This window comes from Patiria miniata, unplaced genomic scaffold (assembly GCF_015706575.1).
Source record: "Patiria miniata isolate m_02_andy unplaced genomic scaffold, ASM1570657v1 HiC_scaffold_11, whole genome shotgun sequence".
Classification (NCBI taxonomy): Eukaryota; Metazoa; Echinodermata; class Asteroidea; order Valvatida; family Asterinidae; genus Patiria; species Patiria miniata.
The window spans coordinates 2064230-2136318 of NW_024037049.1; the positions used below are offsets into that span (position 1 = coordinate 2064230).

A 72089-nucleotide genomic window follows, 5' to 3' on the forward strand; every position below is an offset into this window, starting at 1 on the left:
AGACCTAATTTTGTATTGTGTTTGAATGGGGTGTTTCTTTATGTTTTTCCTGGTTTTTTATTGTTTATGTTGTTTCTTCCTCAACCATCAATCTGTTGGCGTGCCAGACATCTTGGCAAATATGTTTGGGTATGGTTGTACCACTGCATGCACTTCACTTGGGTGATGACATCAACGCTCTGGATGGCTGCTTGTTGAAGGAGATCGCACCTCCACTGCTGCATGTTCATTCCTGCTTGCTGGGCAGCCTGTCTGTCTCCGACACGTTGTTGCCACTCAGGTAACCCAAGGATGCGTTTAACTGCAGCCTTGAATGCAGAGTGTGCCATCTCCGTGCTGTTCAGGAATGGGGAGTAAGGAGGGAGGCGCTTCAGCTGGATCATTGGGTTGGCACCTTCAGGGAGTTGGGCTCGCACGTGAGGCCTCTCATTGTCGTATATGAGGTAAATGGGTTCGTCGTCTGGGAAAACTGCATCACACTCTTGAATTGTGTCCGCAAGAAACTCCTCGAATCTCTCTCGCGTCACAGTTTCGAATGCGATTCGGTGGTGCACCAAGCCTACTTCACTAGAAACAGCGAAGGTGACATTGCAATTTCTCCCTCGTCTGTCGACGACTCGTCTTGCAGCGATCCCTCATGGAGCTCTACCCTGGGAGCGTCGAGTCCAGACGTTATAACCTGTCTCGTCAATGAAGACTAGATGCGCCAGAACACCATGCTGCAGGAACTAATCACCATACTGGACGCGTTGATCAAGAACTTCAGGGGAATTTCTTGCATCAGGGACGTCCTCCACTAGTTTCAGTGTAATCATCATCCCATCCAAGGCCCTGGCTATGGTGGCAGTAGAAACCTGGGGCTTCTCTGGCAGATGCTCACTCAAACTAGCCTTCATTTGTTGAAGTGTCAAGACGGGATTAGCGTCAAGGATGCCTTGCAGATGGTTTCGCATGTCATCATCCATCTTGCTGTGGGTTGCTCCTCCTCTTGCCAGCATCTCTCGCCTTCCAGTCCTCAAATATGTTGCAACAATTGATCTGGCTGTGGACTTGTTGATGTTCAAATTGACCGCAAGCTGAAGGTAGTCTTGCTCGTTTCCCTCGAAGGCCTCAATCAACCTTTCTCGATCTACCTGGGCCACTCTAGCGTAGGGACCACGAGCTGCCATTTCTAGAAATATGCGTGTAAAACTGTAGCGAAAGCTCGTCTTCGAAGTACATCGGCAAAGTGACTAAAGTGCCAAAAAGTGAACCGTATTTATGCCTTCAACATTCTTAAGGAAACAAAAATTTAACAAAGCGTTTTTTAGATTGCACAAATTCCAGAAATGACTGCCCAAAAATGAATTTGAATGACTAAACACACGCCTCAAAAAGCTCCTGCGAATTTGAATGCTGCTTTGTTGAATTGTTAAATTGCATGATTATTTTGTTAAATCGAATGACGCAACAGTACATTTGACTGGTCATAAAACGAAATCGAATGACCCTTTTCAGTAGCATTTAATTTCGCGCGAAATAGAATAGCGTAGTGGTTAAATTGGCTGCTCATTTGCCGAAATTGACCGATAAAACCTATAGAATAAAGAATGCATTAATTTTAAAAGTTATTGCCCAGTAAAAATTGCATATTTACAGAAAAATGACTTTTTTTACATAAATGAACAACTGGGAATTTGAAGTGCTATCTTAAAAAAACCCAGGAATTTTCTGTCGGTGTTTTTCCCTCTCAAAATTACATGCTCGTCCTTCATAGATTGTACAAAGATACTTTAAAACCTACAAATTGCTATAATTTTGAATATATAGTGTCACAAAAGTCGTAATTTATTACTTTTTTCAGAATCCACTATTTTGTCCAAAAATAGTCAATATTTGGCACTTTTATTTTAATCGTAACTCAAAAACGGCAAATTGAAATCCTATAAAGTTAAACATTTTTGAAAAGCACTCAATGAGATCTATCCAACTGTAGCTGTTTCAAGACCCTTTTACCATTGCTGAAAATTGGTTGTTGGGTCTACTCTTAGCTTGAGTAACTCCAGCTGACATGCTCATCAGGAACTCACATGTAATGCTGGAGACAGAACTATGTTGTAAAAGTGAGATCGTAAGAGAACCAACACAAAAAAAAACAGCCTCCACAATATGGTCCCTTTCCCTCTAAATCCCAACCCAGATTCCATTTACATACCTCATAGCCATGCAGCAGTCATTCACGAAGCTAATGAATGACTTGAAACTGATTAAAAGAAACAAGAATGTGAAAAATGTTGATGATTTCGGTGGCTTGTCCATAAAAAATTCCACTTCCCCGGCCGTCATCCATTTTGTGTGGTTAATTATGCAAAGTGGGGCCGCCTTGATCGGTAAGTTCTTTAACCTTACGGTATTTAATTTTATGAAAATGTTGAAGGAAATTTTCTTTGTCTTGACACAATAATACTCGGGACAACGCTCTTGAGTATATAATACCCTTCTGAGGTCAGTAGCCTTCATGCTCGCATCACATATGTAGAATATCAACTCTGTAGCTTGTGGATTACACTTTAAGACATTATATTCCTTGAGTTCAGTATTAAACCTCCATTCTTGTAATTGTTTGACGCAACATATTCTTGAATAGTATAGGTTTTCCCGTCCAATTTCGCACTTAGTGCATGCAAAAATAAAGATAGGTCATTCAATTTCGCACATAGTGCATGAGAAAGTATAAATAGGTCATTCAATTTCGCGGATAGGGCAGCCAAAATCACCAATCGGCATTCAAATTCGCTATAGTGCAGCCAAAATGGCCAATTGGCATTCATAATCGCTGTAGGGCAACCAAATTCGCCAATCGGCATACGAATTCGTACATAGTGCAACCAAGTTTGCCCTTGAAACCCACTCGAGCTAAGTTAGAGCATTCAATTTCGCCATGGGGCATCCAATTATACAATTTGTGCATCCAATTTAGCACATGTAATTTTTTTTCTATTTTTTTTTTTACAGCTTTCTCATGTTTATATCTTCTTCCACTTTATGAGTTACTTTGTCTATATTAAGTCGCCGAATAAAAATCATATTTATCGGATGGCCCAAAGGCATATGAATTAACATAGGGAAAATGTCCTTACATTTCCCTCTGTTAATTCATATGCCTTTTTTATCTTTGTAAATTTTCTTTAATAATGTATATTTTCTTGTGGTCATTTGCACCATCTCTTCAATTATATGCATTGACTAGAGACATAAAACATAGCATGTATACCTTTCTAAAATGTAACCCAATATACACAGTACATTTGGAGGAAAAGGAATGTGTAACAGTTGATGTTAATTGCGTAATGTCTGCCAATGTAAATTCTAAAGCTGCTGATAATTATATGTGGAAACCAAAAGGTGAAATGCAAACAATGCATTACCAAAGGAGATGAAAGAAATATATATATACAATTTGCGCCAAGGCGCTGGTGAGGAACAAAATAACTTGCTCAATAAGCAGGCCAATGCTTCTATAATTTACATTTCACCTCTAGGAGACAAAACAAATACAACTATCGAAGTCCAGGCATCTGTAAAAAAAAAAATGTAAATTGTCCAGTGAAGTTTTATGAATGGTCATTGGTGGCACACATATTGCAGGTTGGGGAAAACGCGCAAAGAAGATTTGAATATGTATTACTGTATACAAGTCATGTAAATACAGTGCTAAATTTAATGCACTAGTTATGAACATGAATACCCTATGGCGAAATTGTATGCTCTATCTTCAGTCACGTGTCCTTCCGTGCTAACTTTGAATGCACTATGGCGAATCTGAATGTTGTTTTTACACTTTTGATTGCTCTATGGCGAATCTGAATGCCAATTATGAATTTTTGGCTGCCGTATGGTGATTCTGAATGACTGTTTTTCTTTTTTGACTGCCCTATGGCGATTTTGAATTACTAGTTTCAATTTTTGGTTGCCCTATAGCAAAATTGAATGAACTATTTATACTTTTGTATGCACTAAGTGCGAAATTGGACGGGAAAACCTATAATAACTAAGAACACACCACATGATCTTTGCATTTTAAAAAGTCGAAATCCTTTAATTGACCATTGCATTCATACTCACATTTATGTAAAATATTGTACAGTACACAATTAATAAGATCTGCTTATTTTGGATCGAGAATCGAGGATTCGAGGAGTTTGATAATTTGGATAATAAAAGTACATGTTTGGCGAATGAGGAGTTGTACATGTTGAAAGTACTTGGCAAGGAACATTTTGTATATTTATTTGTATTAGTTACAATTATTTATGTTAATACAGTGCTTGAACTTTGGATCATGGAACACTGTTTACCTGGTCGCAGATTACTAGGACAACTCTGAATTTAGATATATTCCTCTTTAGGAAATACATGAATTAATAATGTGCCTTAGACTTAAAGGTCAAATGGGAATAAGTCAAAGTCAAGTGTGTATGCATGTAGTCAGCTTAAATATTCTTGTCTTGAATACAGCATGTATAAACTGCATGTATCTGCAGTATTAACATGAACATTAACGAGTCATGATTTTTCTTAATTGAATCAAATACTGGAACTTACTTAATTTTTGCAACTGTGCGACGATGCGTCCAAAACCATGAACTACTACTGGATGACTGATAACATACATTATCATACTAATGAGTCATGTCATCCTCAGGTAAATCGATAATTTATATGACGATTGAATTGTGTATACAAATGTAACAGAGGATCTAACAAACTTTTCTATTTTATTTTAGGGGGGTCAAAGAAGGAGCATACACGTTGATCGCGATCCCTGTGAGAGCTTTCAATGAATTTTGATAGCCAGCAGATGGCATAGACTACAGCTGAACATCTCTACACTGTACACATCTGCAGCCAAACAGTGAAACTGGTTAGGTGTGACTCGCGTCTAGGGAAACCCACACCATCTGGTGGGGTGGAGTAATAGGCGGAAGAGGGTTAACTTTCCAAAGGTTGAGTCGGCCTGGAGGATGGCACCCCCAGGCTAGTACAGCATTGCAAAGCAAGATCACACGCAACATAATATAAACTAGAGATCATTTGTGCTTAGAGAGCACAACCTTAGTCATCGGTGTTTGACGAAGGTCATGCACTTTTCATAGCACAATAAATGTCTTCACCATCGCCTACAATGCGCAGCGTGGTCATCACTTCTCCCCTTCATACTTATGTTTATATTTACAATCCCCTCTCATAGTACGTGTCGTTAAGCAGGCGCGGATCGGGGGGGGGGGGGGGGGGGGTCAACCTCCCCAGCTGTCAAAAAAAAAAAATTATCATACAAATTCATAAAAAATAAGTCGAAACCCCCCTGCTGCGACACCCCAAAAGGAATTATACTGGAATAATGTCTGCCTGTTCAAAATACGGTACACCATTCTGTAAGCTAGTGTTAATAATCGTCGAATTTGAACAGCGCCCCCTATTGAAATATGGTACCAGGGCCCCCCCCCCCCCCCCCCCCCCAAGTTTGATTTTACGGAGGCCAAGTGTCTGGGGGAAAAAAACCTGTGTACATTTTTAGATTGTTTTGCTGATGACCCCCCCCCCCCCCCTGCGAAAATTCCTGGATCTGCCTCTGTTAAGTTGGACAAAACTAAGTTAACGTCTTCTTACCAGTAAATCGGTCTTTGTGCAAGTACGGGTCTTCGTACGTACATGGTGCAAGAAGACACTCCTATTTTTATTGTGTGATCCATTGCTGAAAGAGGGCGTTATAACACGCCAACCACAGGGTGTCTGTGCTTCAGGTGCAAATGTCAGCCCAATTGTCCGTGTGTCTCCAGCCACTTTAGCATTTACTGTGTCTTTCATGAAAGTGACCACTACTCACCGCTGTCAAGAGCTTAATTGACTATTAAGGATAAACTTCTTCTTTTTTGCATTCTTCTTGAAAATGACCGCTGCTGACCACTGAGTAAAATTATGGGCAAAATCGGCTAAAGAATTCGGCCTGTAACCAAAGTAAAGAGTACAAGTGAAAAATATGGTCTCAACATGAACCTGAAAAAGACGAAAGTTAATAGTACAAGCAGAGACATGCAAATTCCTAAAACTGGAGTGCAAATCAACGGTGGTATCATTGAGCAAGTGGACAAATACCTTTATCTTGGCCAAACAATCACACAGGATAGGCGTTATGAAACAAAGAAAGAGAATTGGCTTAGCGAAAACAAATTTTCTGAATATGCAAGTGGTACTCACAGCTAGAAAGTTAAACCTTAAATTAAGGCTACATGTACATCTGTTCAGATGCTACATCATCTCAACACAGAGGTATGCGGCAGAAACCTGGACTTTACAAGACTCCATAGTGAGGCTGGAAGCACTAGAAATGTGGTTTTACAGGAAAATGTTGAATCTCAAATGAAGAGGTTCTGGACAGAGTAAACAGGAAAAGAACACTAATAAATGACATAAAGAAGAGAAAGCTTCAATATTTTAGCTCCTTAGTCACCAGAGGCAGCTCATAGAGGGAAAGGTGGAAGAAAAACGGAAGAGAGGACGCCCCAGACGCAAGTGGACAACAGATATCTTGGAGTGGAGCGGCAAGACGTATGAGGGATGTGCGAGAGCAGCGCAGAACAGACAAGGCTGGAGATCTCTGCCCACCTGCTGACAAGGGGAAGGCACCATAACTGATTGCTGTAACAATGAACAAAGGGCAACAATAGGGACAATGGTACCCTGCAATAGGGACAATGGTACCCTGCAATAGGGACAATGGTACCCTGCAATAGGGACAATGGTACCCTGCAAGTCTGTCTTTAGAAATTGAAGTACAACATAGCCCTAACCCTATGTGCTTTGAGATTTCTAAAGGGACAAAAGAGATCAAAAGAAGGAGATTAGGGTTGAACAATAGTGGTACCCCATAAGCTAAGTGTGCTTGTGTGGGTGATCTGATACACTGTGCCCTCTGGAGATAGGGAACAAAAGATTGTATACGTCTCCACAGGACAATTTCTATGAATACGTCTTCACAAGATTTTCATGAAATAGATACATGGATTTTACTCGAAAACTAGGAATTTCCAAGGTGGGTTGATCAGTCGCAAATGAAATAGTTTTAGAAAAGGGATATTAAATCCAAATTTCAGCCAAGAAACTTTACTACACGAGAACAAAGAAATGTCTCCACAAGAATACAAATTTCAGTATTTGTGTGGGTGTTATGTTAATTCTTGTCAGCACCATAACTTGAGATATACTTTATCTTAGCAACTTGAAATTTGGTTTGTGGAATGTTCTTGATAGTCTTAACAAGCCTATTGATTTTGAGCCCGACAGGTCAAAGGTCAAGGTCACTATTGCTAAAACAAAAGAAATCTTGTCATCGCGACAACTTGAAAAATACTTTAACTTAGGAACTTGAAATTTGGTTGTGGGTTGTTCTTGCTAGTCTTAAAAAGCATATTGCTTTTGGGGCCGACAGGTCAAAGGTCTAAGCCAATATTGCTAAATCAATAGAAATATTGTCAGCACGAATGCTTGAAAAATACTCTACTGAGGAACTTCAAATTTGGTTTGTGGGTTGCTCTGGATAGTCTTATCAAGCCCATTAATTTGGGGGCTGACAGGTCAAAGGTGAGGTCACTATTGCTAAAACAATAGAAATCTTCCATTTTGGTTAGGGAAACTGACTTTATAAAAAAAATTGCCAGCATGTCAGGGGGATTGCGCAAGTCTCACCTGCAGTATTTTTAATTTTCACAAAATTCTGTATACACCCTATAATGAGGCTCGGGATGCAACTGACCAATTTTGGCTGTCATTGGATGAAGACTGTGAGAGAAGTAGCGTTTGTAATTTTCAATAAAATTATCCCTAGTGACCACTAGGTGACCTTTGACCCGGATATGACCAAACCCTGCCAAATGAAGCTCGGGTCATTTGTCAATATGGCCAAGTTTGAGTTGACATCAGACCAAGAATTTGAGATCATTGTAAAGAAGAAAAACGGCTAAAATACAGTACCTTAGTTTTTCCAACGACTAAGGTAAATCCCACACAACTTCCAGCGGTGGGAGTCCTCAGGAGACCCACTGCTGACCAAGATCCTGGTTCTTCAGGGCATTATGACGACGGGTCCTTAAACCCCCCAGGAAGGGATCAGTCCGACAACAGAGTCAAGGCCACTGCGCCCTTCTTAAAGGCAAAAAAAAAGTTGGCGATACTATCGACTTTCAATGCCTTCACCATATCAGGGAGGAGTTGAGGTGTGAGGAACTGGCAGGACGAAGTTGGAACTGCGGAATTGACATTCTGGGGATCCAGGAATATCACCATGTCCATGAAAATGAAGAGGTCAGGTTCGGAGAGGTGATGAGCTTCATCACATCATGTGCCTGGAGACAGCCAACCACAATATCTGCTCAACTTTCTGTCCGCTACACCTAGCACACTAATGAGTCCAACCGAAATGGTCAAAACCTAGTCAACCTTCTACAAGGACAGGACCTCTAGCAAACACACAGTTCGAGAAGCGATAAGGAAAGCTCTTGACGTTCCAAGACAGGGCTACTAGAATCCAAGCACCAGATCGACTTTATCCTCATCAGGCATAAATGGCGCAGCAGTGTTCTCAATGCTGAGGCGTACAGCAGCTTCAACACTGTCATATCAGACCATCAGGTGGTATCTGTGTGAGTGAGGCTTAGCTTGAGACAACCAAAGTCAACTGGCCCTAAAGAGAAGATTGACTGGAAGTACTTTTCTTCCGACATGAGCTGCAGGACCAGTACATAGTGGAGGTGGTCAACCACTTCCAAGCACTGGGAAAGGAGGAGGGAGGAGTGTGAAGAGGAGGAGGACATGGGAAACAAGGAGAGTGAGCATAAAACCGCATTACCAGCACTTCATGACTAACTCTGAGGCAACGACGAGTCAACCCAAGGAGAAACATGTGAAAAAAAGCTGCCACTCCTACCACCCTGATGTTGTCACAGCACGGAAGGAAGTTGAAGAAAGCCATGAGAAGTACATCCGGGGCAAGTCTGACAAGCTCAAGGACAACTTCAAGGCAGCCGAAGCTCAGCTTTTCGACTGAGGTGTATGACAGGCTGAGGGAGGAGCTTGAGTGCAAGATCAGTGAGGTGGTGGCAGCAAGTGACGGAAAACGATATGGAGAGGCATGGAGGATTGTGATAGAGATCAGTGGTAGGAGGAAATCCAAGGCAAGCCAAGTCAGCTGTCCTTCACCCGAGAAACGTGTAAAGACTTGGTTCACCCACTTCAAGAACCTGCTAGGTGACCTCCCCCCCAACGATCGCTGATAAGGACAAAGACATACAGACTGTCCTCATGAATACATGTATTGATATCGATGATGGACCCTTCAAAATGGAGGAGCTTTAGGAAGGTGAAGACGTCTCTCAAGTAAGGGAAGAGTGCATGTCCGGACAGCATCCCTCCAGAGGTGCTAAAAAAAGAGTGAGCTCAATGACATCGTACCGAAGTTTTTAAACATGGCATTACTGATGAATGACAAACCTACCCAAATGGCTCTAATCCAACATCATCCCCTTCCCAAAATCCGTTAACCTGATGAAGACCGACAATAAAAGTGGGATCTGCATCACGTGTCCTAGCCAAGATCTACAACCACCTGATTCTCAACCGTATCAGAGGACGGCCATACACCCCAAGCTGAGATTCAACAAGAATGGCTTCAGAGAAGAGTACAGTAGTCACACAAATCCTGGCCCTCCAAGCATCATTGAGGTCAAGAAGAACAATCTGCCAGCTGTACTGACTTACATTGACTTCAAGAAAGCCTTTGACTCATCCATCAAAGCAAAATGATCAAGATCTTGAAGGCATGTGGAGTCCTCCCTCGACCTCTCAAAGCCATTGAGGCTATACATGTACCTACACTGTCACCACCGCCAAAGTTGTCATCCCCGATGGAGACCATTCTTCTCTACAGTAGCGAGACGTGGACCCTCACAGCAGGCCAGACCAATTGATGGGTGCTACACCCGGATGCTCAGGATGGCACACAACATCAGCTGGAAGGCCCATATGACGAACACCGAGCTCTACGGCAACTTGCCAAAGGTCTCAGAGAAGGTCAAGTCAAAATATCTGAGTCTCGCTCAGTGGCCTAACTGTCCGTCCCCCCCCCCTTTGGAAATCTTATAATGAACAAAAAAATCTACACTGCACTGTCAAAATAAGCCCTTTGACTGGTGTTCATATCTAAAGGTAAGTAATGTATCAACCTGTATTAGTACGCATACGTCATGTATACATTTTTGTCATGCCAAAACTGTTGGGCAAACTACGTCCGCAATAATTATGAATGGTTGTATATAAAGTCGAGTGCATTCACTTTGAATTTCATGAACACATGAAGCTCGCTGTTAGTGAAAGTTTTTTCGTTCTACAAGTCACTCCTGGACTTTTTTTCAAATCCGATCGACTTCAAACCTTGCACCCACTTAGAACACCTTCTGAAAATTCAGGCTGAATCATGACATCATCATGACGTCATCACGTGTCGCGTGACGTCATCCTAAAGTGCATATTTTATCTTCACAAACGGAAGTCCGATTTGGTTCAAAATCGGTATGGAAGTATTCCGAGACGTTATATAGACAAAAATTGCAGTGACATCACGAAAAAGTCATCGTGTGATTTTATATGAATTATTCAATTTTGGATCTCATCAACGGAATGTGGTAAATTCAAAATACTTTTTGTAAAAGGTTTGTTAGTTCATAGATAGATGCACATAATTTCATTAAATGTGTGACGTCATCATGACTTCATCAAAAACATATTTTTTTATATTCACATATAAGGGTATGTTTGATCGTTAAAAAGTTTGGTGGGTAGGTAGGTATTGATAAAAGCATTCAAAATCTGAAGTGACGTCACGATGACGTCATCATGTGATTTTATATGATTTGTTAAATTTTTGGACCTTTTCGTCATATCCCATCAACGGATGGTTGTAAAATAATTTAAATCTGAGGCCAGCGGTACCTAGTTATGCATGTGCTTTTTTGACACTGCAGCTAATGAATAATTTCAACAGCTGTTCGGATTGACCGTACAAAAATGTGCGTTTGCACCGGATACGTGTATAGGCCTACAGCTTGTGTCGCATCGTTGCGAGAACACAATCATGAATGGCACGTGAAACAAGACTTGGAAAACCACGGGTTTTGCGATACAGTGAGAGGAACATACACAAAATAGCACAGATCATGATAGAACATAGGAAATGTAGTGTAGCCAGGCTGGTCTGGCAAAATAATTGATTGTCCTGGAAAGGATTTAATTTCATTATCCTTTGTTCTTACATAAATATATTCATAACTTAACTGGACAGTGTTTTATAAACTGTCTACCTGACCACTCTGCATTTGTAACAAACACGAATCTCTAGGTTTATATTGATTTTCAAAGATTAAATCTAGAAATCTTAAATCGCCTGTAATTTGACACCCGATGATGTCATCATGACGTCAGAGTAATATGCACTTGATATATGTTGAAAGTTATAAGTTCATACCATAAAATGATTAGGAAAAAACCCGCGGAGAAGTATTGTCGTGAAAAGAAAGAAAGATTTATCAGAATAATTCTAAATAGTGGACAACAACATAGATAATTCTATAAAATAAATAGCAATGTCAAGATCATAAAATACAATCATAGTCATACATTTTAGACACGGGGTTGAAGATTTACTACACCTCTGGGTATTTCTTATCCTGACAATGTAATTTATGTATGTTTTGTATTTTTAACTACATGAAATTGTTGAAATTGTAATCTTTCACTCAGATGTAATAAGTTATCTTATCTGCAAGGCTTCGTCTCGCCCGCTTAGCGGGAAAATGCCCACTTCAGTGGCGTATCCAGAGTGGGGGGGGGGGGGGGGGGGGGCGCAGAGGGGGCACTCGGCCCCCCTCTGGATTCTTTGTACAGCATTTATTTTAGTAAATGGTAAGAGAGTTCTGACATCAATCCAAAAAGAAAACCTGCTAAAAAGCCATCACAATGCGCCGTGAAAATGGTTACATAAGTTTGCAGTATGCATAATGATGGTCAGTTTTGAAGAGCGCCCCCATTTTGAAGGTGGTCGTGAAGGTGGTGGTCGTATGGCTACAATTTTGCTGGAAACAAATAAACATTTTGGAAACATTTTTCAAATTGACGATTACAATCAATAAAATAAAAAAATAGATCTATTTATGTGGACAAACAAAGGGCTGTTTCGGCAATTATTTTGGTATCATCTGGCATGTACAGTTACAAGTAGAAGTTCCATCCAGGTAGGGTGTATAGTTCTGTAGATATTGGGATTGTACAATTGCAAGTTGTGTCAAATAAAAATTAAAGAATTCAATAAACGACACGGTTGTTGTTTTTAGGGAATAACAGTGTGAGGAGCCAGTCTTCAATGCGGGATGACCAGGTTGGGGAATGGCCGCTGTTAATGGACAGAGCCTGTTACTCCTTTTAAAAGAAATAAACAGTTAAAATGCTCCAATTTTGTGACCTTTCTTTCTGCGATAATTCCAGACTTTTTGTGTTTATGCTGAGGGGCCATATTTTAGCTTTAATATGCATGCAATATGCTTCACCCTGTATATTCAATGCTTTATTAGTCATCTTCATTGCATTACAACAGATGTACAGGGTATAAACCTCTGCTGCCATATCAAAACAAATTACAAGAAGTTTTTTTCATAGGAACCTGGAATATTGTTTACATATATTCATTGTGTCCAGTATTACAAAGATGCTCGGTAAAGAAAAAAGTAAATTTTTCCGTGGGCGACGTGTTTACCAAAAAAAGAAGAAAAAAAAGAAGCAAATTCCAGATCCACGCTTTCATTATTAACATCCTCAGTACGAACATGTCGTGTTAAGACTTATTCCACAAGAGCATAGCAACTGTGTTTCACAGGCCCGCGTACCGGTAAGTCCTCACACAATGGTGGTTGAGTGCATGTGTACCATGTGTACTGCTGTATTGTTACAAGCTACCACAGGACTGTTGTTTATTTTGCCAATCATTGGCCTACATGATCCTGGAATGATCGATATCAATGCTGGTTTAGGGGCCATTTATTCAACAATATCTGTCAATTCTTTGCAAGCCTCGCGAATATTAATAAGTTTCCCATTTACTATGGTGTGCAGTAAAAATTTGCAGCATCGCCTCCTTCACGAGTTATTGCTGGCTTCCAATCGTCGATACCGAGACCCGTGCAAGTCACGCCGAGTTACGTTAATGATGTATGCTAATATGCACTTCGTCAGCATTGTTGCACCAAAATCGGCCAACCTGAAAACCATGTACATGTGCGTGAGTTTGGTCAGCCAAAAATCCTTGTCAAAATTTCTCTTGGAGGTAGTTCAAGATGTCACACAAGACTTTGCAACGATAGATTAAGCTGAATTTCAGAATATACTGAAATGATATCAATGTTCAGCTACTCCTGAAGTAACAACTTGAGGGGACTCCTAAAAATTGAGATAAATACATAGATTCGGGAACATTTTCGAATGATTTCTTCTCAACTTTAAGGTCAGTTTTACCAGTAACCAGTATCGACGTTACAGCAATCGATGACAGCAATTTTTTCACTGACATGAAGTTTAGAATTTCTTCTTCTGTTATAATTTTACATTTCAATCATACTGAGCATATTTTCTGAGAAACACAACATTCAAAAAGCCATTTTTTGGGGGTGCATGAATTTCACTGCTCTGTTATAGCGTCCAAGTACATATTGGGATTAACTTGTTTAACAACAGCGATGCTTAGGCCTTCACAACCACATGGCTGTGTAGCTGTATATATAGGCCTTTGAAAAATGGATCTTTAATGTGGTGTCACGTAACATGTGACGATGTCATCACACCCTACAGTGTTCATCTAAACACAACCAAAAAATAAGAAAGTTTACATTCATTGGAGGGACATAATTTTGAATCTGATCATTTAATAATAACGTCCTTTGTATAGACCTTTGGGGAATGTTGTTAAGCTACCAATCATCCAACACTAACAACAGTTTTTGAAAAATTATGCAGTTTGAAAAGTTTTCAAAATGCAGCATTTTTCATAAATTGTTGTCAATCTTGGATGATATACAGTCTTTAGTAGCAAATGGGATATCAAAACGTAGCTAACTAAATTTCCCAAAGGTCTATATGAATGACTTCATCATAAGACAATTAGATTCAAAATTACGAGCCCTCCAATGAGTGTGGATTTTCACTTTGTGGTATACCTGCATGGTCATACCAAGTTACAAGCAATTGGACACATACATGTATGTGATGTCATGTGACACATGATGAGGTTATGATGACATGAGAAGTTCATGTTCGGCCCAAATCTACAATAGTTGGTTGATGTCTCTGCCAAATCAGATTAATTAAAGTACCCAAATTGCCGGGCAGGGAAAAAAGGTGTTTAAATGCTGTTGACAGGAGTCTGGGGGGGGGGGGGGAGATCTTACCTGAAACTAACACTGTTTCGAAACAATTGTCTGGAAACAATGGCTGTTTTAGAAAGTAGGCCTACATGAAATCCGAAACATCCAAATAAATCACACCCCCAAAAAAGAAGCTTTTTTGCATCTTTGTGGGAGAGAAAAGTGGACGGGGACGAGAAACTTGCTGATTTTTTTTTTGACTGGCCTTGATAATTTGTAAGACATAACTCCTCTATATACATGCATTTATTGCAGCACAAAGACTGCATCTGCAAACTAAGGTCAGATACAGACTTTGTCATTCATCTCTGACACATCCTTGATCAAACTCTTAGTACTTGTACATCCATATGTGGATGATTAACAGTCTCCTTGCATCCATCTAAGACTTGTAAGGTTCAATGCTTGCCAAATTGGCTGATCATTTTCTCTTCATTGCTCGTTTGCCCTCTCCTTTTTTGGGCGGGGCCTTCCCTTTAAGACGAGCAACTCTCCTCATCTCAGCACGGAAATCAGCATGTTCATCCCTGTCAAAGACAAACACCAGGAAAAGCAATCAGGAAAAATATGCAAATAGTGTCTTAAGTTTGACGGTCACTGAAAATGGTAGAGCAGCACCTTTGCAAAGAATAACAATATACCTGTATTTAACCAGTTCAGGCTAGGATTATTTTGACATGACTGGACCAAGGCACAGGTAGCTGACACATATTTTCCAGCCTTAGTCATTGCGTGTTTATCCGTCATCTGTTCCGAATTCCACAAAACCTTTGTGTGTACAAAAACAAGTTGATGACATAATTCACATATGAGGCCTGTTACTCCTTTTCAGAACAATCACAAATGGAGTTCTTTGGGACATAGGCGTCGCGAGGGAGGGGGGGGCGCTTGTTTTGTGCACACACCAAAACAGCAATTTTTTTTGGTTTTTTTCCCTTCTTTTTTCCTTTTTCCCCCTTCTTTTCCCACATCGACTTCAAACCTGGCACACACTTAGACCACCCTATGTGGCCCGTTACCACGAAACCCGGACAAAGTAGCAAAAAACAACAATTGAGGTTTTGGTATTTTCAAATTCTCCACTTATTCAGATTTTCAATGATATGAAGTTTTTATTGTTTATTCTTCCCTATAATCCCATGAAAAGTGATTCTGACCCCAGCATTGCCCGTCCGATAAAAATGTTATTACGAGAAAACCAGCTTTGTGTGCACCGGAAGAAATCTCAACACGCACACAGTGAATGCAATGTACCGCATGATGAGTGCACTCTGCAAGGTCATTTCAAACATTCATTGCAACCACCAAGATCCTATTATTGGATTACCCATCGCGGTAGAATCGCGGTAGAATGGCATCAACGCAGCTTGTGAAATATTGTCCAATTACATAATGTACAAATGGACGCTTTTGCTAATTTATAACACTAAATTCACTTTTACACAGCCCAATATTTTAACACAGTCGAAACAGCTACGTGTTTGTCCACAAACACAATTCTAGTTATAGTTTGAAATTATTCAGATTAATCCATGATCAGCAGATCCATGATCAGCAGGAGGGATCATGCTGGCTATCTTCTCGTGGTGATCTCCGTTACGGCTCAAGCTCACAAGCTCACAAGTCTGCAAAGCTACAGCCAACCAAAGCCAGCAACACAACTCAACCTACGCGATATCGCTAAGGAATGTCAACCATCTCAACCGCCAATCAAGGTTAGATCCATCCAATCTCACCTTATTGGCCAACGAATCCGGGGCGTTCCCCTAAAACGAGACAATGTCTACTACCGAGATTCGTATACTCCAACTTAATGTCGAAGGACTCACCAGAGCCAAACGTGATCTCGTCCGACACCTGGCTGAAAAACATCAAGCCAACATCATACTCCTGCAGGAGACCCACATGCAGGATGAACAAAAGCTCAAAATTGAAGGCTTCAACACTATAGAGTTTATCCCCAGCAAACACCATGGGATTGCCTCATATGCACGCGATGGTATCACTGCCAAGTTGGACCAAAAGTCGACTGCAGACAGCCCAACTGAATGGATAACCATCGTTGCCAATAACCACCAAGTTGTAAACCTCTACAAGCCGCCCCCATCGACGGTCACCCAATGCAACCTGCCTCTGGTTACAGTCCCTGCCATCGTTTGTGGTGACTTCAACAGCCGCAATACAAACTGGGGTTTCCGTGACACCAACCTGAATGGTGATGTCATCGCCAACTGGGCTGAAAGGCTTGATCTCCACCTGCTTTACGCCTCAAAAGACCACCTCACCTTCTTCTCTGGTCGGCACAAGAAGTGGTCGAACCCAGACCTGAGCTTCGTCTCCTCCAATATCTCACAAAACTGCGAACGCATCATTCTTGACAAATTCCCAAGATCCGGACATTGCCCTATCGTTATCGGCACAAAGATCGAAATAAAGATCACCTCCCTCAACAAAAAGAGGTGGAACTTTAGAAGGCTGACTGGAACAAGCTCACATCCTTAACAGACGACCTCACCTTCGACCTCCCAAGCCCATCCGGGAACGCCTCCAAAGTATGCACCGCCTTCACCAATATGCTCTCATCTGCTGCAAAGTCATCCATTCCTCGCGGAAGACGTGGCCAGTATATTCCATGCTGGGATGCTGACTGTGACCGATTACTCAAGGAGTACAACGACGCGAGTGACACCGAGAAAGCAGACAAAGCTGATATACTTATGCATACCCTCGGTGAAAAAAGGCGTACCAGATGGGAAGAGATGGTAACCACCATTGATTTCACCCACTCCAGCCGGAAGGTGTGGACCACGATCAACCGACTCACTGGTCGAGGCAGTAAACCAAAGCCCTGTCCAGTTCCTGCAAACTCAATTGCATCTGTCCTTGTGGACAACGGAAGATGGAAAGACCGCTCAACTGATGCCAAAAACCACAACCGAAGAGTCAATGAGGAAATAAAAGAACTTATCTCCACCCAACGCGCCTCAAGCGACCTGTCAGGGCCAATCTCCAAAGAAGAACTCATGGAAGCCATTCTCTGTCTGAGGAATGGGAAAGCGCTGGGCATAGACCTGGTACACTCTGAGTTTCTGAGACATACAGGACCTCAGGCTGTCGAGTGGCTCCGCCTCTTCCTAACCAACTGTATGGATACACTGTCGATCCCAGCGGTCTGGATAAAAGCGAAAGTTATCGCCGTACTCAAGCCCAAAAAAACTGCTGACGAGGCGAAGAGCTACCACCCCATCTCTCTCTTGTGTATGACTTTCAAAGTAATGGAGAGGGTAATTCTCGCACGCATCAGTGACCTCATAGAACTGAGCCTACCACACGCGCAAGCTGGTTTCCGTAAGGGAAGATCTACCACGGACCAGATCTCACGCCTCGTCAATGATATCGAAGCCGCATTCCAGAGAAAAGAGAAGCTTGGGGCAGTCTTCGTAGACCTCACAGCCGCATATGACACCGTTTGGCATCGCGGCCTGTACCTGAAGCTGCTAAGAACTATACCAGATGTAAAGCTTGTGCAATTCATAATGACTCTGTTGCAGAATCGTACGTTCTTTGTTGAGACCTCCAGTGGCGACCAAAGCAGAAAGCGATGCCTACGGAATGGCCTTCCTCAGGGGTCAGTGCTCGCACCCATCTTATATAACATCTACACTGCCGACCTCCCGAACACCACCTTGGAACAGTATGTCTACGCCGATGACAGCGCCCTAGGTATTACTGGAAAAACCTTTGAGGAAATCCAGCAGCCACTCGAAGATGATCTCTCCACCCTGTGCAGCTACTACCATCACTGGCACCTGAAGCTGAGCGAGTCAAAAACCAGAGATGCCACAAATATATCAATAAAAAGCCTGAAACACTACTAAAAAAGCTGAAACTACCCTTACCCCCTTTTCAAAAATGTGTTTTCTGGATGTTTCAGACCAAATCCAGCACTTTTAATTTGTCACACTTTTTGAAAAAAAAACTGAATTCAGGTTTAAACCTGAAAAGTGGCATCTCTGAAAAACAGTATGCTCCATCTTCCACCTAGCAAACAGACTGGCTAAGAAGGAGCTTACCATCAACCTCAATGGCAGCAAACTTAAATTTGACCCCCAGCCGGTCTACCTTGGCATTACGCTCGACCGCAGCCTAAAGAGAAAGTAGCAGAGAAGACATCAAAGTGAGTGAACATCCTCAAAAAGCTTGTTGGCACCCACTGGGGCGCTAATTTTGCAACCCTCCACACATCTGCTCTTGCCCTGGCATACTCAACCGCAGAGTATGCAGCCCCCGTATGGTCGCAGAGCCGCCACACAAAAGCAATAGACACAGTGCTCAATGACATCCTACGACTTATCTCCGGTACCATGGCACCCACACCAGCAAGCTTACTGCCCATGGTCACAGGCATCCCACCCGCGAGCATAAGACGTGACCACCTGACTCTCAAGCTTTCTCAGAAAGCTAGCACGCCTTGTAGCCTAGTGCCCTACATCTCTGACAACTGCCCTCCATCAACCGCCAGCACTTCGTAACCCGTGCTTGTGAACTAAAGAACGGCCCCTCACTCTCCCCGTCCTGGGTAGCAGACCGATGGAGAGAGCAGTGGGAGATCATGACCACCAGCCTGCACGAGTTCATGCCTGTACCATCAACAAAGCCAGCAGGGCACAACCTCGAGCGCAAGCCCTGGGTTAGGCTCAACCGACTACGGACCGGGTGGGGAAAAACCAACTCGTTCCTCCACCTAGTCGGCACCAGAGCCGACGACACCTGCCCCTGTGGGTCCCCACAGACGACCACGCACATCCTACAAGAGTGTCCAATCTTCAGCCCTCCCAACGGACCTGCCAGCCTGATCGACCTTGACGACACCACACTGGAGTGGTTGAGAACTGACATTCCGGTGTGATACTGCACCTCCAGGAACGAGTTACACGAACGACGAGCAGATTTAGAGTACAAAGCTTGAATTATTCAAATCTTGCAAAAAATAAGACAAGTACAATTTTTAGATGATGAAACAATATGTTGACCATTCTCCACAATTTGCTGGGTTTAATGATGAGAGCATACAAAACAAGTTAGGTGTGTTTACAAACACAAATGCCCCGCAACCGTGACTGTTCCCATGACATAACACCACTCTTTTAACATCAACTTACATGTACCTTGGTCACATGGAACGTTCATTGACAGCATTAGTGTCTTCTGTAGGTTTTATATGAATTAATCCCTAATCCCTATGATCTCAGAATAAATACAAGATTTCTATTGTTTTAGCCACTGTGACCTTGACCCTTGACCTTTCGACCCCCAATGCGATAGGCCTATTTGGATTACCAAGAACGATCCACAAACCAAATTCGAAGTTCACATGTAAAGTATTTCTCAAGTAATCGCGCTGACAAAATTTCTTTTGTTTTAGCCACTGTGACCTTGACCCTTGACCTTTTGGCCCCAAATGCAATAGGCTTCTTAGGATTGCCAAGGACAATCCACAAACCAATTTGAAGTTCATATGTAAAGTATATCTCAAGTGATCACGGTGACAAAATAACTTTTGTTTTTGCCACTGTGACCTTGACCCTTGACCTTTTGGCCCGAAATGCAAAAGGCTTCTTAGGATTACCAAGAACAATCCACAAACCAAATTTGAAGTTCATATGTTAAGTATTTCTCAAGTTATCGCGCTGACAAGATTTGTCCGGACACACACACACACACCCAGACTTACGTTACATACCTTGTGTGGACATTGCTTTGTTTTCGTGTAGTTAAGAAAACTCGGTACAAAAAATAACTTTACTTAAACTGTGAAAACTCTTTTAACCCAATTTTTTTTCTATGATTCCCTATAGTGTTTCTCTTCATTCTGCTACTGATAAACCTAACCCAAAAATGCCTCTAAACCTGTTTTCCAGAAAGGGCAAAACCTTATGTGGACACGGCTTAGTCCACATAAGGTTAACACAACCTGCATTATGTGGACCTCTTTTGTTCACAAGTCCACATAGGGTATGTAACACAAACTCACACCCCCCCACACACCCACCCACCCACACACACACCCACGGAAACCCCCCCCCCCCCCCCACCCACCCACGGAAGGACAAGGCGGAAACAGTATGCCCCTTTGGCTTCGCCGCGGGGCATAAAAACGAGTCAGTACTAAGGGCATTAATAAATTAATTATCTAATTAGGATATCTGACCAACGCATGATGAATTAGAAAAAAGACATTTTATTTCTTTGGAGCTTTTAGTGTAATCCTAAAAAAAAATATATGTTAAATTGTTATGTATGGGACATCGCTCATTAAGAATATGCCTAATTTGCATTATTAATGAGGTGAACAAGTTTTCTTGTGTATTAAAAGGGCACATGATTGACTGTTCATGTCCTTTGAGGTGTGATTTCACACGTAAATTGACATTGAAATTTGAGCTGAATAGAAAATTCTGCAATTTGAGGGGACCTTCTCTTGGAATTGCCAAGATCCAGTGTGAAAGGCAATGTTGTAGACAGTATATGTTTTGTACTACATGCACCCACAGATGTACCTGTAAAGTCCCACAAACTGGAGCCTTCTCATCATCTTGTAGACTTCGGTGTGCGGTGGGTAGTACTCTGTAACCTCTGGTTTGTGTTCTCGTGGTTTCTCTCTCATTAGTTGTACAACTTTCATTGACTGAGAGGTGGTTGGTCTGAAAACATCCCCAAAAATACGGGCACTCAGGCGTGCCATGCGTCGTGCATAGAGAGATGACATGCCGAGGTCCTGTAAGGCTGTACATATTGACAATGACATTTACATTATTTTAATAAATATCATTGCATTACCAAAAATTCATATTCATATTTACATAAAAGATCTAACGCTGTCTGATGTCTGTCTGTCTGACATCTGTGTGTTTCGTTTTTGTTATAACCCTAACCCTGCCAGACGCAACACAGTGCACCAGGTGGAAAAGAACTGGTGCACTTTGATGCATTCAGCTGCCAACACCAGTGCATGAATGGCCAGCTCTGAAACGATGAGAGCTAAGTCCCACTGAACAATGCCACAGTTGTATCTTGCTGCGTGCAGTGACCACGGACTCTGAGGCAGTGTGGCCTTGAGACTTTTCCCCTGATGGATCTTGCTACACTGGGCAGGCTTGTCACTTAGTCAAGTGTTGCATGTTGCTGTGCTTGGCAGGGTTCTAGCAAACATACCCTGGAGGGTTAGGGATAAAGACCTAAAGAAGTGTGGGAAGACACAAAATGCGAGGAAATGCAAGGGTTTATCGAGAGGCTTCACGGTTAGGAGATACAGAAAATGATGATTTCTTCTTTGTTTTTCTCTTTTTTTGCCACATTTGTGTCTTTCAGGCTTTCAATAGTGAAATGGTAGAAAATTATCTCTATGAAAACACACTCCACAAAGCATTGGTTTAGCTAAACATACTGTAACGTTGACAATAACACATTTTTCAAAATTGCTTCACCAAGGATTACCATGCCCACTTGGGTTAACATACAAATTGAGGTCAAAAACATCCAGCAATTGAAGGCGCACTGATCATTCCTCTCGGATTCACAGCAAAGAACGTTGTATGGTGCTAAATCCCTCAAGTTTACTCTAACTCCACCCAGCTAGCAGGTGCCGCGCGAAGCACGGCATCCCACTAGCATGGCTAGTGTAAAAATAATAATAGCTTCTGCATATAGTGTATTATTCAACTTTATAATATGTAACCCATTAATAGATTGTAGTCATTTGATTGGTGGAATTTTGTCACATGACATTCAATCATTTGCCCCATTTCTTTGACCAATATTCTGTTGTATGATATACGTCATACATCATGCAATTTGATTCCATTTACCATGCATTTTGGTTCCATTCATTCCGCTCTTTGCATCAATATTGCTCACGGAGCAAACAGTTTGCTATTGTTATTTTTCTTTATTAATTGGTTTATTATTATGTCTTTTTTTTTGCTGCCAGCAGAGGAATTGTAAAGAACATAAACAATGTGTTAACATTAATAACATAAACTTTACTTTACAAGGGCAGCAAGAGACTAAAATCGTATAAAAACAAGTCAGGTGTGTTTACAAACACAAATGCCCCGCAACCGTGACTGTTTCCATGACATAACACCACTCTAACATCAACTTACATGTACCTTGGTCAAATGGAACGTTCATTGACAGCATTAGTGTCTTCTGTAGGTTTTATATGAATTAATCCCTAATCCCTATGATCTCAGAATAAATACAAGATTTCTATTGTTTTAGCCACTGTGACCTTGACCCTTGACCTTTCGACCCCCAATGCGATAGGCTCCTTAGGATTGCCAAGGACAATCCACAAACCAAATTTGAAGTTCATATGTACAGTATATCTCAAGTTATCGCGCTGACAAAATTTCTTTTGTTTTTGCCACTGTGACCTTGACCCTTGACCTTTTGGCCCCAAATGCAAAAGGCTTCTTAGGATTGCCAAGGACAATCCACAAACCAAATTTGAAGTTCATATGTAAAGTATATCTCAAGTTATCGCGTTGACAAAATTTCTATTGTTTCAGCCACTGTGACCTTGACCCTTGACCTTTCGGCCCCAAATGCAATAGGCTTCTTAGGATTACCAAGAACAATACACAAACCAAATTTGAAGTTCATATGTAAAGTATTTCTCAAGTTATCGCGCTGACATTTCTTTTGTTTTAGTCACTGTGATCTTGACCCTTGACCTTTTGGCCCCAAATGCAAAAGGCTTCTTAGAATTGCCAAGGACAATCGACAAACCAAATTTGAAGTTCATATGTTAAGTATTTCTCAAGTTATCGTGCTGACAAAATTTCTATTGTTTCAGCCACTGTGACCTTGACCCTTGACCTTTCGGCCCCATATGCAAAAGGCTTCTTAAGATTACCAAGGACAATCCACAAACCAAATTTGAAGTTCATATGTTAAGAATTTCTCAAGTTATCGCGCTGACAAGATTTGTCCGGACACACACACCCACCCACACATTCGTTTTTTTGCTATGCTTTCGAGGATTGGCTTTGTGTTTTCCTTTGTCCCTGTAATATAACACTCTCCCATAGACTAAGCACACAAACCTGCGTTCGAGGACAATAGGCACCTTCCTTCGAGGATCAATGGCCCCTTTGTGCTCCTTTTGTTGTCTGTCCTCAGGCGTAATGCCATGCAGGAACACCCACACACACACCCACCCACCCACCCACCCAGACTTGTTTCACATACCTAGTGTGGACTTTCCTTTCTTTTCGTGTAGTTAAGGAACACCAGTGGAAAAACTCATTTTTCTCAAACTGTGAAAACTCTTACAACCCAATTTTTTTTCAATGATTCCCTTTAGTGTTTCTCTTCATTCTGCTACAGATAAACCTAACCCAAAAATGCCTCTAAACCTGTTTTCCAGAAATGGGGAAACACTGTGTGGACGTGGGCAAGTCCACACTTCGTCGCTGCTACCTACATTATGTGGACGTCTTTTGTTCGGAAGTCCACACTGCGTATGTAAGACAAGCTCACAAACCCACACACACACCCATACTTGTTTCACATGACTAGTGTGGACTTTCCATTGCTTTCGTGTAGTTAAGAAAAACCAGTGAAAAAAATCATTTTTCTCAAACTGTGAAAACTCTTTCAACCCAATTTTTTTTCTATGATTCCCTTTAGTGTTTCTCTTCATTCTGCTACAGATAAACCTAACCCAAAAATGCCTCTAAACCTGTTTTCCAGAAATGGGGAAACACTGTGTGGACGTGGGGCAAGTCCACACAACGTCGGTGCTACCTACATTATGTGGACGTCTTTTGTTCGGAAGTCCACACTGCGTATGTAAGACAAGCTCACCCACACACCCACCCACGGAAGGACAAGGCGGAAACAGTATGCCCCTTCGGCTTCGCCGCGGGGCATGAAAACAAGTCAGGTGTGTTTACAAACACAAATGCCCCGCAACTGTGACTGTTCCCATGACATAACACCACTCTTTTAACATCAACTTACATGTACCTCAGTCACATGGAACGTTCATTGACAGCATTAGTGTTTTCTGTAAGTTTTATATGAATTAATCCTTATTATCTTAGAATAAATACAAGATTTCTATTGTTTTAGCCATTGTGACCTTGACCCTTGACCTTTCGACCCCCAATGCAATAGGCTTCTTGGGATTGCCAAGGACAATCCACAAACCAAATTTGAAGTTCATATGTAAAGTATTTCTCAAGTTATCGCGCTGACAAAATTTCTTTTGTTTTAGCCACTGTGACCTTGACCCTCGACCTTTCAGCCCCAAATGCAAAAGGCTTCTTAGGATTTCCAAGGACAATCCACAAACCAAATTTGAAGTTCATATGTAAAGTATTTCTCAAGTTATCGCGCTGACAAGAAGATTTATCCGGACACACACACCCACCCATACTTGTTTCACATGACTAGTGTGGACTTTCCATTGCTTTCGTGTAGTTAAGAAAAACCAGTGAAAAAACTAATTTTTCTCAAACTGTGAAAACTCTTTCAACCCAATTTTTTTTCTATGATTCCCTTTAGTGTTTCTCTTCATTCTGCTACAGATAAACCTAACCCAAAAATGCCTCTAAACCTGTTTTCCAGAAATGGGGAAACACTGTGTGGACGTGGGCAAGTCCACACAACGTCGGTGCTACCTACATTATGTGGACGTCTTTTGTTCGGAAGTCCACACTGCGTATGTAAGACAAGCTCACACCCACCCACCCACATACACAAATTCTTGTTCCGTAATTGTGGGGACTTACACTCGTTGCCACGAGGTATTTGTGGGGACCGAAAATGCTATGGGGACAGCAGAAAGTCCCCATAACTCAGTCCTAATTTGCCTAACAATAAAAAACTTCCCCATAACGTGGTGTATACCTACCCACGCACCTGTGTTTTACTATACATCAAGATTTTTTTACATTCATCAAGAGTAAAGACTATTTAACAGGTCCATGTAAAGATAATTTATACTGTTCACAAAAGATATGAATTCATTACAACAGTACGACCAATACAAACCAAAATTTGAAGAGGAAAAAAAAGAGTTCTAGCGCCCAGTTACTGTTTCTAGCATCGGATCAGTTTACCTTCGCCAACTAAAATATCGTGTGAATGTAAATTACCAGGAACAACAAACGTCAATGATAACAGCCAATCACAGAACATTTCCAGCAAAATGACATTTTGCATCTGTTTGCCATCGGCGGCTAATGGCCACTGCCCGAATGATATTGTTCAAAATTACCAAAAAATAATACTTTTTGAATTATTACGCTTTAATACCCGAATTAAGAGACGTCTGAACTTCTGGTTGCTGCAGTCATTTTGGAATGATACAAAACAACCTTCACTCTAACTTGGCAAAAACTTATTAAAAGAGGGGTCATAAGTTCACTATCGTCAATGCCTGGGAATACCGAACTGCAACTACATGTAATAGGCACTGCACACGAACCACCATGCATCGACCTGTGCATCAGTCACAACAATGCACAAAACTGTTTCTATGTTGTCGCACGGTAGGGTTTAGCTGATCAAAAGTGTCACCAAGTTTGGTGGCAATTGAAGTCAGACTTTTCATATTACAGCACTAAACAGTTAACATAACCAAAATCAACAATGACCTCATTTGACCCCTAGACAACCTTTAACCTCTAATGTCTCAAGTCATCTGAAGTTCCCCTACCCAAATATAATTGTCACCAAGTTTGGTTGAGATTGAAGTCTGCTTTTTCATATTACAGTAACAAAACAAAACTAGAGGTTCGCGTTTGTTTTACAAACGCAGAGTGGTCGGGTAGACAACCATTTTATTAGAGATTGTCCAATTAAGTTATGAATATGTTTATGTCAGAAAAAAAGGACCAAGAACTTCAACATTTCCAGTACCAATTATTTTGTACAAAAAGATTGCATCTTTTAAGGTATGATACATTTCAGTAAACAGTTGGGTACACGTACAAGTTATTTCCGGTTTGATGGCGTCATCAGTCAAAAAAGGGAAGGGAGGACACTTGTTTATTATTTAGTAAAATAACGCATGGAAATATGGCAATTTAGTGCATGTAATACTAACAGATAACTTCCAGTTTGATGACGTCACAGTTTTGGAAGCAAAAGGTCAATATTAAGTGTAACAGATGTCATTTTTTTTGGGGGGGGGGGGAAACAAAGTCATGAGACAGGGATCAAATGATGGATTTAAATTCAAAATAAAATGATCATTGTTGAATTCTCCCTACAGTAACTTCCGGTCTGATGATGTCATGATTATGAAACCTTGCAAATTCATTTGTGGTTGCATAAGGGGATATACAGTCGGCTCCCGTTATAACGAGGTCCGATGGACTTTCACAATACTGTCGTTATAGCCGGAACCTCGCTAAAACCGGAGCGCAGTTTTCCCCATTCGTTGTGCACAAGGTACGGTACATGTGCGTGCGTGTTTTAATCGTGTAACGCACGTCCGAAGACATGAAAAGATGGTCATTTGTTGGTATGTACGTATGTTAAAAATGTATATTAAATATTTAACTGATGGTGATGAATAAATGAAATAAATAAAATACCTTTGAGGGAACATTGTTCAATAATTGAGGACCTGAATCCGGAGGAAAAGGCATCATCGCTGAGAAGAATCAGGCAAGTAGGTCACTCGCACAAATCGTGCCGAGTGACATTTTGCTTTCATTTTGCATTTGCTGGAATCGGGCAAGAGAGGGCGCCAATACATGCATTACTTCCGGGTTTTAATGACTCCTGATCCTTATATGCTTTTTGGTTGTTGACTTTTTGGAACAGTTGGGTATTATTGTTTCTGAAGGGATTCTTTGAAATTGTAATTATTTCGGTTAACTATAGCGCACATTCGTGCCAAGTGACATTTTGCTTTCGTTTTGCATTTGCTGGAATCGGGCAAGAGAGGGCGCTAATATTACTTCCGGGTTGAAGTGTCTAAATGTGTAATTTCGCAGCAATTGGTGATTATTATTTGTCGGGAGGGATTCTTTTAAGATAATAATAATAAATAAACAAAAGTAATAATTTTGGATTAAAATTTGTACAATGTATATGTGGTGGGGCGTTTGAAGATCTTGGAAACCTGTTTTCATTGGGATTGTTTTTTCGGCGGGGCCGGAGGGGTTCTTAATTTGTTTAAGATTTTTATTTTTTTATTCTTCGGATTCTTTTTTGGGGGTGGGAAACACGGTATGTTTTAAACTTTATTTTTTGAAGACAGACTGAATTATCTCTGTTTGGAAGTTGTGGTGGCTCTGAAAAGAGCCGTTTGTTTTGTGATGCTGTGTTCTTTACTTCGTATTTTTTTTTTATAGCCACAAGCCATCAATAGGGAGCAATTACGCACCCGATGTTCGGGCGGTAGTACTAAAGGCTATTCCTTACAATTTTAACACTTAACTCCTGAGCGCCCCCATTGTTAGTTTGTAATAATATAGAAACGTGGTACCGCAGTCGTAAGCAAACTTCAAACCTGGTCACGCTAAGGGAAACCGCAGCGGGGGATTAGCGACTAGACCAGCGGTCCACTGCGCCGATTATCACAGTCCCATTGAATTTATTTATAAAGATCGGCGAGATGAAATAACGTTGGGTTGAAGTCTTTACAAAGGTACATTGATGGGTGAAGCTTAAGTGTGTTGCTTGAATTGGAAGACGGGAGCATGATACCCGTTTCGGGACAAAAGGTCTGTCGTTGACAAGCTGCAATGCCTGTAGTTTTGAAAAGATGTCGTTGTAAATGGGTTGAGAACAATGCTTTTCCTCGCATTGGGTCAGCCAAAATCGTCGTAATAGCCGAAGTCTTGTTATGTCCGTGCACGTAATAACCAAATATTTCCCCATAGTAATGTACACAAATTGATCAGGACTGGGAGAATGTGCTCGTTACATCCGGGTTATCGTTATGACCGAGCTCGTTATAATGGGAGTCGACTGTATAGGGGCAGTTATCATAAAAATTTGATTAAGGGCTGTAACATTTTAAAAGATTAAACGGTTTTCGATGTGCCGCTAGAGGGCGCCTTTTAGTGGGATGACGTCAAAAGTATGTTTTTGTGATTGGCATTCCTCACTTAACACTTCCATAATATATTTGTCTGTAGTAAAATGCTTCCGTTTTAGAGTAAGATTTAGTTTTTATTGCACTTCCAGTAACACCAGAAGCAGTTTTGTGCCCGGGAATAAGAAATGTTGCTCTAGGTACCGTCTACAACCTCACGAAAAAACAAACACTTTAAAAGATTAAACGGTTTTCGATGTGCCGCTAGAGGGCGCCTTTTAGTGGGATGACGTCAAAAGTATGTTTTTGTGATTGGCATTCCTCACTTAACACTTCCATAATATATTTGTCTGTAGTAAAATGCTTCCGTTTTAGAGTAAGATTTAGTTTTTATTGCACTTCCGGTAACACCAGAAGCAGTTTTGTGCCCGGGAATAAGAAATGTTGCTCTAGGTACCGTCTACAACCTCACGAAAAAACAAACACGATACTCTATTTAGTTCAAGAGATATAGGTAAAATTATTTTGTCAAATCATGCAATCAAATCGCTTGTAATTCGATACCTGATGACGTCATGATGACGTTACAACACTTATAACATCTTCGTAACATGGTAAAAGTTCACACTAGGTTTTATGATCAAAAATGGTAAACTGTTCGGAAGAAATTGTGCTTAGTTTCGATTTCAGGCTAATGTCTTCATTTTGAATTCACCTAAATTTGACCTTCCGGTAGACCCGGAAGTAAAGGTCAAGCGAGTTTACGTACACAACAAAAAATGTTGATCAATTCATGGTCTATCTCATTACAAGGTTGGAGCATAATTGATCATTTTGTTGAAGAGTTATAGATGAAAGAAGATCGTCATTTTTTCAACGAAAATCACTTGTAATTTGACACTTGATGCCGTCATCATGACGTCAGTGTAATATGCACTACTCGGAATGAGGGTCAATATATGCTAATAGTTACAAGTTCATATCATATACCGTTTAGGAGAAAACACGCGGAAACATGCTGTACGGAAAAAAAAAAAAAAAAGAAAGAAAGAAAGATTAGTCGCAACAAATCCAAAGAGTGGTCGGGTTGTGCCCGACCACTCAAAAAAACCTAACCGAAATGGAACACACAGACAGACACACGTTTGTTTATGGTGTAAATCAAGGATTTTCTTTTGTTCCTCTTCCCTTTTCCTTTGTTTAAACCCTGAACTTTTTTTTGCACCAGCTCTCATTGATTTTGTACATGTTTTCTAATCGAGGTTGTCCTCGATTCGGTTCTTGTCCTGGATTCACTGATGATGTTGCAGCTGTGTGTCCTCGATTTAAACCATAAACAAATGCACACGGATACAGAATACAGGACTGCATGGTAAGATTCCCCAAAACTTTGTTTAGGCGTAAGCACCGTCGACATCAGAATTTTCCATTTCGATATATCGGAAATCCAATATCGAGAATATTTGATATATCGATTATCCCATGTGAAAGTTAAAGACCATTAAGATGACACTTTGAAATAAAAAAGAAATCTGAAGTCCCAATTTTCCACAGCTTTCTCTGGTATGGGCGGCCATTAGGGCAAAAAAGACAATCACAAAATTAAAGTTAAGCAAAAATATTCGTGTTAAATGTACATTCATAAATACCTAAGACAGTTTAGGCATTCCTATTGGTCGAGAGCCCATCACGTGTCCGGTCTTAAACGGATGATAAAGACATGGCTAGCTGGTCCTAAACACTTTTCCAGTGTCACATGAAATTTGGACTCCCATGAAATCCGGTGCCTTTTAACACTTCATTGGTTGAACATTCAAATTCCCCACGTATGCATGCGCAATGTACTACCAGTGAATCATTATTTCATAGTCCGATATTCACACTACACAAGCCAAGCTGCGTTTTGCGTGACATCCCGTACGCGCGACCATGGAGGTGGAATGCGCGACGCACACGCAATTGTGGAGGGGCATTCCTTTTTATAGTCAGAGGGGGGTTTCGTAAACATGAATTAAAATTGTTGAACAAAATGGTTAACAAGGCCTAGTTTTTGACTTGTTTTGATTTTTGGACCGCAAAAGATTTGGTTTTTTGACCAAAAAGGTATTTATGAATGGGAATAAATATGTGTTCCGTCGGTATTAAACACTCTGTTTAAAACCAGTGTGAGCCTGGATGGGTGATAATTACCCTCGGCTTCACCTCGGGTAATTATTAAACAGAGTGTTATAATACCTCCGAAAACACACATTTATTCCCTTAATAAAACGCAAAATAAACTTAACCCAAAATTACTGTCAGCCTCAAGATGAATGTAAACCCCAAAATGATTGGTCAATTCGAATGCAGCGTTTTGTAATACAACAACAGCCGGGAGCGCATTCGCGTAACATGATACCGAGCGCCGCGCGCCGTGACATTTTTTTTTGAAATCCATGTCTATGACGCGCAACGGGTGAATGACCGAAGACCCGATATAGAAAGCGCCTGCTGATTGGTCAAAATCTAGGAAATCACGAGGCGGGGTCTTGCCTAATTAATCAGCAAATCTGTTCGCGCATAATATTTGCCGTGGTCTATTACATAGACTACATGTATCTCCGGTGTAGGCGACCCAAGGTTTGTTTTGCGTACATTTGTGGTTTTTTGGTTTTTAATTCACTTAAATGATGTGATTTCTACATAATATGCTGTCCCACCTGTTGTTTTTGTGACGGGTGAAAACAGAGGATATTTTTTTGGGGTGCTTTTTCCGAACTTCATCAGTCACCATATGTTTAATTATTTTCTATATTCACTCTTTTACTAACGATGGTAAAGAATAAACTACAAATTGTGGTTGTGAACAACCACAGAGCTGTTCCCAATATTGATTGTCTTTTGGACCGTAAACAAAATGATTTAATGATTTTTCAAAAAGAAATGTCCCGTCAAATTTCTAATTCATTAGAAAGGCTAACTAGGGTATAAAATAAACACTTCCGGTAACACCAGAAGTAGGGTTCACATGACCTTGACATACTAATTTTCATTTATAACACTTCCCAGTCTGTACACCTGCCAGGTTTGAGGTCAATCAGTTAAATACTTCTATAGTTATAAGACTGTAAAGATTGCCTCATTAAATATTCATGACGTCATAACATGATAATAATAATTAAGTGCACAGTAATAATAATGCAATATAATTATCTGTCAATATAGATTTGTATTAATGTGAAGTTTCAACCCAATCAGATTAATAATTCATGAGATATGATATAGGAGTCTAAAATTACCACTTCCCGTAAAACCGGAAGTGAAGGTCACGTGACCTTGACAAATCAATTTTCATCTACATGTATAACACTTCCCTGCCTGTATACCTACCAAATTTGAGATCAATCAGTCAAATAGTTCTATAGTTATAAGGCTGTGAAAATTGAATCTATAAATAGATGTCAAGTGACCCCCGATGACGTCACGATGACGAAAAGTTTCGGCACACATCTTCAGATGATGGTTAATGACTATGCTGAGTTTAAAGTTGATCAGATTTAAAATAATTCCCAAAGTGGCTTGTAGAATAAAAACGTGTACAAGACCTATGGGAAAAGTGGAAAAAGAAACTAGAAGTAGAACTGTATGTCTGTCGAAACAGAACACAGGGCTTTTTCACTTTCTGGAACCACGTGAGTGTAGCGAGCATAGGGCCGGCCCTATGAAGAACGCGAAGTGCTTGTTATTGTATGAACATATACGTACTGCCACTATTTGCGGTACTAAAAACTGCCAATGAAAGAATGAAAACGTCTTGCAGCACCTCTATCTTATTGGTGAGTTGTTCAACAAGGGAAATTTATATTCATGAGTTGACAATGTGGCGCTTGGTCGGTCCGCGCCCTCACGACCATGTGCGTGTGTGGTGTATGGGAAGCAGGCGATGCCGAATCTGGTCAATGTATACACGCACACACTTGCGGTTTATGCTTGGTATTTTTTGCCAACACCGCGTCAACTGTGTGAACAATTTGACAAGCTGGGAACTTGGCACTGTTGAGGCAAATGTTTACGCTATCATTTAATGGGCAATTCAAGATTATATCTGTACGGATTGATTTATTAGCAATTTTTGAAAAAGGAAAGGTCTTTTCAACGGAACTTCCGGTCTGATGACATCATATGCCTAAAACTTCACACTGTCTTAAGTGGGTCAAGGTCATCATATACACCAATATTTAGGCGATTCCGACAAACTTCGCCACAGACATCTATTCAAAATACATTTTTGCAAATTTTCAACCTTTTGCTAGGGGGCGCTCGAAGATTGCATGACCTCATCGGTAGATGATTTGAAGAATACTATCAGCCAAGAGACTAACACCGTTGAAAGCAAGTTCATATCTATTACCACTTTTAAATAATAAGCCACTTCCGGTTTTGGCCTTTTTCGACCGGAAACAAGGGTCACGTGATTGCACGCACACTGAATGAAATAAAGACATCAACCTACTCTACCACTTGCCGGCAACAGAATGCTGCGGATGCGTACGGTTGATTTCTTATGCATTTTTAAATATTAGAAGTGTCACAATTTAATTGCCTATAAATAAACACCGGATGACATCATCATGACATCATCATTACACAATGTTGTTTGAATTAGGGTCTTTGCTTGGACAAAGAGTGGTGTAAATGAATTACTGGCAAAGAGTCGAAAATGCCCTCTGAAAATCAACATTTTTTTTTAAATTTCTGTGTACAAAGTCTATGGGAAAAATTATATATTCAAAATTCTATAATAAATTGCGTGATGACGTCAGCATGACGAAAAGTTTTGGCATACATCTTCAGACAGGCGCGTACGCAGGGGGGGTGTTTTGGCTGTTAAACACCCCCCTTTGCCATGTAAAAATATGGAGGGAAAAGAGAGTTATGTGACCGAGCGCGGAACAATTACAAATTATGTGCATGTTCTCAACTTTAAGCTTTGACTACAGAAGACACTTTATAAGAGCAAGAGTATATAGGCCTATATCCCCTCATAATTTAAAAAACTTCTGCTAAAAAAAACAGGGGAAAGTGGCCAGGAAACGCCTCAGATTGCACCACAGAGCATCTACGATCCAAAATTTCCCGGGGCCCTTAAGCGGGCCCCGGACCCCACGCCGTAAGTGCTTCGCGCTCCGCGCTCGCATTGGTCCTCCGGCCAAATTAATCCCGGGACATACCGTTATTTAGTTTTACTGTTTTGGATTTCCTCAAAAACAAAAACAGTAAACGAACCATTGACCGTTTTCTCGCTTTACAGTTTTGTAAAACGGTCAAACGGTATTAAGTCACACACACAAAATACTTTTTGTTGTTGTTTTTAATTGTAGAAAGCGTTAAACGGTAAGTTGCTTTATTTTTAGAGTGTTGTTTTACAAAATCATGACAATGACAAAACGGTCAATAGTCTTGCCGACCATTTTTTTGATTTTAGGTTCGGCAATTAAGCAATGCACCGGAATGTTAATTAATGCGTCCTTGGGATCGAGTCATTGCCTGGGCCCCGCTCCTTACATTTCGTTCTCACGACAAAATTTGCGAATTGGCTATTGAAGAGCCGCGTCGACTTGAACCCCAGTTTCCTTCAAAATGTCTGCAACTTCATCAAACGTCTTATTACCATCCTGTTTCCATTGCGAAAAGTAATGTCCTCCCCTGAAGTTTTCCAGCGCCATTTTGCTTGTAACTCTTTAAGCCCCACCAACTTGACAGAATCGCATGAGAAAGGGGTCAGGGTCCGCGCCAGGAATCACATCACGCATTAATTATGCCGAGGTAACACTTCTTCGTGTAAAACATGGTCCCCCTCCACCCCCTTGCCCACCGCCACAAAATGCACCACGGACTGTTAACCATGACACTGGAATAAAAAAAACAGTCTGTATTTGTGTAATCTGTAAAACAAAAATCATTGATCGTTATGCTATAATGAATTTTACTAAACTTATAAAACGGAGAAACCGTATTTATCTTAATACCGCTTGTCGTTTTATAACACTGTAAAACGACAAAACGGTCGATGATTTGTTTACTGTTTTTGTTTTTGAGGAAATCCAAAACGGTAAAACGAAATAACGGTATGTCCCGGGATTCAAATTCCCTCTATGCTATAATTTCACCCTAGCGGTGCCCCCACCATTTTGTACCTTCAGCGAATGGCTCTACAAGTGGCATAAATCCCTTTCCAAAATAGAAAATTGTGAAAAAATACGGAGATGGAACATGGTTCTCAACTTTGAGTACGTAACAAACTTTATAAACAAAACAAAAAAAAATAACAAATTTAAATGGAATTTTCGATGTTTAAAACGTTTTCTAAACGGTGGAAGTGGCCAGGAATCGCCTCAGATTGCACCACAGAGCATCTAAAATCCAATTTTTTTCCGGGGCCCTTAAGCGGGCCCCGGACCCCACGCCGTAAGGGCTTCGCAGGTCCTGGACCCTTCATTACAATAATTCTAGGCCCCCCGGCAAATGGCAGTCTGAATCCGCTCCTGCGACCAGAGCGCATATGTATCCTGTATCTGAAGTTTGGCCTTAGGGGTGGGGGCGGTTTACACAAAGATTCCCAACGGATGAGAATCATGAGATCCAGGGGACGAAGCTGAGTGATTTTAGCCAATAACAAGAACAGATCCTAGCACTTCCGCAGCCCGTGTCACTTTTTTTCTTGAATTTCTTCTTTTTTTTTGGTTTAAATGCTGTTGAGGGAGGGGACTGCCCACATTGACCCCTTTACTCATATGTTCATCATACTCTAAAGACACAGAACATTTCTTTTCCCGATTTACTATGCTTTAGCTCAAAAAGATAACTGATGGTCGTGGGTTCCCGGCCCTTCGAGTTTAACCCGTCCAAATATACCCTCTTTTATTTCTGGCGCCAACAAAAACTCCTGACTTTTATTTTAGCGTAAAGTTTAGCCCACTGATACTATTTTTTATTTCTGGCGCCAACACAATTTACCATCTTCATTTCTAGCGTCATAAATGACGACATCCAATTTTGAAACACCCCCCTTGAAAAAATCCTGCGTACGCCACTGTCTTCAGATGATGGTTAATAACTATTCTGAGTTTAAAGTTGACCAAAGTGGCTTGTAGAATAAAAATAGGTTTAATATATAATATAATTTATAAATAATTTAATATAATTCTTTTGAAATTTTGGAGCTTTAAGCCATATCTCACGAACGCAACATGCAAAATTCAAAAATCCTTTTGTAGTTGGTTTGTCAGGTAATAGGTATATGCACAATTTTTTTTTAAATGTGTGACGTCACGATGACGTCATCAAAAACGCGATTTTCCCAAACGCATATAATAGAAGTTCCCTTCGTCATGAAACTTTGTGGATAGTTAGATAATGTCACAAGTATGCAACATTTGAAATGATGCCACCCTGACGTGATCAGTTGATTCCGCTTACAAAATTTTACATTTTCTTTCATGGGATTGACGTCAAACGTGGTGCAAATCTAGACCACAATGAAAACATGTGCATTGACAAGTGTGACGTGGATCATGTTAAAATGTGTATATTTTCAAGTCCAATATGTGGAGAAGTTGGTCCTGTAACTACGGTATGTTCTTGCATATGGACACATACAAAAAAAGAAATACGGAAAAGCCCTATGTTCTGTTCATGGAACAGACATAGCTCTAGTTGGGTTTATATTCGTCGCGGGACTTGCAGTAATTTTGGGGTTTGCATTAGTCGCAGGGCTTACAGTAATTTTGGGTTTATTTTATTTTGTTTTATTGTACATTTAACATGTTTAACACGAATGTTTTATTTGTTATATTGTATTTTTTATTGTTTACTTTTCAATTTTGTATTGGGTTTCTTTATTTTGTTGTCCTACATTTTCATTGTTAATTGAATGTTATTGATTATTTTTTTTTGCATTTTATTTTATTTTATTTTTGCTTAACTTTAATTTTGTGATTGTCTCTTTTGCCCTAATGGCCGCCCATACTCTGGAGCATATTGCTCAAACTTTTTAAAACAAAGCTAAGTGTTAAATCCAGAACGGGTGGTTTCTTTTGAGCTTTTACATTGGGGGAGACTGCAAATTCCAGCAAATGAAGAGCACAAAGCTGCACCATTTTTTTTTTTTGGAAAAATGTGTTTTTAGAGCACATTTTGGATGCACACGTCGTGCAGAACTAAGTTCAAAAATCCAGATATCCGCTGCATAGTTTGCCCCTAAACTCCGTACTGTACTTCCTAACATACTCACGTATAATGCACCAAACAAGTACAGGTGGATTCGGTCCCAATGATGACAAAAATCTGTGTTCTGTACTGAGCAACATGGAGAAGTTACACATTCATGAAGATCGCTTGCGATTGACAGGGTTTGCATCAGACAGGCCAATCACAGTTCGTCTGGTTCCCTGACCCCATTGTCTTACAGTACACTTAAACTAATCAACAGCCTAATGTTTAAACTGGATCTTCGACCAAAATATTTCCCTTTCTTTAATGTACACGCATGAAAGGCACCGCATCTGGTTATGGCGGTATCATATCGGAAAAAAAAATTGCGTGTGGGATCAGAACAGCCAGCCAATCACAGTGCGGGCGTCTTGATGATGTATGCTCAATCGAGGCGTGCGGCACTGTGATTGGCTGGCTTTTTTTATATACCAAGAGTGGTGCCCTTCACGTGTGTACGTTAAAGAAAGGGAAATATTTTGGTCGGAGAACCAGACTACTTATACTTGGCTAGTACTATACTATAGCTGCCTCGACCTCGTCCCCAGTGCTCACTTTATTTCCAACCACGTTTCCAATAGTAAGCCCTGGATAGGAAACTTTCTTCCTGTATCCTGATTCGATACCGCAATTGGCTAGTAATGGATTTTTATCGTGTACTTGGTGCTATTATTCACAACGTGCAGTACGTGTTTTTGCTATCATTTGTCCACGACTTCTCGAAAATACTAATTTCCTTTCCAATTTGCTCATATTCTTATGAAATATGATACTGCATGTTGTCTCGATAAAATCGTAACAGTTTTTGTAACTCACGCCGCGCTCGCACTGCAACGAAATTACTCTGTTTTTACCCCAGACACCGCATACAGAAACAAACGCTATTGTAACGCATATCCAGGCACCAGACTATTCCTCATTTGCATACGTGTTCAAAAATCTTGCACATGCAAATGATCCAATACCAGGGTGAGAGAGCAGGTAGTGATGGGCGCATACTGTTTGACACCCTGGGGTCGACGTTGTAGCTGCCTGTCATGAACTGCTACGGTTGACCATGGGTGGACAAATCAATTTTTAATAAGAGACAAATTTCACAAGAAGGAAGCACGGGGAACTCTAGATTCAGTAACTCGAGCTCCAATGCTCATCGCATTATGCGATGAACATTCACTTACATGTACCATGGCCTTATTTTATCGATACTTTCAGTTTGAAATGGTTGATTGGCTTGTTGAGAAATCAAGATTTCCTGATTTTCTTCTGTGCATGTCCAGACAAACACATTTAACAGCTAGCCGTGAGTGGGTCTGTATATCGGTCTGACTGGGCCTGGGCCAATTACACACAATGAACCATTTGCCGTATGGCCATATTCGGAAATGCGAGTACTCGCACTCGTACTCGGAAGTACAAGTACTTGTACTCGGAAGTACAAGTACTCGTAATCGGAGACCTGTTCTTGTACTCGGAAGTACAAGTACTCGTACTCGTATTCGGCAACCTAAGTACTCGGCAGTACTCGGTACTCGGAAAAAAGTACTCGACTACAACACTGCCCAGCATATGCAGAGTGAGTGTGGTGTTGTAAAGTCCTCACGTAAAACACTCAAATTTATCACACGCATGTCATTTCACCAGTATTTTTAAGTACTTAGGCGAAATAAAAATTAAAACATATCTAACACCCCCCCCCCGCTTCTTTTTTGGAGGCCGCCTCCCCCTTTTTTTATATTTAAACCGCAAAAAAATGATAAATTTTCAGCAGTGATATCATTTTGGCCCCTTTATCTGTTGCATCTAGCCCATGTAAAGCTGTAATGTCATTTCCTGAGTCCAATGGCGGCCATTTAAAAAAGAAGTGGCGGCCACCTTAAAAAATAGCCCAATAGGGCGGCCATTTTGGAGTGGAAAAAAAGGAGTTTCAAAAAGGCAGGACGCTAAACATGTTTTTTTTTTTATTTCGCCATACTTATGAAGCTTCCTGTGAATTCACGCGAGTGTAGGTTCTTGCATTTCCAAGAAATTTGAGGGAAAAAAAAAATACCTGGACACGACAACAAATGTATGAGAGACTAAACTTTTGATTTTCTGAGGTCACGCATGGTAGGCTGGTACTCCGAGTCATGCACACGCGAAATGGTAGGAGCCGTCCGGGTCTGGGTACCTGTACAATCTCGTGCGCCCAGTGTTTCTACGAAACTCTAGAGCGTGGTTATGTATAGCCATGTTCACGGGTCTAATGCAGAGTCTACTCCAGTGTGGGCCATAGACTAGGGTTACCATTAAGCCACCTTGAGTAACTCCAGCTGACATGCTTATCAGGAATTCACATCTGATGAGCATGTCAGCTAGCTGGAATTACTCTAGTTCCATAAATGGGCCCGGTTCCTCTTAAGGGAACAAATTCCACTTTTAAATGAATTGACCTACCAAACTAGTACACGAAAATAAAGATGGCGATCACCGCAAGATGTTAGTGATGTACAGTGAACGCACAAGGTGTGATGAATCGCACGGCACCAACCGTGAACCGTGTACGAAAATCCAAATTTCTACCCCAAGAGTAAGACATTGTTCAAAAATAAAAATTGGTATTTATACGCCTGTGCGCAAAATAGTCCAAATTTCAAAAAGAGAAAAAAATGTAAATGATTTTGAAACTTTTGTCTGCAGTGCAATGGCTCGAACTCACGCACGGACCGAAAATCTTTGACCCAGCACAGAATACGATACGTCACACAAAATCGATTAACGCGCGTACGTGTAGTTGGGTCGTAAGTGCACGCGCTTTCAGGAACTAGGCAAAAGCATACAGTCATACAGTCAGTTGGCAAATTTTCAAAAATTAGAGACTTTACAACTAATTTTGATTCAACAAACATTCGATGGAAGAGCTGTGCCCTTACATGTTCCTTTTCAAAATGCACATCGTCCAAAAAAAAATTATTGGAGACTTATCTAAAAGAGGTAGGTTTTTATTTGAAGCTATCCAGAACTAGGAAAAATCCGGAACAAGGAAAAACGGCTGCAGGCCTAGGCCTAGGTGACCGTAAGGTCATGACTCAATTCTGCTAAATGCGCTTCAAAAATCTGCCAAATTCCCCAGTACCCGAAATATAGTCATGTTCCCTAACGTGGCGCACTTCGAAGCCTACCTGACTTTCCTCGTGTATTGTGGATGTACCCTAACGTGGCGCGGCCCCTAACGTGGCGCACTTTGATTTTTCGCCTGTAGCGCCTAGCTAGAGCAACAGTTTTAACATCAAGTTATAAACACTCCTGTTCATAAATCGCGAGTTTATTTACCCGCTACAAAGTTAAAAGAAAAAAATATTTTGGCGTGATTTTCCGATTTTATTTTCAAGTGCAAAGTGAACCCTTTGAAAATGCCCCGAAAAATAAGAAAATAATTTTCTGACAAACATCTGGCTGGGTATGTAAGTAAAATTCAGTCTCTGTGGAAGCATCGGGCGTCTGGCCGTACTACAGAGCTTGCGATAGTACTGTACGGCCAGACGCAGTCGGGCTAGCCTAGCATGTGAATGAATATGAGCATGTCAGCTGGAGTTACTCAAGCTAAATTTTGGCAGCTTCTGGACATCGTTTTTTTTCGTGGCATGCATATGATACATACAGGGACTTGTAACTTGTCTAGCCTAAACAAAGCACTTCTCAGACTAGTTCCCAGTCCTCCGTTATTACAAAACTTCCCATAGTGGGCAGAAAAAAAGCAATAATAACAGGTTTAATTTGATTCAAATAATCGTAGTTATACGAGTACCGAAGCATAGAACATTTTCTTTCCTCTTTATATAAATTGTTTCCCTTTTCATGCTTTTAACCGCTATACATTTCATTTAGCTGGAGTTACCCAGCCCTGAGTTTTATCATTGGGTTGTCTATAAGGGCTGGAGCGAATTTTTCTCGTAACTTGTAGTATTTGCAAAAAAATTTGGAAAATGTTCAATTTTGTCCCCGTTACACACTAATTGCAACTGCAACTCACCCCAAACTTGCCTGGAATAACCATTACACAGGTCCTTGAAGTAAAAAACGATCCACGATGAAGATTCAGCCTACAATTGCAGTGAAAACAGGAGGAATAACCGCTAACCTGACAACCTTTCAGGCATGGCCAGGACTGCTATTGGTTTGTGCACAAAAAAAATTGTGTACAATGAATGGCAGTCGATTAACAGGCACAGAGAGCGATCGCTGTCAACTACTCGTTTTGCCGGCTGCGCTGGCGTTGGCGCGTGACGTCACGCGGAAGCGTAACACCCGATGACTGTTTCATGCACTATTGGTTGCGGTTCCAGTACCAAAGCTGTGATGCGAGTGGTAAACCTTATACTAGTGCATGAAACAGTCATCGGGTGTTACGCTTCCGCGTGACGTCACGCGCCAACGCCAGCGCAGCCGGCAAAAACGAGTAGTTGACAGCGATCGCTCTCTGTGCCTGTTAATCGACCGCCATTCATTGTACACAATTTTTTTTGTGCACAAACCAATAGCAGTCCTGGCCATGCCTGAAAGGTTGTCAGGTTAGCGGTTATTCCTCCTGTTTTCACTGCAATTGTAGGCTGAATCTTCATCGTGGATCGTTTTTTACTTCAAGGACCTGTGTAATGGTTATTCCAGGCAAGTTTGGGGTGAGTTGCAGTTGCAATTAGTGTGTAACAGGGACAAAATTGAACATTTTCCAAATTTTTTTGCAAATACTACAAGTTACGAGAAAAATTCGCTCCAGCCCTTATAGACAACCCAATGATAAAACTCAGGGCTGGGTAACTCCAGCTACATTTCATTTAACATAATTATGTTGTGTAATGTTTGTTAAGATTGGGCAAAATTCATAAATTGTGCATGTGATATTCCCACCCAATCTTAAGAATGAGCACTCATTCTTAAGAACGCGTGCTCGTTCTTAAGAATGGGCGCTCATTCTTAAGAATGCGCGCACATTCTTAAGATTGCGTGATTTTCAAGAATGGGGCACAACATCCCTAATGCAAATTTTGCAACGCTTACGCCTTTAAAATGACGTACCTTCTCTCAGATCGTATCCTTTGATGCACGAACTTTCACCAGCAGTCGAAAATATGTGGAAAGTGAAGGTTTTTACCATAAGGGGGAAAAATGAAAAACTCTGCTTTTTTACAGCTAATTAAGTACAAAATGCAGGCAGATGCTTTCCGGTGCGGGTTGATTGAAGGGATGAAGGATAGCATGCAGTCTGTGTGTGATAGCGCCCTCTATCAGCGATTGTTTGTGATATCGTCATTCGCTCGTAACCCCGGCCCGGCCCCACGCGTCCAGGCCTGCTGCAAATAACAAACAGGACGCTGGGGATACTCTGCTGAGCTTCACAGAATCTTGTGAAGGAAGTGGCCTATGACCTATGTATAAAGCATCTGGCTGCAGCTGTTCAAGACCGCAGTTAGACAATGTGCGCAAATGCTATCCGAAAATTCTCATAGAATTGCGCGCATTCCATACCGGATGTGATTTCTGTTTCATTGCGGACCATGCGGACAACATTTTGAGTAGGGCTAGTGAACTTTTTTTTAAATGGTTGTATTTGTTTAAGAGATTGCTTTCATTGTAAAGCCCACCCAAAAAGAAAACAAATGATGGTAAAATTGCAAAAATTGACCCATGCAATCCAAAGTTATGGCCAAATATATGTCGATCAAATGACGTTATTTTGTATAGGAAATGTGTACGAAAATGGTGAATTTTTGTGAAATTGAATAAAAAGGCATATTTGAACATCCGTTATGGTGTAAATAAACACTTTGGTAAACTTTAACTTGTTTTTGTCCATTGTTTATCACAAATACTATTGGTTTCAGTTGGTTTTGAGTTGATAAAAAACTTGATATGCAATAAAATGAATGTTAAAAATGTACTTTTACACTAAAAATCATGAACGGCAAGGTTGAAAAATGACTAAGTCCTACCCAAAAAGCACTAAAAGTAACAAAACTTCCATTCACTAGAACATATTTTCACCAAATTTGGATGACACAAGGATTGTGTGTAGATACAGCATGTGGACCCAAAAAAGACCACAAAAAAATCTAAAATCTAAAAAAAAACCTACTTTTTGGGGCAATTTTTTGGCCAAAATGGAGAAATTTCAGTCTGGCATGCGTAAACGTGTAAACTGGCCCAAGCCGAAGTCCAATTCTCAATGCCCAAAATCCCCAAATTTGACAAAAATTTAAACAAAGATATAAAACTTGGGTATCCCATTTAGGTTATAAAACGAAGTTTCTCTCATATTTGGGTTATTTTATCCCATTTTGGTGCAAATCTCATAAGCCTAGTAATTTTGTAAAAAAAAGTATGCGCTGTGCGTAATGATTTTCCTGCGTAATTCCAATGGCCTAACGTTCGTTACATCAGTGCCCATCACATTTGTACACAAAAATCGTACATGCTATAGCCACCCAACAAACTTCAAAAACATCAGATTTCACTCTCAAAAACGGCCACAAAGTTATGAGATATGCTACCTGAGATACAAGGAGAGATCGATTATTAAGATCGAGGAACTACGATGTGGGCAAAAAGTGAAATGATCGCCGGTACTGCGGTAGCAAAAACACTCCGAGTTCCATTTCGTTTACACCACGTGCGATGGAGTCTGGACGGTTTCCGAAAACGAAGGACTTACACTGGTATCCACTGATATATTCTGACCGTACGGGCCATGAAGGGAACCAGTGTAGAATATGCATTACGCGACAATAATACGCATCACGTGACAATGTTTTGGCTGCACTCGATCTCAAACGTGATAATTTTCTGTTGCGTTTACATTATCGCGTGCCGGGAACGAAACAGTGATGCTTACAAGACGCGCGCTGTCAAACAGAAGGCGCCATGATGAAAATCCATCGCGACACAAATGTGTCTATAACTCTAAAATACAATCATATTTTGAAGGTTTAAAAAAAAGCAATTCAAGCTTTGATATCACTAATTACAATTTTCAAGGTTTCATTATTATTTTCAATGTATTTCGTGATGAAAAAGTTTTGGGAAAAACAAAAAGAATCGTAACTTTGCAACGCGTAGGCCGATTATCATGGAACGTGGATGGTTGAATGGCATTTTCAATAAGCTTTCGACTGACGTATGGTTTCTTGACGTCTGCTATGCTACACTACCGTCGAGACCGAGTTAAACACAGTCACCAGGGCAGACAATTCTTGCCGTGGATCTTGAACGCATGGACCGGTCTGTGCGTGCCGCATGGCCCGTGAACGTAACATGTCATGCGCGCAGCATTTTTCGTACTCGGAGTTAAAATGAGACTTTTCAAACAGCAAAAACAAGTGTAATTTCGACTCAAATCACAATCACAATGGGAAAATATGTAAGTTTATTACATCATTGAACTATCTTTATAAATTACGAGGAATATTTCAAAATTTTAACTTATAAATGGGGAATGAAAACATCCGACTTTTTGAAACAAAATCACCGGGCGTGTGTATGTTGCTCGCATTCGTTTTGTACACAAAGTGATCACCGGCAGCAAACAGCGAGTGCGCGAGCCCTATTTTGAGCGTCGCATAATGCAATCCGACCGTTCGTGATTCAAAACGGAGCCTGAGCGAGTGATGGGAATTGTAAATTTACAACACAGATAAGTTTTACAAACTTCCTACATTATTACGCTTTTCAACAAGAAAAAAAAAACATCTGTAAACTGATAAAGAGTAATGAATCAGTCTTAACGGCCGTTTTAAACCTTGCAGAGTCATGACCGTGATGACGCGCAGGTCACTGCTCACGCAAAATCCAACCAATCAGAGCGTAAATTCATCAGAGTATCCCAGCGTCCTGTTTGCAGGGCGGGGGGTACGAGCGAAATATCGTCATAGCATATCTATATATATATAAGAGAGAGTTTAACTCGGCCTCCGAGACGATGTTTGCTCATGAAAGGATCCGAGACCGCGGGCTCCCGCGGCGCCAAAATCGCTCCACGTCCGTGGAAAAATACGGAGGGTGTCTTCCGCCGGGTCGGACACTTCGGGTCGTCCTGATTTTCCCGTACGGACCGGCGATCCTTTTCGTCTATTTTTCGTGACAGCATTTTGCACATGAATTTTCCGTCGTGTGCGCTTTCACGTTGACTGCCTGGCCGCCCCCTGTGCTGGCTTTTCTGCGAGTCTAGACTGTGCGAGGTCAGCGAGGTCAACGTAGGGGTTTCGTTTACGTGTTCTACTCAGCCGTACTGCCAAAGCGTTCACCAAATTGTGATATGGGGTGACCTTGGTAAAATATTTTTTCTCCATGGTGCGTGGCCACCGAGTGCCCCTATTCTTTCATAGGCTTCGCTTGCCGCCCCTGCGCCGAGTGCAACGAAAACTCAGAAGGACTACACATTAAGTATGCCTTGCGCGGTCTGACCAATCGAAAGTCTACACTGCGTAGTATTTCCGGGCTATGCAAAACTGTCGATGGCAACGCGTACTGCAGCCTGCTCCACACCCTGGAAACGAGGTTGGGTCTACGGTGCTCGCTATTTGAAGCGCAAGCATGTGACGTCGCGTGATAGAGTGCTGTTGCTTCCATAATGTGTTTACAGCTCCATGCTTCCACCACCAAGGCTGAGCGTTGTGAGTTCGCTGCCCGACACGTATAATTCAGTGTCGTGTTATAATTTCGGGGGCCTGTTTGGGGTCAACGAAGGATCGATGCATTCACAAAGAAATCGACGAAAGTGTCCGACCCGGCGGAAGACACCCACATTTTTCCACGGACGTGGAGCCATTTTGGTGTCGCGGGAGACTGCGGTCTCGGATCCTTTTAGGAGCCAACATTTCTCGGAGGCCGAGTAAAACTTGCTCTTATAAAGATGGTTGAACCAACTTCAATAAAAGCTAAATCAACTTTTTCCTCGAAGACGGTCTCGCAAATTGTAAGAAGTTCAAGTTTACGTTTGTTGAAGAGTCCAATACTGAAACTTAATTATGACCTTCCTCCACTAATCGTTTGTAATTTTATGGTAACACTCAACATTTTCATTTCAAATGACACCTTTACGTTTTATTGCATTATGATTTATTGTCAAAACTGTACAATCAGCCTTCGCCTGTGTACTACGGTAACCTTTTCACTGCGTTTTCCAAATGCGACTGCCTCACAAAATGCCAATTTAACAGACCAACGGGAACATTTACAGACAGTTGCCATGGTACATAATTATCATGTGCGTAAATCGACGGGGGACAGGGGGACCCCCCCCCCCCCCATTTTAAACGGGGGATATTGTTTGGTCCCCCCCCCCCACTTTTTCTTCCCCGAATAAAATTGTAGCCTACAACAATGATTCTATTGCTCAGAATACATGTAGCTGATTCAATTACTCCAAACTCAAAACTTTACAAGATGATCTTTTGCTGAAATTGGTTTTAGTGGTCAGAAATTGCCTCGCATCACACCACAGAAATTGCTTTTCTATAACTGCATGTCTCCTTAACTATGATCCCCATTTACATTTAACTCCCCAAATGTTCATCCCCAACACTACGCCCTACCCGATCTATGATCGGGTAAATCAGCTTGTATATCATAGAGATAAAGAATAAAATGACTAGATCGGCAGAGCTTCGCTCGTACTTCCGCCCTGCAAACAGGACTCGAACCCACGACCTCCCACCCTCTAGTGAAGGGCAAAACCTAATTTGATTTCACCCAAGTGATTTTTTCCAACTTTCACTCGGGAGGTGACACACTGAGTAAACAGTGTTTAGACGTCGGTGAAGGTTAGATAGAGGGCGCTGTGTCGGAGCTAGACGACTTTTATTTCGCGGGAGATTTTTAGCTTTTTAATCTTTGATTTTTCACATTTCCTCTGGCCATCCTGGTCTTTTAACCCATTTTATCGCTTTTGATGTTTCCAAGGATCTGCGTATTGGTTTATTGTTCGTCGTTTGTGTGAATTTTCGTCAAATTTCGTCATTTTTAGTCAACTGTGTAATTGAATCTTGAAGTTGGCCATTTTTAAAAACCACTGTGCAATCTTTAGATCGACATCGAAGTTTGTACTTGGACTTCCTACTGCCTCTTCTGCAGCTTTTGACTTGGATTAAAACTCTATGGAGTTCACCATTACTTATTTTGTGATTGGATTCCTGCTTACTTTTGCACGTATTAGTGATGGGATCTGCAAAACTGCAAGTACATCCGTAGACATAAGGCTGACAGATTGTGATCACGATATTGGCACAAGAAGCACCAGTTATTTTGCATCTGCGTTACTGCCTCGTAGACAATTTATCAAAACTCTGAAAAATTCTCATGGCCTATCCTGGACCCATGTTTTGTTGATTGGACTTGGAAATGATGTCAACCTAAACCCAGGCCCTCCATTAAACTCTTCGTTTGAAGACCCCCCTGCACCGTGTTGTGTTTGTGGAGAGGAAGTAGGATTATCCAGTGAAAGGTATCCAATGTGAAGAGTGTGAAAAATGGAATCATGCCGCTTGCATCAACATGAGTAGTAAAACTTACAACCTGTTGGCTAATTGTAGTACCTCATGGGTTTGTGATGGGTGTGGTCACCCCAATTTTTCTGGTTCGCTTTTTAGTATTGTGACTGATTTTGAAACTGAAAATCCCTTTACTCCACTTGACTCAGACCAGTCTTTGAGTGATGTACAACCCCTTGCTGCATCATCCCCCAAACCGCTTGGTAAAACCAGGAAGAGAAATCCTTCCCTGCGTGACACAGCAAAAACAAAGTCTAAGAAACCCACTAGAGCGAAGAACCTTACTCAGTGTCATTAACATCAATTTTCAAAGTCTGAAAAATAAGGCTTCTGAATGTTTGGCTATACTACATGAACACAAGCCGGACATTCTTATTGGCACAGAAACTTGGTTAAATGAAAAGATCCTTGATTGAATTGAAGTTTTTTTTTATTGTTCTTACCATTCTCGCAGTCCGAAGACTGAATTGCGATGGTTTACAATTTACAATTAACAGAAATCATTTAAAAAAAAACACCATTTATACATACGTTCGACATTAAAGTATTCTAAAAAGACTCTTATACATACATGTGCATTAAAAAATGTTAAAATTCTACCCAGACTAGATAAAAAGAACCGTGTTTTGTACATCTACACGCCTTTCAATCACACATAGTGATAAAAAGAATGCATTTTGTTTTACATCCAGACGTTACCATTTTTTATTACATTTCATTAGGTGTTGATTAATGAGTCTGACTAGGTAAGGCAGGGTACTGCTCCGCAGTCTCTCCGTTCTGCACTTAAAGTCTCTCAGTCGCTCACTGTGCCGAAGCTGACGCATTGAGCTCTGTGATTCGGGGAACCAAGGTCTGAAATTCTTATACAAGGATTTCGCAAACTTGATACAAAATTGTTCCCTTCGCTCACTCAAGGATATCAGGCCAGTCACCCGGAGAGCGTTATCATACTTCTCATAGTGATCGGAGAGGATAATGCGAAGAGCTCTCTTCTGGATCATCTCTACGTCGTTGCTTTGTTGTGCGGTTATTGAGGAGTGCCAGACTGGTACGCAGTACTCCAGCAAGGGCTAGGACGGATGTAACACGTGTATGAGCTCCGTGCGCTACCAAAAGAGGGCGCCCTTTTACCTAGCAACGACGCCCCATCCGGCTCGTTAGTAAAAACGTCATACACGCGCACGCACCACTGATTACTAGCGCCCATTGGCTGCAAACGCTCGAACTGCGTTAACTTCCGGTTCCAATCGTGCAGAGAGTGCTGGAGGTGACGTCACACTAACGAACCGGCAGGTACATTTCGCTGGTTGACGCGCACCGTTCCTTGTGTGTGACGCGCGTACACCAGGGGATTTGTTCTTAAAGGAAGTACAGTTGGGGGTGCGCGGCCACTGTGTGTACATATGTACACACAGTGGCCGCGCACCCCCAACTGTACTTCCTTTGCTAGTGAGGGGGGTACTTGTGAACGGAGCGGATATGGTCAATAAGTCTTACACTGGCAAGCGGAAAAAGCGTTTCAGTGCGCGAATTAAATAGAATTTGCGTGAGGCTCTCTTGGTTATATCCTGAATATGTGCTATCCCATCGGAGATCGCTCTGGATCATAACGCCCAGTAGCTTTAAACAGTTCACTTCCTCCAGGATAGTATCATTCAGCTCTAATTGGAGGGGTGGTGGAGCAACTCGTGAGAATGACACTCGTATCACTTTGCACTTAGATGAGCCTGACGCGCAAACCAGTGTCCGAACACCACTCCTGAAATTCGGTCAGAGCTGCGGGTATCACACTCTCGTCGTTCACCTTCCGGCTTTCTGCAAAAGTCAGGTCATCCACATACTCATCTCGCCGACTGAAGCTGGCGATGTGAGCGCGTCGTTTATCATCGCGAGGAAGATGAGTGGTCCAAGGCACGTCCCTTGAGGGACGCCTCCATACGGTGTGAGTGGTGCCGAGAATTCACCATTGTATCGGGTAATCTGCTCTCTCCCATGAAGGAAACTCTCGATCCATGGAATGAGTGCTGGGCGTGCACCCCTTGTGAGGAGTTTGGTTATGGCGATGTTGTGGTTCACAAGATCAAACGCTTTGCTAAAATCTGTGACCACCACAGTGGAGACAGTCCGAAGCACGTCAGCGTTGCTATGCAGGAAGTGTAGTAAATTAACAAGGTAGTGAGATGTGGAGAGATACCTTGTCTGTTTCCGAACTGTTGATCACCAATGCCTTCACGGATATCTGCGAGAAGTTCGCCATAGACAAAAAGTTCTGCTAGCTTTGCGAAATGATCCGTCAAAGATATCGGACGAAGTTTGTCGAGTGAGGGCGGGTATTGTTTATGGACTGGCACAACGATCGACTTCTTCCATTGAGATGGTACCTTCCCTTCTGTTAGTGAGGTATTGATGATGTCACAAAGTGGGGACGCTAGTTCCAGTGCAAACTCACGAATCAACTTTGCGGAGATTCCGTCTGGACCACAACTCTTTCCAACTTTGATTTTCTTGAGTTCGGCATACACGATCCAAGGCTGGACCTGCGGAATAGTTTTAGGATCTATAGGTTGATATGCTGGTAACTCCTTGTCAGTGGCGTAGCCAGGAAGTTTTCAGTGGGGGGGGGGGGGGGGGGGGGGGCGCTGGAACATTTCATGGGGGCGTCATGTAGGGGCGTCAATCGCTTCTCAAAAGTGGGGGGATACCTTGATCAGAACTGATGCAAGCGCGAAGCCCGAAGCCCTTACGGCGTGGGGGTTGGGGGCCCGCTTAAGGGCCCCGAAAAAAATGGATTCTAGATGTTCTGTGGTGTGATCTGAAGCAATTTCTTACCACTTTCCTCCATGCTTTAAAGGAAACATGCAGTCCAAAATTTTCATAACGTATTTTATTTTATATATACATTCATTTATGTGTATTAAATGTGAATTAAAAGCAGAACTGGTTCTGGTGTACGTTTAGTGTGGTAATTTGCCGTCCAAAATTGAACCCCCCTTTTTGATTTTCGCGGCAACTCCAAATGAGGGCGCTGTTCATGACATAAACAAAGGCAGAGAAATCCAGGGCCCGTAAATGTCGTCTGGGTACGAGACGGATTAGCGAAGCTACTGTGCTGTGTGTATGTGCAGCCGCCGCGTACCCGTACGTGGCATTATATGCACACGTACGAATGTGTCTACATGGGATATGTACAGTACACGTGGACGTGCCACGGTGCCACCGTTGTCGAATGAACACAACGACGACCGTCATGACCGTAAAAGTTCCGAAGACCGTCCTCTTCTTTCCTTAGCGAATCCAATGAAAATGGTACAGATTCGTCCGATTCGAATCAGAGTTCTAATGATTCAGACACTGACTCGATGTTTTTTTAGGGGCATGCCCAAGTTGCTGTACAGACCAGCATCAAAGCACGACGGCTCAAATAGCCTTGTTCAATGCGGTCTCTCGGTTTTTTGTCGAAGGGAGATAATCGGGCCCTGCACCCACAATCAACGCAGCTACGTGCGTGTACGACCCTTGTCCGTACGAACGGCTAACACAACCAGCAAGCACACACACGTGAGTACGGACTGTACGCATGGTGTAATAAGGCAGTAAATGTAGGCCTACTGTGTTCTGCGTGTGGGTGTACGTACGTGCGTGTGGGGGATATACGCGCCGCGTGGCCTGTCGAACCTATCTGTTGGGTTACGCGGACTAGCTCATGCATGTACATGTACTGTGTGTGCATGGCTGTTGTATATGTGTACGAGTACGTGTGTGTACATGTACGTGCGTACGTGCAAGCATAGCCTCGCTGTATGGTACAAGTTACTTTCTCACTAGCAGCGTACGGGCATCGATATGTGCACGCAAATATGCCTTGCCAAGTTGGGTAGGGATTTTCTTATCGGCGAATTTTTTTTTATCGGCGAATCGATAAGCCCAACGCCTTGGTCAAGGCTACGGCTCAAAGTGCAGCGCAGAGGGCAGCGAACTCACTGGGCCCGGACCACTTTGCTCTGGTATTTACCTTCACTTTGGCTCTCCAAATGCTCCGATATTTCGGATTTACTGGAAACAAATGAAGGCTTACTCCATCCTTGGTAGTTTTGCTACACCCAGCAGCCACACACCTTGTCGGCATGGCCGAAAATCGGGTGTTATTTCTCCTCGATTCCGAACGAAACACCAGAAAAACTTTCAGTGCCGCAATGTATATGTACAGTGTACATGTATTATGATGCACGCCGCAATGCCGGTGCACCCGCAGCGCGGCAAGTCTCTGCCTCCGCTTGCGTCATACCCCTCGCGGAGTTTTATGTTAATGAAGCTTCCCTTTGTGGGGCGGAGTAGTTTGACCAAACATGTTCACAAATTATTTTCCCCCATTTATCTTAGAAAATAAACACCGCCATACACAAAATATTGTTAAGAACATCATCCTTTATTGATTTAAGCAAAAAAAATGCAATCAAAATTTTATTTCATGTTCCCTTTAACTAATATTTTCTTAGCAAAAGATAATTATTTGAACATCGTTTTCGAGGTCAGTCATTGAATCAGCTATCAGTATTCTGAGCTATAGGCGTGGGGTTCGGGGCCCGCTTAAGGGCCCCGAAAAATTGGATTCTCGATGCTCTGTGGTGTGATCTGAGGCAATTTCTTACCACTTTAACCAATAATTATCTTAGCACAAAAGATAATAATTTAAACATAATTTTCGAGGTTTTCTCAGCTAAAGGCATAAGAAAATTTTTTGAACATTGTTTTGGAGGTTGGAGTTATTGAATCAGCTACCAGAATTCTGAGCTATAGGCGTGGGTTCGGGGTCCGCTTAAGGGCCCCGAAAAATGTTGGATTCTAAATGCTCTGTGGTTCTATCTGAGGCAATTTCTGACCACTTTAACCAATATTTTCTAAGCAATAGATACATTGTAGTACATAATAGGGCCCTGTAAATGAGACACGAGTTAAAAAATCTGGGGGGGGGGGGCCCAGATTTATTTGATATTTGCCCCCACCCTTCAAAAAGTGGGGGGGGGGGGCAGTTCCCCTGTTCCCCCAGGATTGACGCCCATGGCGTCATGTAGATCAATGATAGCTTTTTTAGAAACTCAAAATCTCAGTGGGGGGGGGGGGGCGACTGGGGGAGACATCGCCCCCCCCCCCACCCCCCCCCCCCCCCCCCCCCCCCCCCCCCGGCTATGTCACGCCGGTTGTCAGCTTACTGGTCCGCAGTCGCCGGTCAGTGGTCATCATGTGGATCATTCGCGACTATTTAGATTTAGATCAATGATAATTTTTAGAAACTCAAGAATTTTTTAGAAACTCAAAATCTCAGTGGGGGGGGGGGGCGACTGGGGGGGGGGGGGGGCGACGGGGGGGGTTTCATGGGGGGGGGGGGTCGCCCCCCACGGCCCCCCCCCCCCCGGTGGCTACGCCACTGCTCCTTGTTGTCAAGAGGATGTACATCTGACGACATATCAATGAATTGTTTCTTAATTACGTTGGCAATGTTGCGTTTATCCGTCGCTTCCACACCAGGAACATTGATTTCAGTTTTTGGTGACGAATTTGTGGTTGCGGTCTTCAGAAAGTTGAACCATGCACTTGGATTTTGCGTTTTCAGTCTTTGAATACGGTTTCTATAGTAATCCTCCTTTGATTTGTTGATCTCTCTCTGGACAAGATTTCTCAGACGAGACCATTCAGTGATACTCTGATGAAATGCAGTTTGTCTGGAATGGATCAGTTCCTTTACCATTGGGGACATCCATGGTTTATCCTTACAATGCATGTTGATCTCTCTGGTGGGAAAGAAGGACTGTACAGCAGGAAGGAGATCCTTGTAAAAGTTCCAACATTTGGCTTCAACACCAACTGCTTTGGTCACGGCAGACCAATCATGATGCACTATCCAATCTCCGAAGCGTCTGATGTCTGACTGACGCATTGGTTGGATTGTTTTGCGGCGAGTCTGGTTTCGATGTTGCACTTTGTAGTTTTTCGGCTCCCATATCACACCTCTGTGGTCACTACGGCCGAGTGGAGATGACAGTTGCACAGGTGAGTATAGTTTGTGAAGGTCGGTGACAATTTTGTCAAGGATAGCATCTTTTCGCGTAGCTTTATCAAGAATTTGTTTCAGTCTATGATTACTGATGAGCGGGGTCATATTCAAGTGGTTAACATCTCCAAGTATGATGAGTCCTGCATCAGGATGACTCGCAAGGATATCGTCCACTGCGTGAGTCATATGCTGAATAAGGGATTCGCTGTTGGGGTTGTTAAGAGGAGAATACACCGACGCTACAATAATGGAAGACAGTGTTCGTGGCAGTCGATGAGGGCGTAATTGCGCCCATACAATTTCATGCTCTGTAGGGACATTGAGGCGAGCCAAGGGTGTAGGGTTTATGTTGTTGTTTTTTTTATGTAGAGGGCCACACCCCCTCCGCGCCTGTTGGTTCGGCTCTTTGTAAACATGGAGTAGCCAGGGATCTTGAACACGTATTCAGGAACGTCTTCAGTGAACCACGTCTCGCTCACTGAGACGAGGTCGAAATCATTATCTCTGACAATAGTTATGAATTCGTCGAATTTGTTGACCAGTGATTGTGTATTCGTCATATAAATTGACGGTAAAGTGACTGTAGTTTTCTCCAATGCCACTTTGATAGATTGTTATTGTCGAGGTCTTCTATTCACCTTTCTTGGTTTTGGTTTGGTTATTCGCACCGGTATTTGTCTTTCCTCTGCAATGTGCGTGTGTATGTCTCGATAAGCGTATATGTGATGGCCGCCTCTTCGACTTCGAAGATGTAGAATTTCCAATTCCTTCAGAGTTTGGAAAAAGACATGGTTCAATACATTTAGCACTAGAAGCATGCCTCAGAGAAAATAGTTCTGAACTGGTGTATTGGATTAGTGGTGGCATAATTAGTATACAAAAGTCTAAAGCACTTGGATGACAATGGCGACTCTCCACGTTCTGGGAAGGCTGCTCACACAAATGGGAATCTGCTCAAATACATTGAACGCACAAACACAAGGGGCATCACTGTCCCATTGACTCTACACATGTAATAGGCTGCTTACGTATAGGAGTATGAAGTTCCAAGTCAGAAAAGTAGCTACGATCTTCGTCAAAATTCCTGGAAATGTCCAAGCAATGTGAACATGTCATCCGGTCCTCTGAAATCACTACTTCTCAATAAATGCTTAGTACAAATTTAAAACTATAATACAATGTACAAACCGTAAAAAATGGGAGGCAATTCAGAGCAGAAAATAGGTGTGGCAGCAGCTCAAACAGCTCAAACAGCGCCCTCTGAGCTTTTCCCACCAGAGTACGCTGTCTTTAGAAAAGATCGTAATGATGGCTACGGAGGTGTCTTGATAGCTGTCAAAAACCTCTCCTGTCATCTAGTGGATGAATTACATTTTGACGCCGAATGTATCTGGGTTCGCGTTGAATGTGGACCTAAGACGAAGGTGTACGTGGGGGCTTTCTACAACCCAGACTCCTCTCATGAACCAATTGATAGACTTGATACATCTCTCTCAAAGCTCCATCAATTAACCAAAGGAAAAGGTGAAATTTGGTTGGGAGGAGATTTCAACTTGAAAGACATCGATTGGGACGAAAGGTTGGTTAAGGTTGGCGCCCAGGTTTCAGCTCAGTGCAGGAAGTTAGTTGTCATTTGTAACTCCTTCAACTTAGACCAATTTGTTCTTGAGCCCACCCGGATGGAAAGTATTCTTGACTTGTTTATGACAAACAACCCCACCATCGTTGAATCCACCAGGGTGCTTCTTGGTTGTGGAGATCACAGCATGGTGACAATTCTGATTAACGCTGGATGTGTAACTACCAAACCAGTTCGTCGCAAATTCTTCCTGTACAAAAAAAAGGGAAGTTTGAAGACCTCCGTAATGATCATTGAAGAACTGTGGTGAAAATTTCCTCCATGAATTGAATCTAAGGACAGTTAATGAAAATTGGATTGTTCTGAGGGACACCCTCAACGCACTTACTGAAAAGTTCATTCCATCCAAGTATACTCTTCTACGAGATTTAAATTGCCTTGGTTTTCTCCTGCGCTCCGTCGTCAAAGCAGAAAGCTTCAACGTTTATGATAATAAACAGAAGAAAATTAACTCTGCTGAGGACTTCAAATTGTTCAGAAGCACAAGGAAAATGTATAAAAGAAACCTCAACAGAGCTCAACAGCAATATATCTCCAGTATGCTTGAGGAAGATCTCCAACACAACCCCAACAAGTTCTGGAAATATGTCAAATCAAAACGAACCGAAAATATGTAGGCGTCCATCCACTGAAGAATGGCACTGACACTGTTTCACGGACATAGTTGGGAAGGCAAACATCCTCAACTCCTTCTTCGAATCAGTTTTCACCAAGGACAACACATCCAGCCTCCCTAATCTACAGCAGTCTGTTCCAGACATTGAATCACTTGAGATCGTGGCTGAGGGTATCGAGAAACTTCTTCATGATTTGAACCCCTCCAAGGCTTCGGGACCAGATAACATTCCTAACAAAATCCTTAAAGAATGCAGCGTGGAGTTGGCACCACTACTAGCAGCGCTGTTTAACCAATCTTTAAAATCTGGTGACCTCCCAGATGACTGGACTACAGCCAATGTGTCTCCTGTCTTCAAAAAAGGCAGTAAAAGTGACCCCAGTAACTACCGCCCCATATCACTAACATCTGTGGTGTCATGTCTTGAGCATGTCATCCATCGTCATATAATGTTCCACATTGAGCGGTACCAGATTCTGACAGACTGCCAACATGGGTTTAGAAAAGCAGAGGGTGTGACACTCAACTCCTCACTACCGTTGATGACATAGCTAAATCAATCGAGAAAGGCAAGCAGGTTGACGCAATATTACTTCATTTCTCGAAAGCGTTCAATCGCGTCCCACATCAGAGGCTTCTCACCAAACTGAGGCACTAGTATGGACTCACCGGTAATGTGCACAAGTGGATCTCAACTTTCCTTACAACACGTACCCAGCAAGTCGTCCTGAAGGGTAAAAGTTCTACAACAGCTGAAGTTCTATCTGGAGTCCCCCAGGGCACTGTCTTGGGACCCCTGCTGTTTCTCCTCTACGTTAATGACATCCCTTCATTATGTTCCTTCGAAAACCAGACTGTTCGCTGATGACGCCATACTTTACAGAGAAGTAGAAGAAACATCTTATGGGTGCAGACCAGTAAATCGGTCCGAAATTGCCTGCGCCGGCCAAATCGCGATTGGCATGCCCTCAAAATCTTCGGTATTTGAGCATGGTGTGGGCCATTAACTTGAGGGTTTGTAAAAAAATTATGGGTGGAAGCCGTGCACAGGACTGGGAGCTTGCAGTTCTGTGTAATTTGGATGTAATTTGGACCCTTAAAGCGCTCTATTTTGCAATGGAGTGTAGGCATCGTTTTTCAAAATGGCGATGGGCTTCAGGACTATTTTCAGGGGTGATCGTCTTCAGATTGAAATTTCTCCTAAAAGTCATCAGTTGACCCCCCGTAAATTGAACAGAAAATGAAAGATGATGAAATAAGCTTTAATTTGATGTGTGTCTCGAACACCTTGGAGAGTTGTGAGTATTTTTCCCGAATTTTTGAAGTGGGAGCATTTACCATTGGGGTCTATGGAAGTTTATTTACTGGTCTGCTACCTTATGCTACATCCCTGCAAAACGATTTGGATGCTCTGTGCAGATGGGAGGAGAGTGAATGGGAAATGAAATTCAATTCAGACAAATGCTTTGTCATGCATATCACCACCAAAAAAAAGAACCACTCATCAGTACGTATAAAATCAACCAGAGACCTCTCCAAACTTCTACCAATCACCCATATCTTGGCCTCATCCTGAGTTCTGACTGTAGCTGGTCGTCTCACATCAACAAAATTACCAACAACGCTAGGCAGACCATTGGCATCACCAGACGAAAATTCAAATCCTGTAGCAGAAAGGTTAAATCCCAACTTTACCAGTCTCTCGCCCGCCCAAAACTAGAGTATGGTGTCTGCAGCTGGGCCACCTTCACTGAGGAAGAAAAAAAAACTTTAACAGCTTCACCAGGCTTGCCAGTGTCACAGATATGTTGAACCAGCTTGGTTGGCCTCTACTAGAAACACGTCGCTCCATAGCTAGACTAATCATGATGTACAAGATCTCTCACAACCTCGTTGAAGTCAAACACGACCTTAGGCCCAAAACAAAAAGCCTTAGGAGCTCGCACCAGTTTTCATACCACCGACCCAACGCTAAATCCAAGCTCTACAGCACCAGTTTCTACCCGTCAACGATCCCCATCTGGAACGACCTGCCAAACACATATATCACCACCATACCCGACTTAAACCAGTTTAAACAAGCCTTAGTAAACCACGTCATCGGGGAGGGAACCAAAACTCAAGTAAATTAGCTCCAGCACAGCCGCCCCAACTCTAGCGGGATGCGGATTCTACCGTTAAGCTGGAGCAACTGATACAGATACAGATACAGAAGGGCAAAACCTAATTTGATTTATATCACCCCGACGCAAAATTCCATCTTATAATAGTTCATGCGGTACCCGCTGCTATTGTACATCAGATTCGAACCAGCCAACCGGTCCCGTTGGCTCGGTGGTCGAGTGGTAAGACGTCTGCACTAGAGGGCGGGTCGTGGGTTCGAGTCCCACTCAAGTGATTTTTTTCCCAATTTTCACTCGGGAGGTGACACACTGAGTATACAGTGTTTGAACGTCGGTGAAGGGCAAAACCTAATTTGAAGAACAAGCTTACAAGAGGGGACAACGAACCACGTGGCTGAAGAGAGTAAACAAGGACCTGACAACCACGGGGGTCAACATCAAAGATCGACACACCTGGCACGTGGCATCAGACAGGGAGCAGAGGAGGACACTTACAGAGTGCGCGATGTCAGATCTACTTGACGTATACGCCTAGATGATGTTTACGTGTACATCACGGCCAGGGGTTAGTGAAGGAACGCGCACGCGCGCGCCCATGGAGTCTAGGCTTGAGTTGCGGAGTTTGTTAGAGCATCGCCGTTGCGTAGTGGTTAGGCATGCTGGGTCCTGAGTTCGATTCCTTGCTCTGCACCTTTCAGATTTTGCTCTTTTTTCAACAATTTAAGTTTTATCTTATTATTCGATATTTTTCAGTCGGATACTACTTGTATAGCAGCAATTTCCTTTTTCTTTTCTTAAAGGGAAATAAAGTCCGAAATCCGTACCAAGTTGAAAACGATAACTCCTCTCAAGCCTGGTCATTATAAACCATGCTCCATCGGAAAGCGCAAAAAGTGCCCCAGATAGTAAACAAATATCGCAGCCCGGTGTCATATGAAAATCGGACTCGTATGAAAATCGGACTCTTTTTCCCTTTGAAAAGTGACCGGTCCCTCTCCTAACTTTCTATGCATAAGCATGCGCAATACCACCAATGAGTCCATATTTTATAAAACCTAAACTCATGCTACACCGGCTGCGAATAGTACACAAATAATAAATGTTTGTGAGTGCAATGGTAAGAATAATTTCATGAGGTGACAGATGAAATGTTTCATTCCACGAGGCGAGCCGAGTGGAATGGAACATTTCATCTGTTACCGAATGAAATTATTCTTTCCATTGCACGAACGTGAAACATTCATTATTCGTTTTATATAACACCTGATAAATCCTTGTCATCTGATTGGTTGACTTTTAATAGCCAATTTATTCAGGTAAAAACTTATTAAAAGTTCGACAAGTTCATCATATTTATAATATATTAATGCAAACTGTTCAACAGGTTGAGAACAATCATATTTAATTCATCTCCACTTTAAAACAGCGCCACCACCAGCAGCAGTGACACTGTGCAATGGAAGTTCTATTCAGCGTGCAACCGAACTTCCATTGCACTGAGCGCTGTGCGCCACGCGCGCGCCGTGCGTTGGTACGAATAATTCAATGACATGTGATCAACAATCCACCAATCAGATGACGGGGATTTATTCAGGTGTTGTATAATATACAAATACTTTTGTGAGTGCAATGGTAAGAATAATTTCATGAGGTGACAGATGGAATGTTCCATTCCACAAGGCGAAGCCGAGTGGAATGGAACATCTCATCTGTCACCAAATGAAATTATTCTTTCCATTGCACGAACGTGAAACATTCATTATTTGTTTATATAACACCTGAATAAATCCTTGTCATCTGATTGGTTGACTTTTAATAGCCAATTTATTCAGGTAAAAACTTATTAAAAGTTCGACAAGTTCATCATATTTATAATATATTAATGCACACTGTTCAACAGGTTGAGAACAATCATATTCAATAGACCGCTTGCAGATGCGTTCGATAATCGACGCGAGAAGGCGAGCGACGCCATGTTGTGGGACAGGCGTATATCTATCCATGCACATTTTGTCCCATAACATGGCGTCGTGCACCTTCGCGCGTCAATTATCGATCGCGTCTGCAAGCGGTCTATTTATCCCGATTTAAAACAGCGCCACCACCAACAGCAGTGACACAGTGCAATGGAAGTTCTATTCACAGTGCAATAGCGGAACTTCCATTGCACTGTGCGCTGCGCGCCACGCGCGCGCCGTGCGTTTGTACGAATAATTCAATGACGTGTGATCAAAGTTCCACCAATCAGATGACGGGGATTTATTCAGGTGTTGTATAATATTTCCCATTCCCCATGGGCGGATAGGGGCGGATAGTACTTTTGAGCCGAATGTCACGTGATGTGAGTTCCACCAATCAAATGACTAGGATCTGTATGTCAGTAATAATAAACGACATTAGGCCTATCTGCTTTTATTGTGAATTCTGTGAGCAAAAGGGCTGCGTCACGCGGCCTGACGCGCAACGCGAATGGACCGATCCAGTAAGCCCCGCCCACTGCGCACGTGGGCAAATTAACACGTGCTGCTCTCCAATGCCACACTGCATTTTCCTGCCGCGCGTATCATACGCGCGTGCACGCATGTCGGACGTTTGTGCACGCACGTCGGACATAAATCACGGCTGTGATTGGTCAGAATACCATGGGGCGGTGCTTACTGGATCGGTCCATTATCATGCATGTGGCTTCGATTTACGCGCAGTTTTCATGTCGTGTCTAGGTTTTATTCAAAGAAGGTATTCTCGTTCCTCTTCCTAAGCCAGGCAAACCAAAGGGACCCTCAGTAAACATAAGGCCAATCGTTCTCCTGACCATTATCCGGAAAATCATAAAGCCCCCCCCCCAAAAAAAATACTCGGTCTCTGGTCAGCGCGCGCGTCGATTTTAATCATGCGCGTCAACCTTTTTTTTCTTCTTCAAATTAAGGGTACACACCGGTAAATCGATCCGCCAAGCTCATGAATAAAAGTTATACCCTCAAAATATTCAATATTAGAGAGTTCTGAGCGCCGTAAAATTGGGGAATTGAAGAGATATGGTAGTGAACCTCTGGCCCGGACTTGGGGCTTCCAATTCTGAGCATTTTGGATGATATTGGGCTCGAAAGTGGCGCTATTTTGCCATGTTGTGGAGGGATCGTTTTTCAAGATGGCTACTTTTCCGCTTTGGGGAAAATAGGGGTCGTCTTCTTTGCGTGATAATATCTCGAAAAGTCAATGGTCAACCCACCATAAATTGAAAAGAAATTGAAAGATGACACATTGATCATCATTTTTCTGTGCAGCTTGAATACCTGTGAGAGTTTTGAGTATTTTTAAAAGAATTTTGAAGTATGGGCATTTAGCACTAGTGTCTATGGGAGTTTATTTGCAGGTATGCACCCTTAAAACGGAAACTACAACAGCGCCCTCTATTGCCGCACCTCCTCAAATTTGTGTACCAAGGAGCACCAAGGAATGGGGAAATTGCACCAAGGCAAATGTTAAAGGGCACCAAGGCAAATTATGGAGGACACCAATGTATAATGAGGACACAAAAAAGCAAAATAGTACCCACCTTGTCTATACAATTCAAGCTTGAAAAAAAACAAAACGCCTCCCCCCCAAAAAAAACAACGCGTCGCCGCATCAATTCCGGAACTTCGGTCTGACCAGAGACCGACTATTATTTTAATTTTTTGGGGGGCCTAATGGCCATTTGTTTGACGAAGAGAATCGCCGACAGATTAGACGACCACATACTAGCTTCCCAAGCAGCCTATCGACACGGCAGAGGCACCACTGAGCAGGTCTTTGCCTTAAAGTTCTTAGCAGAGAAGGCCATCACAGCCGATAGAACTCCACTTAGGCCTACTGGCAATCTTGCTTAGAGACGTTCGATTACAAGTCAGAGTGGGAACTATCTTGGGTAAGCCCTTCAAAACCAACATTGGCGTGCGTCAAGGAGACTGCCTAGGTCCCATTCTCTTCACTCTATACCAGTGGCAAAAGCACTGAGACAACTTGACCCAGAAACACCCGAGACACCATTCACTCTTCAGGATCACACTGAGTTACTACACGCAGACACAGTCCCAATCCCTTCCTGCCAAGCAAACACTTCTAGAGGCAATCCGCAAGAACAAGCTGCCAAGAGGGGGACAACGAACCACGTGGCTGAATAGAAAAAAACAAGGACCTGACAACCACGGGGGTCAACGTCAAAGATCGACACACCTGGCACGTGGCATCAGACAGGGAGCAGAGGAGGACATTTGACGCAGATGATGATATGGTTTTATTATGCCGCATACATGGTTGTATAGCGCCCTCTACATACTTTTGGCCGGGCCTGGCCAGTGGCACATGCACAGTGACCGTTTTAGCCTATTTTCGGCTAACTTTGACAGATTTTTGGTTAAAAAAGGAGTTTGACAGAAAATTTGACAGAATGGATTTTTTGGCAAGATATCTGGCAGAATTCTGCCAAAATGGTTATTTGACAGAGATAAACAGCAAATTTGCCAAAAAATGGTACATTTATTTACAAAAGCTTCAATCTTTTCAAACAAACCCTTGCAAAATAAGACAGGTTGCCTGGTCTAGATGCTGAGGTTCACTGGGAACCGGATTTCGTTGTGACGCAACTGCATGTTAATTGCCTGAAATTTACGAAATTTCATATTATCTTTATGTGGTTACAGATTGTTTATGATATAATTTGAACATTAGTTAAGGCAACATTACAACATCTGCATGTGATTTTAAGTGTTTATAGTGTATTTAGACTTTCGAGTAGTTCTGGGGAATTTGGCAGATTTTTGACAAATCTGACAGATTCTTGAAGTGCATTTAGCAGAATTATGTCATGACCTTACGGTCACCCGGGGTACTATTGGTAGCAAAGCAAGGATCGTGTACATACAGCGCTAGCGCCAGAGTCCGCGTGGATGGTTCGTGGCATGGCTGGGTAAGAAATAGGCTTCAAAATGGCTAACCGATCAAGCATACTAAGTTATGTAAGTTTTTCTGTGTTTATGCTGTTATTTGCAAATTTAACGTACTCTGAAAGTGCGAAGGAAATGAACTTACATGTACGACGAAACCACATCAACATGAACATGAAGAAGTCAACATTCACAACAAGCATTGATGGGATGTACAGTCAGAATGACTTTTCTTCTACAAGAAACATGACAAACGTTAAGCACAAAAGACATGTAAGAAATCGTCTACAGGTGAAAAGTAAACGCAGACAAGTGAGAGATGTAGCATCTAACCCGGTTGATGTGGCTACCCAGGATTCAGAATGTCGTATCCCTGATCAACAGATGGCAGCACTGTCTAATTCCAAGCATACAAGCTTTGTAAGTACTAGTAGTATTATAATTAAGTAATAGTAGGATGGGTTGCCCTAGTATTATCGCAGTACTTACCATGTTTCTCCTTCGGAATAGAGATTGCCCACTAACTTTCCCGAATTGTCCTGTCTTTTGTGTTGTATAAATCTTCCTTTTCAAATTGATATAAAAAAAAGATAGTAGGCCTAGATATAGCCCCACTAGTGTGGCCGTAGATCCTGAATAGAGATCAGTGCACGTGGCCCCCAGACGATAAATGCATGGTACAGGTAACAGCCGTCGCATTTGCAACTCACGCCCTCGCTCGACAAGCAATTTGCATAAACGCGACGTCACAGCTTGAGGTCATCTCTTGTCACATTCAAAATGGCTGCCATCACCGGACGTTTCACGAGTGCATATGGGCTCCAGAAAGATTCAAGAATATCTTGGAAAATTGAACATCATTACACCTAAGCATCCTAGAAGTGATAGATGGGACATCGTAGCATACAACCATATGTAAGAAATTCCCTGCAAATTTTATGAAAACGTCCTCAGTAGTGCGCGGACCACGGTGTGTGGCCTTAGGTTCAGCGCAGCATACCGACGGCCACACTAGTGGGGCTAGCCTAGATATATTGGAGCAACTATAGAATGCAGGGCCACGCCGGAGCAACGTTTTTTTGTCTGCTTGGAGGCGTGGATCGAGGCCGGCGATGTGAGGATAGGAGTAATAGGCTACAATATAATAATATGCAAACCTGCAAAAAGCGCTAAGTACAGCGAATGCACTTGTCTTCTCATCAATGATCGGAAGGAAGGGCGCGCTTGTAAATGTGTCGGGGCACAGAGACACGGAGGCGCGGAGTCGCAGAGACGCGGAGTCGCAGAGACGCACGCCGCCAATAGAGGGCGCAATTCTCAGCGGTATTTTTTGAGAACGAAGCATCCATATCCATTTTTAATTTCCTCGCAAAGGAAGGGAGGAGGGCGACGAGGCACTGGAGTCGCGGAGGCGCGGAGTTTGCAGAGACGCGGGGCACTGGAGTCGCGGAGTCGCAGGGATGCGCGCCATCAATAGAGGTTGCAATTCTCGGCGGTATTTTTTTGAGAACGAAGCATCCATATCCATTTTTATTTTTCTCGCAAAGGAAGGGAGGAGGGCGACGAGGCACTGGAGTCGCGGAGTCGCGGAGTCGCGGAAGGGGGACTCTGGAGTCGCGGAGTAGCGGAGTCGCAGAGACGCGCACCGCCGATAGAGGGCGCAATTCTCGGCGGTATTTTTTTGAGAACGAAGCATCCATATCCATTTTTAATTTCCTCTCAAAGGAAGGGAGGAGGGCGACGGGGCACTGGAGTCGCGGAAGCGCGGAGTCGCGGAGTCGCAGTGATGCTCGCGGAGTCGCAGTGACGCGCGCCGATAGAGGGCGCAATTCTCGGAGGCGCGGATGTAGAGTGAAGTGGCCCTGTATTCTATAGTTGTACCGATATATTGCTGGAGGTAATGCCAGCAAGCTAACGTTTACTAAAGGTTTGCCGGCGGCAATCCATATCAACAGAGGGTGCTGTACTCTCTAAGATAGGGCTGAATTATAAGACATAGGCCTATTAGATTACCACCAACAGTTGTGTAGCACCCTTGGCGTTTGTCCGAAAATTTGGGACTCTCAATACTGTTTTAATAACGTTTAGGGCTGGGTAATTCCAGCTAGCGTAGCCTCATAAATGTGGCCAATTTACTGGACAACCTCTGTAAATAAAGGCCACACTTCCACCATGTACAAAAACATGTAGAACTTTGTCAAATTTTGATTTTCACATTTAGGCTTAGTTTGTAGTTTATTTTTGCTTTAGAAGCATACTCACCCTCTTTGTAAGCTAATTAGAAAGTGCTGCCTTTTCCAGATGTCTATTTTTCGTGAATTTTCCAGATTAGTTGCATATGTTTGTGTATCAAAATTTCAACATGAAATTTCACGAAAATTAGACATAATTATTAACTACAAAATTATGGGGCTAGGGCTGGCCCAACTATAGTTTGGAGTCAAGGGGGCCAGCTGCGTGCAGCGCTGCCACAACAACAAGCGTACCGCTAAATTGTAGGAGTCTGGCAAATGCCGTATACATGCGCAGGCGTTGAGTGTTTTCCGCTGGACGATACCTGACTTTATTATAAACTAGTACCAAATGGAGCTTCCTCCATGGAAAATGGAGGACCGTACACGGTGAACTCCCACCCTGAACAAGGAAAAACGTTTAAACCATAGAGCTATATTAACTTACTAGAGCGCTAACTCATTCTTGCGCGCGGAGATGCTTTGAAGCCGCTCTGGGCGCAGACATTTTGAATTTATGTGCGTGTTTGTAGAACACAAGCAAAATAGGTGGATTGAATTTTAAAAGTGACGCGCAAGTATAAGATACGTAAACAACTTAAGTGCGTCATGACGGTTAAAAAATGTCACGGCGAAAAGCATCTGCAGTGGAGAGACGTGCACACGTTGCGCTGTTTGCGTAGAGCAAAATGAAACGCTCATTTGCTGATCGTGCATTTCGGTTTTGAGCGTATCGGCTTCGATGACGCACCGGTATGGAATACAAATGCAGATAAAGCTGTACAAAAGCCATACAAAATTTCGAGATTTCCATCTGTAGGTTTGTGCACAAACATGGATGCGCCCATCAGGCATTACTTTGTACATCGATGTTAGCGCTCTAGTAATTTAATATAGCTCCATGGTTTAAACTCAGTTCAGCACACGTCACGTGTCAACCATGGGATGGGGATCGAATGTTAATGAGCTTTTGTATCCCCCCACCCCCCAATAAACCGAATGGTCTCCCAATGTCAGATGTTTTTTCTTTTAATATATTTTTGTCGTTGTTATGAATTATCTATTAAGCCACAATTGGATGTGAATGCTGTCAGTTGTACATGTATGAATTCAATCGACCTGTTTTGATTTTTGCTGCTGATTGTTTTTAATATTTTTTTTCTGTTATTTATAAGAAACATTTCTGGTGGGGCAATATCTATAATTGGGCCATATAGATTGGGCCATTCCAATTGTGTGGTCCTAACTATAGTTTACACATGTAGGGCCAATGATTTTCCGCAATCCCGGAAAACGGAACGGAATTCACGGAATCTGCCCCTCGAAACGGAAAACGGAGTTTGAATCTGAACAAAATAACTTCTGTAATTTCATTCATAAAAAACATAATTTCATAAAATTTATCGAATACAAAATGAATGGTTGATGATTGATTGAACAGACGAGCCATATAACAAATGAGCGGTGTTTATATCACGCTTTTGGTGGGACAAAAACGTTCAAGATCAGAGCAAATCTTACGAGATCATTACCGTAGTAGTACGCGTAGTCATGGGAGTGACAGTCCCGACGCACGCCGTAGCTGTCGGCCAGTGCACGGGTGAAAATCATCACGCTCACAACACGCTCTTGCGGGTCTCTTTTGCTCCATCGGTAGGTTTATTTTTCTCTGTGCAGTCAGTCAACCAATTGTATAACATATAACTTTGGCTCTATAGAAATGCATGTCATGCTTAGGTCAAAAAATCTACCGTAAACTATCCTATTTTGCCGCTAACGTTAGCCCGAAAACGAAATGGTGTAGGCCTACATGAATTTCGCTTCGGCCAGTGATGTGTGTGACGTCATGGGATTGGCCTGTACGGCTATTGCATGTTTCTTGCGTGTGTGGCAGTGGCTGTGTGCAGTGCATACATGTACGACTTGACTGTGGCGAAGTTAAATACTACGTCTGTACATTGATTTGCCGTTGATAAAAAAAAGCAATCTTTTTGAGGGCAGTTTTCCCGCGCTCCAACCAAACGACTTTTTCATTATCGTCTTGGAATTATTGTCTGTGTTCATTGTATAATGCATTATATACATATGTAAAATGCCAATTTTTGTATTGAATAAATGTGAAACGGAATTTTTCAGCCTGAAACGGAATTCAGGATTTTTGAAAACAGAATTTGCACTTTTCTGAAACGGAAAATCATTGGCCCTACACATGTACATTGCTTTGTGACTATAAAACATCTCTGATACACGTCTGACTTTACTTGGGATCATTGAAATTAGCTATGGGTGGGGCCCATCTATAGTTGGGCCACTCTAATCTTTTTATTTTGAGGTCCCAACTATAGTTTACATTGATGTACATCTATAAAACTTTCCCTACAGCTCTGATACACGTCTGACTTTACTTGGGACCATTGAAATTAGCTATTGATCATGTTGATGGGGCCAATCTATAGTTGGGCCACTCCAATCTTTATATTTTGTGGTTTTTAATATACTGCTTGCCCTTAAAAGTAATAAATGCTGTGCCTACATTTGTTAGGTATTTTTGTCCTGTCTGTCACATTTTTTTGATCACCTGTTAAAAAAAAGGTTGAACTTGCATTTTTGGAGACCCTTCAGGTTTTTAGTATAGGCCTACTACATGTCCTTTTTTAAAATAATAAATGCTTGTGCCTACATTTATTCAGAACATAAAAATGTTCCGTCTGTCACAACATTAATGAGCCTGGTAATTCCACTTCAATGTTTTGAATTACATTGTAAAAAAAAAAAAACACATTAAATTTCCCAGATAACTTTCTCCAACAAAAGTCATTTTCAAAATATGGAGTGTAATATCCGTCCCATCCGTCAATCTGATTTCACTTTGTCACTATACAGCCACTGAATCCTCTAGTTTTATGGATTTTTTTTTAATTTGAAATATAGATTGTTTACTTTGACCTTATACATACTGTACCTAACTAAGAAAGTAACACCTTACACATTGGTTGTGGCAGGCCTTTAAAAAAATACATGTAGGTTGTGTAAATCTGTCCCTTCTGTCATGCCAGAATTGGCCTTTGGTGATTATAAAGTGACAAAATAGTTCCGATTTTTGTTTGATTTTCTGCTACCCCAGCAATGGGACCTTCCCGGCACCCATTTTGGTATACCGCTTGTGTGGCTTACTAATGCGAAGGAAGTCCAGTATTTAAGCCACATTTATGGGGCTATAGCCTACACTGCTACTGTACATTCAGTGTGACAGTTCCGGATCAACAACAGTTCTGGATCTGACACTTGATTAAATAGAAACTAATTTAACTGTTTTGGTCACTGTTGGAATATTTTATCAAATTCAAGTTGGGAGATCAAATACTAAATTATTTTAAAATGCGCAGCACTATGATATGTGGTCTTTTAAAATAGAGAAATATTCTCAAACGTTACATTTTACAATCTACATAAAATCTGCATAATACCATGCTGCAACCATTGCATTTGTTAAACATGCAAATTTTACACCTTTTTTTAATCTGCTTTTTTTGTCCAGTACATGTTCAATGACAGCAACTTCAATTTGGCAATGATATGGACTGGAACAGATGGCAAGGTGAGAACCATTCCTCATACATTATTTGGATGTCATAATTCATTAACCCATTAGTACTTGTATTGCGTGGTAGTGCTGCAGTCTGCAGCTGAACTGTCGAACTGAACTAAAAATAGCCGAACTTGGCCTTCCAAACCGAACCGAACCCAAATGTCGATTCGGAAGAGTTTGGCAAGTATTTGTTGATAGCGCTAGGAATGTTAAAACTTGCAATGGAAGGGCAAAATTTAAGCGCACGGATGATTGAATTTACCATGTTGACAGGTCACCGCATTCATCTTCATTATTTGTGATGTTCTAGCCAGGCATGTAATAGGATATATCCGTACCCACCTGCAATTCTCTCAAAAAGCATGCTCTTTGGCCAGTGCGGCCGATATCCCACTTCCTTGCCATGTTCAATTCCAGCGTGACGTAGTTTGTGTGGACCAAACCATTTGCAGTGAAGGGTGTGCTTTCCTCGGCACAATTTACCAGCATTTTCAGTTTTTTCACCGTGTCAAAATTTAAAAAAATACGTTTTATGGAGTCAGCAACCTTTCCCTTGTTCAGAATAAGTTCTTAATCGTCGCAACATATTTTTTTTGCGTAAAGAATTTATACCAAAAACGATGTAATCTTCCAAAAGAGGGTGGAGCACCCCTTTACAAAATTAATGGATACGTCCACAGAATGAGAATTTGATGAAAGTTACAAACATTGTATGAATCAAAAAATTGAATTTTTTTGTACGGTAGCTATTTGTCAGCTTGTTGCTAAAAATATTTATGATTTCATAAGTTTAGTACAGTAAAATGACCTGCTCGGAGCATGCTCAGACGGAACTCGTCGGGAAACAAGTCGGCACGTGGCGGAAAATTGTGATCATATAGGCCTATACATGTAGTTCGCCGGGCCGGGATAGCCTGAGGGCCGCAATAGGTAACATGTAGCAATTTACAATGCCCAACATCATAAACTCAAATTATTACGGTATTTTGTTTACACAACAAAAATGAGATTCCTCCTTCAACTTGTGCGGTACACACATACATGTATTTGTTCAAACAGGGGAACGGCTTATGGTTTTTATACATAGCCCTATACATTGTACTAAGGACATGTAGATTATGTATGCACTTCTGAAACCGAACCGAAGTTCGAAGAAAAAAAAATCGAACCGAACCGCACTTTGAGGATCAGTTGCAGCACTAGATTTACTTCTTGATGAATCCATACAACCATGGAGAAATGGGGCAGTTGTGGGGCAGTACAGGGACAAGTGGGTAAACCCGTGCTATTGCCAATAATGCAACACCTTACTGGACAGTGTTGCAGCAATCAGTTTGGGGAGAAGTGTCTGTAAAATGATTTCATGATTCTCTGCCATACCAGCGACATTATGGCACCAATGATGATTGTTTGTATTTGGCCTCAAATTGAGTTTTAACAGTCATTCATAAATACCTAAGACAGTTTACCCATTCCTATAGGTCGAGAGCCCGTCACGTGGCCGGTCTTAAAAGGTTTATTTATTTATTCCATTTTCCGGGATATTACAAACAGTGAATTACAGACAAAACAATTACATGTACAAATAACACTGAGTAGTAAACATAACAGAAAACGTAACAGAAAACGACACCCAAAAAGCTCCCGCAGGATTACCCAAAAGAAACAAGTTTCTGCCGAGGGGCTCTCCAAACTAATTGGGTAACAGTGATTAATACATTTAGGATAAAATTCATTAAATAAAATATTTATAAAATTAAGCAGTTATGCAAAATATAATTAAAAATACAATTAAAAATTAAAAATCACAATAAGTGTAAATAAATAAATAAATAAACAAATAAAACAAATAGATTAAATAGAATAAAAATAAAATGAAATAATTAGAATAAACTAAAATAAAATAAAATGAAATAAAGTAAAATAAGATTAAATTAAATAAATAAAACAAGATAAGATTAAATTAAATAAATAAATAAATAAAAGAACAGCTGGCATACATGCTACATGTATGTCCAAATCATTATTATAATAATAATTAATAATAATAATATGCAGTGAAAGGAATTTGTTGAGCCGGAGAAATTTGATTTATGAAAACATGAAGTCAGGATAAAAATATCTTGGGAGGAAAACTCTAGAATGCATGAGAGATGGGGTCTAGACTGAACAGATGATCACGTAAAGAATTGATGAGAGGTTTGGGGGAACGTTCCAGGCAAAGGTCTCTAACAACGGTGGAAAGTGAATTAAAAAACCTGGGAAAGAGGGTGAACAAAGAAAATTTGACACAGTTTGTCCGGCTGTACTGATGTTTGAAGAGGAGGGGGTGGGTTTTCCTAGTGTTGGCTTGTGGGAGAAAATGTGAAGAAACAGAAATGTGATTGTAGAGACATTTAATGACAAAGGAAGCACTGAGGTATACAAGTCTGTTGTAGAGGGGAGGCAAGTGAAGTTTGGACAGGCGTTGTTCATAGGAAAGAGAAATAGCAACATTGTAATGGAAGCAAGATTTAGTGAAGCAACGTTGAATTGCCTCAAGGCATTGGATGTGGTTCTTCTGGTGAAGTAGCCAAACCGGCGCGGCGTATTCCAAGATGGGCCTGCAGAGAGAACGATATAATTTGAGAAGAACTTCAGCATTTTTTTTATTTTACAGTGCACCGTATGAAGCCAGCAAGTCTAGAACACTTGGCACGAACAGAATAGGGTAAGGCAAATTTTTATCAAAAAGTTTTGATGGACAGTCTCGATAACTCGGCGCGATAGGAATGTGATAGGAATCAGATTTTGTTGGTTCTTCTGACTCATTTCTCAACTTGAATCCATATACTTTTCCAGTTTAGGAAGTTGTAATGTTTTTTTAAAATGATTATTCAATATTTATTTTAAAACAAAAATAAATCTCCTCTGAATTTTGAGGAAAAATCTACCCCAGAGATCCCCAAATTTTTTCTAAAATGCACCAGAGAGCTTCTAAAGTTCAAAATGTTTCGGGGCCCTTAGGCGGGCCCCGAACCCCACGCCGTGGCTTCGCGAGCTGGTGTGTCACATCATAACTTCCCGCACAGGTTTCAAATATTTCACACCCTCCCCTTTTGGAAAATCCTGGATCCACCCCTGCACGCTGTTCTCTGTTGGAAAGAAAATTACTGATCCATGAAAGTGTGTTTTATTGGTGTAACTTATGAAGGAGGATTGAATGGTCACACTTGTCACAGGCTTTAGACCAGTCAAGAAAGATTACATCAATTCCAGGAGGATTGGAAACATCAAGAGCTCGGGTGTCAAAGTGGGTGGTTAACTGAGTAGTACAGGAACGTCTGGGCTGAAATCCATGTTGGGAGTCGGGGATGATATGATGCTGAGAAGAATGGTCAAGTACCAGTAGTTTCTTGCTTATAAAACCTTCAAGCATTTTACAAGGAACAGAAGCAAGGGAAATAGGTCTATAATTAACAATGTGAGATTTATCGCCGTGTTTCAACAAAGGAACAACATTCGCCTGTTTCCAGGTGTGGGGAACTACACTAGTTGAAAGACTAAGATTAAATATGTTAGTTAATGTTGGAACAATTGAA

At 41.8% G+C, this 72089-nt stretch overlaps 2 protein-coding genes across 2 annotated transcripts in view; one reads left to right on the plus strand and one right to left on the minus strand.

The window, feature by feature from the left end:
• Nucleotides 1–12622: 12622 nt before the first annotated feature.
• LOC119741691 (28S ribosomal protein S33, mitochondrial-like) lies at nucleotides 12623–42131 on the minus strand. The gene is made up of 3 exons (XM_038217543.1): nucleotides 41866–42131; nucleotides 21059–21284; nucleotides 12623–15025 (listed from the first exon to the last, which is right to left on the minus strand). Exons 1-3 carry the CDS (start codon nucleotides 41942–41944, stop codon nucleotides 14920–14922), a joined length of 411 nt encoding a protein of 136 aa, XP_038073471.1. The 5' UTR covers nucleotides 41945–42131; the 3' UTR covers nucleotides 12623–14919.
• A 20501-nt stretch (nucleotides 42132–62632) lies between these two features.
• The window catches only part of LOC119741696 (sortilin-like), a gene marked incomplete at its 3' end in the record, with an annotated part of 113723 nt that continues 104266 nt past the window's right edge, over nucleotides 62633–72089 (plus strand). Inside the window, 2 exon segments of the mRNA XM_038217556.1 lie at nucleotides 62633–63108; nucleotides 68458–68517. Of these exon segments, the coding sequence (XP_038073484.1) occupies nucleotides 62731–63108; nucleotides 68458–68517 (438 nt within the window).

Bases quoted from the DNA above. Each gene is read 5' to 3' on its own strand.
- LOC119741691 (XM_038217543.1), bottom strand. From the start codon at position 41,944: ATGGTAAAAACCTTCACTTTCCACATATTTTCGACTGCTGGTGAAAGT. The intron at 21,285-41,865 runs GTACGTCATTTT...CAATATGTACAG, and splicing joins AGGATACGATCTGAGAGAAG to CCTTACAGGACCTCGGCATG. The intron at 15,026-21,058 runs GTACATCTGTGG...TGTCTTTGACAG, and splicing joins CAGTTTGTGGGACTTTACAG to GGATGAACATGCTGATTTCC.